Source organism: Corvus hawaiiensis, chromosome 4 (assembly GCF_020740725.1).
Source record: "Corvus hawaiiensis isolate bCorHaw1 chromosome 4, bCorHaw1.pri.cur, whole genome shotgun sequence".
NCBI classification, from domain to species: Eukaryota; Metazoa; Chordata; class Aves; order Passeriformes; family Corvidae; genus Corvus; species Corvus hawaiiensis.
Window position 1 is genome coordinate 49,004,711 of NC_063216.1, and position 72,089 is coordinate 49,076,799.

At 43.4% G+C, this 72,089-nt stretch overlaps 1 protein-coding gene across 2 annotated transcripts; it reads left to right on the forward strand.

The window, feature by feature from the left end:
• The first annotated feature begins 2,878 nt into the window (after positions 1 to 2,878).
• Positions 2,879 to 39,015, forward strand: SLC38A4 (solute carrier family 38 member 4). 2 transcript variants are annotated; one of them, XM_048302220.1, is made up of 17 exons: positions 2,879 to 3,132; positions 17,962 to 18,018; positions 21,759 to 21,989; positions 22,684 to 22,774; positions 24,062 to 24,177; positions 27,178 to 27,251; positions 27,393 to 27,485; positions 29,041 to 29,122; positions 29,214 to 29,296; positions 29,400 to 29,458; positions 29,820 to 30,098; positions 30,217 to 30,296; positions 31,397 to 31,497; positions 32,490 to 32,614; positions 35,176 to 35,320; positions 36,278 to 36,375; positions 37,774 to 39,015. In XM_048302220.1, exons 3-17 carry the CDS (start codon positions 21,871 to 21,873, stop codon positions 37,873 to 37,875), a joined length of 1,647 nt encoding a protein of 548 aa, XP_048158177.1. In that variant the 5' UTR covers positions 2,879 to 3,132; positions 17,962 to 18,018; positions 21,759 to 21,870; the 3' UTR covers positions 37,876 to 39,015. The 2 variants fall into 2 exon arrangements, with proteins under 2 accessions (XP_048158177.1, XP_048158176.1); XM_048302219.1 differs by lacking the exon at positions 2,879 to 3,132 and having other exon boundaries at positions 17,922 to 18,018.
• Positions 39,016 to 72,089: the final 33,074 nt, after the last annotated feature.

Genomic DNA, 72,089 nt, shown 5'->3' on the forward strand with positions numbered 1-72,089 from the left:
TATGTAACCCTACACAGACTGCAAGTGCAGGATCCTGGCTGTATCTGTGTAATCTTTCTGGGTCTGTGACAGTGACAATAAATATTGACATCATTGCAAAGGCAAGCAAACTGTTTGGGAGTTTTTCCTGCAACCATGAACCTTTCGCATGTTTCTAGCAATATCCCTTTGGTTATTGAGTCACAGAAAATCCTGATGACATAAGTTTTTTAGGGCAAGGTAATATAACTTCTTAGATCAAACTGCAGAAATCAGGAGGAAACAATCACATTTCTAGACGTACAAAGGTAGAGCTTGTTAGTCTTTCAGAAGTGGTACAAAATCAAGGGGGTAGCAACAGTGACTGAGTTCTCATGAGATTACTTTCTTTGACTTTTATTTGTGTTCAGAATGTCACTTGACAGACTTCCTTCCATCAAGTTGTGGAGTCAGTGTAGCTCAGGGGTCCAAAAGGCTTTGGCCAAAATGCCTTGAAAGCCTCTTGGTCAAAGTTATGCAGAAACTCACTGCAGCTGCAACATGAAAATAGGGTTCTCATTACTGTTGCTTTATCACTGTTATTTTTAGCTATTACATATATATCTCCTGGGGCTTTTCATCTCAATCAAACACTATTATGCTAACAACCATACAGGCAGGTAGTACATGACTCTTTCTAATTCACATTTTTTTAGGAATGAATCGAGTTAAAACTCAGGAAATCTTAGGACTGGAATTCACGAAGGTACTTCCCCATGAAAGGCCTCTCAGGATTAGGTGTGGTAGTGAGAAGGAGAGGACACTGCTGGGTCAGATACAGGCTACCACCACATGAGGCTGCTAAACTCGGTGGTTCAGTGGCTTGATCAGAGAGGGCAAAGCCTTGCAGAATTCTCTCAATTTGGTCAGTGCAAAAGTATGTTTTGCATAAGGTAGCAGGAGGGATATAAAAACATGACAGTGTAATAAACATGTTTCAGCTAGTATAATAAATAGAATTCAGAGCCTTCAGAGCTGAGCCAGATCTCTCTTTCAAAAGAGGAAAAGTGCATAGCCAGGCATTGTCTCATGACAAATGATAATAATGAGCAATAACAATAACATGAATCATAGTTATAAGTCATCTGGTGATTTTATTTTTTTTTTTACAAACTATAACGCATTATAGAAAGCCACTACCATGGGGTACAGTATACTATCAAGACAAGTATGTGGAACTGATAGAGACAAAGTTTTTCTAGCTATGAAGTTTCAAAAGAAAAAATTGTAGGAACAAGAATGTCACGTAGAGTGTCTTTAACCCTTTTTGCATCATCTTTTGTTTCATGTGGCTTTTTTACATCATTAAATAGCTGATAAATGGCAGACAGCTTTTCCTGAGGACTTTGCATGCTCCTCTGCTGCTTAGCCTTGAATGTACTTATCCCTGTGATGTCCAAGCGAAACAGGGATGTACTGCATTCCCAGTTTTGCAGACTGAGTACTGTGGAGCAGAGAGTGGATTAGATTCACCAAGGACATTGCAACACCTGATTCTGAGCTGTTGTGATTTTACATGAAAGGTATGTTTCAGACAGACATGCATCAGCACTACCCATGCTCAAAGTCAGTCCAGCCCATGGAACCCTTAGGAGTGCAACAGAGGAGAACTGAAGCTTTGTTAGGCTGTCACATCTCATATCAGTAGGTGTATTTTTGGTGTCTTTTGAACAGACTGGGCAGATTGAACAGTGAAGAAACTGACTTTACAGAGCCTGAGTTGCCCAGGTGCTGAGCTGTGTAGCCCTGCCCAAGCAGTGGCCATGCCAGACAAGACACTCTCTCCCCAGGGAAAATGTCAGTGCCTAGCACATTGGTGTGTGAGCACTTACTGCCACTCTGGTGGCTAACCTCTCCATGAAATGTTGCCTTAGAGGTGTGCTCAATAAGGAGGAAAAGTCTGCAGCAGAACCAGGAATGAAGTTTTTTTGCCCTGGACTAACTGCAGGACACCCGGGGAGCGCCCTGGGAATGCAGCATATCCCTTGCACTGCCAGAAGAGTGTAATGGACTCAGAATCTGCTGGGCCAGAAATGTATCAGTTTCACCTCTCTTTCATTGGTTTTAATAAATGGGAAATTGTAAGGTGACAACACCCATATGTCTCCAAAGACGTGCTTTTACCCTTGTGTGAAGATCAACCTTTTTAAGAATGATACCTCATTGTGACTGCTTCTAAAGAGCTGACTCTGCTTTCAGGGTCTGAGAAATGTTAAGTGGTGCAAAGAATTATATACTGTTCAGACAGCACAAATAGCAATATTGGTCTCCCACAAAGTCTGCTAGTGAAAGGGGAATCTGATTGTTTTCTCAGGCTGGTTTTAATCGCATCTAGTTTACACAAACATCTTGTTACTTTTATAAACAGTATTATAGTCATGGACCCTATATATTACTTGTGCCTCTCTGCTTCCAAGAAGAGCCTGTCTCTCTCTTCTCATACTCCCATTAGGTAGCTGTAGACAGCAGTAACATCCCTACTTATCCTTGTTTTCTGCAGGCTAACTCCTTCAACCTTTCTTTGTATGCCTTGCACTCCACCACCATTTTGTTTTACTCCTTCCTAGGCAAGCAAAACTCAAAATTGCCTGATGGAGGAGAATAATTTCTTCCACACTGTCACGTTCCACTGTGGGGAGCTGCATAGAGTTCTGTTAAAAATGCATGGTCGGGAACGAAACGAAGCTGAAACGAGGCAAACGTTGTTATCTGAGAACCATTTATTTGCAACGAAAACGAGAAGGAAAAGGAGTTCCCCGAGGAAAAGACGGCTAGAAGAGACGGGAAATAGGAAAATGGAAAAGGACTGGGGGAGAGGAGACAGAGAGAAGAACAGAGCGTTACCCCCAGCAGGGCAGGGCGGTGCTGTCGGTGTCCGGGCGGGGCTGGGGGCTGTGCCGCTGCCTGCCCGCCGCCGGGCCCGCTCTGACCGAGCCTGCGCGGCGCCCGGCGGGGCGCGGCTCTCACGGGCACGGCCCCGGGCACGCGGTGAGCGGGCGCTCGGCCGGGAGGAGCAGGACCCCGGACAGGGCCGCGGCGACCGCCTGGGCTGGGGCGGCACGGCGGGCACTGACGGCTGGATTGGGACGGCAGGGTTGGGAGCAGGCAGCCCAGGCAAGGACACGGGGCGAAGTGGCAAGGCAGCGGTCAGGGGCACAGGAATGCAGGACGGTGCGAGGGCGAACCGGCGAGGGCAGGAGAGCTAGAAGGCAGGCTGGGGCCAGGGCAAAGGAGGGAGGGAGCAAGCGGGAATAGCGAGCAGTAGCGAGCCCCAGTGAGCAGCAGTGAGCCCTGAGCCTCCCAAAGTCTGCCCGAGGACAGGGAACCACTGGCCCAGTCCAGCCTTCCTGTGCCGTCCATTGGTGGAGGCCTCTTCACGGCCTGATCGGAGCAGCCCCTCCGCAGTGTCTCCCGCTGCCTGCCTCGGGGGGTGTTGGCAGGCGAGGGCTCCGCGGAGACGAGGCTTCCCGCACTCCTGGCTGCGTCCTGCACGTGGCAGGTGTACGCTCCCACCCCCCTCTGACAGCCCTGACAGCCGGAGCTGGCTAAATGGCTGAATTCAGGCTGAATTGGCTCCTCACACACGCCTTTAGTCTTCTGGCTGCGCTCCAGCTAATACAATTCAGATGAGAACTCTTCCAGGCCTTCACTCTGTGACCCTGGGGTCTGGAGTCATGATGGGCAGGCCTTCCATCCCGGCACGTCGTGCTGGCACATATAGAGGCATTACAGAACTGTACACTACTAAACAAATATAGGCTCCTCTGGCTCACTAAACATGAACAAAAGTGAATTTATGTGTTCCATGTGTTCCCTGCTAAATAATAAGCAGTGAGCTCTTCCCAGTCTGTGTGAGTGGAAGTATGTTTATCTCACAGTAGATAAGTGCAGAAATAAGCTATGGTGGACACATGTCTGGTCATGCAGTGGGACAGGCATTGGGCCCCAGGGAAGAGGGATCCATGAGCAGGCTAGCCTGGCATGTAATCCTGCTGGAAACCTTTCTTTACTCACAGCTGAAGGGCCTCCATGAGAGGTGGCAGCAGAAGTGGAAGCTACCCAGATGAAATGTTCTGTCAGGTTGGATCTGAGCTTGGCTGGTTCTGATGAATTGTTCAGGATGTAGCAAGTCATTGCAGCTGCTGCAGAAACTAGCCTCCTAAAATGAGGATGGAGATCAAAATATCAAAAGTTTAAATCCTTTTCTTTCTGGACCTGTATGTTTTCCAGATCTTAAAAGAAACAGAGGTTTCAAAGCCATGCCTAATATGATGCTCCTAGAGCCCCTCAGTCTGAGCAGCTCTCACTGCCCAAGTCACAGGTGTCAAACCAGTGGAACATTTGAGAGCTTGAATCACTCACTCACATTTGGGCAGAACATGGCAGCAGCTGTGAGAAACCCCAGGCACTCAGTAGTCAGCTGAAAATGCAGTTCTCTACCCTTAGCAGAAGGCAGAGTGAAAAGAAACTGGATAAATTGCAACAGGATTTCTCGTATATATCAGAACAGAAAGGGATATAATAGCTCAATATTACTCAGCTATTATATTTAAAAACACATAAAACCATAGTGTTATACTCCATAATATCCAGCAGCGTCAATGTACTCCTTGGTGAATTCATCATTCCTTTGCCATGCTGCTTTGTTTGCTCAGCTTCATTCCATGTAAAGCATGGATAATATGTTCCTCCTAGCACACATGGACACTTTCAGAGCAGTAACATCCCTACTTATCCTTGTTTTCTGCAGGCTAACTCCTTCAACCTTTCTTTGTATGCCTTGCACTCCACCACCATTTTGTTTTACTCCTTCCTAGGCAAGCAAAACTCAAAATTGCCTGATGGAGGAGAATAATTTCTTCCACACTGTCACGTTCCACTGTGCTTGTGGTGAAAATCTTCAGGTAGCCCCTGCCTTTGCTCAGGCAATGCTTGAAGCCAGGAATAGTTGCCCTGACAGTGCAAGATGTTCCCAAAAGCATTCTGAAAATAATGGAGGGGGGAAAGGGCACCACTGAAATAATTTTTTTTAGGTGAAGAAGTGGAACAACAGAAGGCATAGAGTAAAAATCTAGAGGATGTTTTTCTCTGTTCCTGACATCATTCAAATAGAAAAAAAGACAAAAAGAAAATTGTGTGTCAAGTTCTTTGAAATAGTATGAGTAATACCTTACACCCTTCCCAAAGCCTAGACTCAGACAGTAAGCCTTTAAGTAGCAGACTGAAGTGTATTAAAGAAGCTAGCTAGTGACCATAAGCCCCTTCTAGGGGGTTTGAATAATTTTTGGAGATGTTTTTCTCTCCCTCTATTGAGATTATACAGACACTGAGGTAAATTACCTCCATTCTTAGTCATTATAGTGAATTACCTTTTGTTAAGTGTTAAGAACCTCCAGTTTTCCTTTTTACTTAAAAATATTGGGCAGCAATAAATGCACTCTGCAGTGGCAGGAGTCATTGCAACAGGGAGAGATAGTGTCACAAAGGAAATACCCTCTGCTGTCTGTAGTCATACTTAATATTATAAGCACAGTAAGTCAAAAAGTACAGTAGAAAAGCAGTTAATATATAGTAAATTACAGTCATGACTCTGAAACTTGTGTTTGTTATTAGGAATCCTATTTCATAAAATTAATCACATGAGTTCTATTTAATATTCTTTTTTAGCTCTTCCTCTAAGTTCGCTGTAGTCAATTGCAAGTGCAGCTTTTCATACTTGCCCTGTGAAGCTCATTATTGCCAGACAGACTGAAATAAACTTGGGGATGAGAAGAAACTGGGTTTTTTTGGAAAGGAAACACAGGATGTTGCAACCTTTTTCAGAACATGCCAGTTATTCTTCTACACAGAACTTAATACATTTACCAACTATCCTCAGTTTCATTTTGCAAAATTTGTGAATATCAATATTTTAAAAGAGCACTCAGAGCTCTCTTGTGCATAGTTATGTATTGACAGTGTATGTGTGAAGACAAAAAGACTACTTAAGCCAGAACCTGCCCACTTTCGTCAGCAGATCTCAAGAAGTCAATGGACTATTGAATTCCTCAGTAAGTCCTTCTTTTAACTTGTTTCTGGCACATGGAGTGTTGTTTGCCTAATGTCTGGCCATATCTCACCTAATTGCATTCCTGCCATCAGTATCTTTGAGAGCATCTTTAGTATCTTTGTGTCCGTGTGTGTGGCGCTAAGCAATTGCATAGACTCATCAAAACACTTGTTGTAAGGGACTTGTGGAGAGCAGCTGGTCCAGTCTGCTCCACAAGGAGTGGCTGACATGAGCACCAGCTCATTTCAAGCATGACTTTGCCTTGTAAAGCCTCAAAAACCTTCAAGGACAGTGACTCTGCAGCCTCTACTCCCTCACCAACCTGTTCCCGATTTGCACTACCATTCTCCTCATATCCAGTCTGAACCTCCCACACTCTGGTGGCTCCTGCCCCATGTCTGGGCTGCCTGGCCCAACTGAGAAGGGCCTGCCTCTGTAATCTTTGTAACTACACTTTAAGTAGTTGTAGCTTGCTCTCGTGCCTCCTTTTATCTTCCCCCAGCTTAAACAAACATCCCTTTCCCAAACTTTGCAATTTTGAAAAATTCAAAAGTTTCTGTCTAGCTGAAATCATGCAGCACCTTGAATTTGCAGGATCTGAGTGAGAATTCAGGTTGCTTGAGATGGCAGGAGGTATCACTGCCCCTTTTAAACTCCAAAAAATTGTGAAAAAGCCCTAATCTTTAATGTGTACTTCTAAGGGTAAAACATAGCAAGAGTCAAGTAATACTGAAAAGATTCTTGCAAAAAGCTTCCTAACCCTTTTAAGGTGGGGATTTGGGCCTGTGTATACGTAGATCTGTAGGGTTAGGTGCTTTGAATGCAGCTGGTTTACCATCACCAGGATTACTTTGACTTGTAGTGTATTAGTGTATAGCAGACAGCCACAACAAAATTGCAAAATACACTTTGCTTTGCCCTGCACACTGTCTCAGTGACAGTGAAAATGAATACAGAGTGAAAACTAAACTCAGAGCTACAAGAAAATCTCCTTCAACTTCAGAAGATAGTATTTGAGCAAGAAGAAAACACAGATAAAGGCTCTTGTGTCAAGAGGAAAGTAGCATGAGTCAGAGAGCAGCAATTACTACAAAACAGGAAAATGTTAAGGAAGCATTGAACACAACCTCAGGTTCCATAAAAACAAAGCCAAAATACAGAAAAAAATGTGCTTAGTATTTTGGTAAAAAAATCTCCAGCATGTTCAGTACAGTCTTGTTTCATGCTGTAAAGCCTTTTTGTCAACCTAGGCTCCAGGCACGGCAATGTAAGCAGCCACAAGGACAGCAGCACAGCCCTGACCTGCCTTGCCCAAGCCCATATCCTGGAGGCTGACCACCAGCTGCATAGGGGCAGAGGCAGGCAGCAGAACATGCTGGACTTCCCCCAACAGTACCCCAGTGATACCCATGTTTGGGGGATCTCAAGTACCAAGCTCTGGGCCAGCATCTCCAGTTCACACAACCCGATGAGCTCTTGATTGCTCTTTGCCTCAGACAAGGGCTCTGAGCAATGGCTGAGGGTTTTGCTCCCTAAAGAGCATCACAGTGTTCAGAAAATGGAACCTGTTGGTGTGGCAAATGTGGGAGGTTGTGCTTGGGGGGCAAAGGACCACTGAGCCTTTTCTAATGGCACTGCCACCACTTCCAGCTCTAGGCTCTGCCAAAAACCTCTGCTCTGGAAACACCCTTCTAGCTGAAGAAGACTCTGGAAACACACACTTGACAGCCACAGTAGATTGTTCCTGCTTTCTCTGTTCAGGAAATGTGGCCTCAGTCCTCAGATCTGCCATGCCTGGAAATTTCTGCTGTAAGTGATGGCAGGTATTACTGCAACAGGAGTTTTTTCTGTGAGACATAAGGTAGCCAAAAAGCATGAGAAGAGAAAAATATAACATCTACCAAGTATCACAGTTCTAGCTGCAGTTAATTTGGCTTCCTCAGAGAATGGGTAAACAGGGTTCTGGGCAGGGAAAACAGTCCCTGGTGAGCTTCAGAGTCCTCCATAGGCACTGAGGTGTCTAACAGAGCTTATAGTATGATCCCAAAAATTAACAGAGACCTTTATTTAGTAGCATTTGGAGGAAAAGTAGCCAAGAGTACACTTGGCTCTTTGAATGTAAGTGGAGCTACTGTGTCTGCATGACTCTGTGGCAGAGACATGTCACACAGAAAGCTAGTTCCAGCTACAAGAGGCAAGGGTGTGATGGATATCACAAGGTTGTGCTTTCTTTTGTTCACTGTTTCCAGCTTTTTAATCAAGAATTTAATCCTGTTCTTTGTCAGAAAACAAAAAGAAAATGTATTTTTTTTCTTTGAACTCTTGCATGACCTCAAGCAATACTAGCAAATACAAAGTTTTCTTTGCAAATAGTGAAATTGAACACAGTCAAGCCGAAGACAAAACAGAAAGGGCTCTGCAATCCTTGAGTTACTGTGTGCCTCCATTCAGTGTGAAGATTGGACACTGACATTTGTGCTCTGCTGAAAGACGTCTTTCCTGCTGGAGATTAAGCAGTGCTTTTCTAGTTAGGGATAGGCAGAAAGAACTGGCAGAGTAAAAAAAAACTGTGTTAAAAACTCTGTTAGCTGGCTCTTCTCTGCAGAAAAAATTGCCTACAGGCATGTGAATGGTTCCTGCCAGCCCCACCTGCCCATACACCTTGCCTGGCATCTTTGAGGCATCAGGTGCTAGGACAGGGGCACTGCTGAGCACCATCAACCCTGATGACTGCATCCCCCCGTGCACTGAGGAAAGATCCACACAACTACCATGATGTGGCTACAGAGAAAATTGTGCCACACTGCTTAGACTCGGTGGGAATCAGAGATAGACATAGATACTTGTGGTATTTGAAAAGGAAATTAACTCTAACCTTGATTATTATTTATTTAATCAGGTTCAAAAAATGCATCAGAAGTAATTTGCACAGCTGTTGCTGATTTGTTAGTACATCTGTCCCCAAATCTCCCTGCTGTTTTCTTTATGGTTTGCAATCTTATTTTCCTTTGTTTAAAGAAATGTTTTTCTCTCCCCTATTGTTACATGAAACAGCCACATGAACAACAGTGCAACAAGGAGGCTGCCCATACCCGCAGCCCTGTCAAGGGTGCAAAGCAAACAGGATCAAGAAGAGCAGAGCTGCCTCCCTTAGCTCCCTCTGCAGCTCTGCTCCCTCACCCTAGCAATGGCATAGGACAATTTGGTGCCATACTTGTGCTGAGGCCTGCCTTAACACATTAAGGTCAGCTATTCTTTGTCATATGCCTTAGAGGGAAAGCCTGTTTCCCTCATCAGACCAGCTGATGAAATGGAAGACACAGCGTGCTTTCAGACTCAAAGTCCATTCTACCAGACTAGGCCCAAAAATTTGTTCATTTTTCCAGCTATGTGCTAGGTTTAAATCAAGATAGGACCTCTGGCTCCAAACCTTGCACCTCTTAATCTTTGGATTGCACTACTGTTGGGGTTTTAGTTTAGTCTTAGGTTTTCCTGTTAAAGGAATTTTCTCCCATATGCATGTTGCTAGGGGACAAATAGCTGTACTTAAGAAAGACAAAAAGGGGAGTGGGGCGGGCCTGGCTACTCTTTTGTCTACACCTGGGTGTGGGGACAGTTCGCTCTGAGCGTCAGGAGAAAGAAGCTGCAGAGAAAGGAGCTGCTGCTGCTTTCTTTTTGGCCGTTCTTTCTTCCTGCTGGAAGCAACGCCGGGACCCCAAAAGCCGCTTTCCCTGCCCTGCTGGAGACCGAGCTGTGGCTGCCCTGCTCCGCTGCTGCTTCGAGCTTTCGCTACGCTGTAGCCCTGCTCGCCCTGCCTGCCTGGGCCTCCGTGGTTTTTCCCATCTGGATACATCTCGCCTGCCACCCGGGATTTGCGTTCGTCCCTGCCATTCCAGCCTGCTGTTCCTGAGAGCCCGGGATCAGCTGCCCAGGGGTTTGTGAAGCCTTTGTTCCATCCCTTCCCGGGATCCCAGGGCACCAGAGCCGCGGGTTTCCCAAGCTCGCCCCGGAGCGCCCCCTGCAGCCGCGGGGGAACCATCGCACCTGCCCTGCTCACCGGGAGCCGCCAGCGCCCCTGCCGGCTGTGAGCGGAACTGCACCCGAGGGGAAATAGCCTGACAGCCGAGAAGGCTGGCACTGGGTTTGTGATTGCTGTTACTGCCAGAGTTGTTGTTGTTTTGTTTGACTGGTTATATACATATATATATATATAGTAAAGAACTGTTATTCCTATTTCCCACATCTTTGCCTAAAGGCCCTTGATTTCAAAATATAATAACTTGGAGGGAAGAGGGGTTATATCTGCCACTTCAAGGGGGGCCTCTGCCTTCCTTAGCAGACACCTGTCTTTCAAAACCGAGACAGATCTTGGCGCCCAACGTGGGGCCTGAGGGCATTAAGAGATAGAGGTGAAAAAGGAATAACAGTTCCTCGATAACTTTATTTTGTGTGCTGGATATTGGAACCTTGTTAGGCAGCACTATGTGGTCTAGTTTACCCTGGTTTGGGTGGCATGTAGCCGTGGCTATATTCTTCCCCTTTGCAGCTCCTTACTTGAATATGGGTCCTCTGACTAAGGCTACCATTGCTGTTATCCAGCTTGCGTTATGGGTCGAGAAGGTGAGGAATTCATGGGTTTTTAACTTCCTCCGGAATGTGGGCACATGGATAAACAGCTATCACACACTGAGCACATGTTTTTGGGGTTATGTTAACAATGGTACCTTCTGTGAGGAAATGACACCAGGGGAAGTTTTCTCCCAACCCCTCAACCAGTTCTTTGGGCCCACCCCATCAATTTTCGAAGGGTTTAAATTCCCTCTGAATACTAACCATCTGCTGCTGATAGGCCTACTCTATTTAGCATTCAAGGATAAGTTGAGATTGGCTTGGATATCTACCCGGACACCAGCCCCAGAGACTAGAGATCCTGCCCCAGAACCTGACATGGCCCCAGAGAGTAGAGTTCCTACCCCAGAGCCTGATCCTGCCCCAGAGCCTGACACGGCCCCAGACACTAGAGATCCTACCCCAGAGCCAGAGCCTGCCACAGCCCCAGACACTAGAGATCCCGCCCCACAGACTGATACTGCCCAACAGTCCACCTCAGAAATGGACTACCCAAACTGGGTGGGGGTACTGGCAAAAGGGATGCAGGAGATGTGCCAAGAGATGGGTCAGGTGCACCAGGGGATATGCCAGGAGATGGGTCAGGTGCACCAGGGGATATGCCAGGAGATGGGTCAGGTGCGCCAGGAGATATGCCAGGAGATGGGCCAGGTGCGCAAGGAGATGTGCCAGGAGATGGGCCAGGTGCGCCAGGAGATATGCCAATTGCTAAGGGAATACACCTCTTCAGCTAGTGAAAAACCCTCTCCCTGCCCCAAAGAGGGTGAGTCCGATGGTGCAGCAGTGGAACCCACGGATGTTACAACCGTCCAGGCTTCAGCTGAACCACAAAGACAACCACAGCCAGCAGCAGTCGCCCCTGTGCAAAGGAGGAAGTATAAGACCAAATCAGTACGACCAGTTAATGATGATGGGCAACCAGGGCCCTCACAACCAGCAGGAGAGCCAGAGCCAGAAGTCATCACTGAGTCCCTGTCGCACGACAGTCTCCGTGCTATGCGAAACGACATTGTGCGAAGGGGGCGTGAGCCTTATACCACCTGGCTGCTTCGGGTTTGGGACCTTATGGGCACAAGTGTGCAACTGGATAGTGGTGAGGCAAGGTATCTGGGATCGTTGACCCAGGACCCAGGTGTGGACCAGATATTTGTGAGGGAGCCAGGGCCTCTCTCTCTCTGGGAGCGGCTCTTAATGAGTGTGAGAGAAAGGTTCATTCACAAAGAAAGAATGCAGGAGTATCATCATAGAATGCAGTGGAAGACACTCGAGCAAGGGATCCAACAGCTAAGAGAGGTGGCAATATTAGAGGTACTCTTTGGGAAGGATGGACAGCATGATAATGACCCCGATAAGGTCAGGTGCACAGGACAGATGATGTGGAACCTGGCAAGGCTAGGGCCATCGCAATACACCACCTTCATTGCAACGATTGATGCTGACAATACCCGAGAAACAGTGGGCTCCGTTGCCAACAGGCTCAGGCATTATGACAGCATGATCAATGGCCCGCTGAAAGCTCATGTCTCTGCTGTGGTCCAGGACCTCAAAGAGGACATGAAGGAGATGAGGAAGGAAATGAGGGAGGAGATGAGGGAGGAGATGAGGGAGGAGATGAGGAGGGTCAGTGTGGCACCAGTGCGAGTCACAGGCCCCCAAGTCAGAGCCCGTCGTCCCCCTGCTAGAGAGAGAGGGTACACCCCACGAGCTGAGCTGTGGTTTTTCCTGTGTGAGCATGGGGAAGACATGAGAAGGTGGGATGGGAAACCCACCTCTGCCCTGGCAGCGCGGGTGCGTGAACTCAAGGAGGGAGGCACTAACCGAGGGGGTTCCGCTAAGGTGAAGGTAGCCTCAGCCTCCCGTGACCGAGCTGCCAGGTATTACAGAAGGGAGGATGATATATCGGATCCCCTTGAAGGTACCTCAAGCATGTACGCCCAGGGAAAGAACGATAACCAGGGCTAGAGGGGCCCTGCCTCTAGCCAGGAAGAGGCACGGGAGAACCGAGTTTTCTGGACGGTGTGGATCCGATGGCCTGGCACATCAGAGCCACAAAAATATGATGCGTTGGTTGATACTGGGGCACAGTGTACTTTAATGCCATCGGGACATGTGGGGGCAGAACCTGTATCCATCGCTGGGGTGACCGGGGGATCACAGCAGTTGACCCTTTTGGAAGCTGAGGTGAGCCTGACTGGGAAGGAGTGGCAAAAGCATCCAATTGTGACCGGCCCAGAGGCCCCGTGTATTCTGGGCATAGACTTCCTCCGGAATGGCTACTACAAAGACCCAAAAGGACTCAGGTGGGCATTTGGGATTGCTGCTGTGGAGGCAGAGGGCATTAGGCAATTGAACACCCTGCCCGGACTATCTGAGAATCCTTCTGCAGTTGGGCTCCTGAAAGTGGAAGAGCAACGAGTGCCAATTGCCACCTCGACAGTGCACCGCCGGCAGTATCGGACAAATCGAGATGCTGTGATCCCCATCCACAAGATGATCCGCGAGCTGGAGAGTCAAGGGGTGGTCAACAAGACCCACTCACCCTTCAACAGCCCCATCTGGCCTGTGCGCAAGTCTGACGGGGAATGGAGATTGACTGTGGACTATCGTGCCCTGAATGAAGTGACTCCACCGTTGAGCGCTGCCGTGCCAGACATGTTGGAGCTCCAGTACGAGCTGGAGTCCAAAGCAGCGAAGTGGTACGCCACTATTGACATTGCCAATGCATTCTTCTCCATTCCTCTGGCAGCAGAGTGCAGGCCTCAGTTTGCCTTCACCTGGAGGGGCGTGCAGTACACCTGGAACCGACTGCCCCAGGGGTGGAAGCACAGTCCCACCATCTGTCATGGACTGATCCAGACTGCACTAGAAAAGAGTGAGGCTCCAGAACATCTGCAGTACATTGATGACATCATTGTGTGGGGGAACACTGCAACCGAAGTGTTTGAGAAAGGAGAGAGAATAATTCAAATTCTCCTGCAAGCTGGTTTTGCCATCAAGAAGAGCAAGGTCAAGGGACCTGCCCGAGAGATCCAGTTCCTGGGAGTAAAGTGGCAAGATGGACGACGTCAGATTCCCACTGAGGTCATCAATAAGACCACAGCAATGTCTCCACCGACCAACAAGAAGGAAACACAAGCTTTCCTAGGTGCTATAGGTTTCTGGAGGATGCACATTCCCGAGTACAGCCAGATCGTGAGTCCTCTCTACCTGGTTACCCGCAAGAAGAATGACTTCCACTGGGGCCCTGAACAGCAGCAAGCCTTCACTCAGATCAAACAGGAAATTGCTCACGCCGTAGCCCTTGGCCCAGTCAGGACAGGACCAGAGGTGAAGAACGTGCTCTACTCTGCAGCCGGGAACAATGGTCTGTCCTGGAGCCTCTGGCAGAAGGTGCCTGGTGAGACTCGGGGCCGACCACTGGGATTCTGGAGCCGAAGCTACAGAGGATCTGAAGCCAACTACACTCCCACCGAGAAGGAAATCCTGGCAGCTTATGAAGGAGTCCAGGCTGCCTCAGAAGTAATCGGCACAGAGGCACAACTCCTCCTGGCACCCCGACTACCGGTGCTGGGGTGGATGTTCAGAGGAAAGGTTCCCTCCACGCATCACGCCACCGACGCTACTTGGAGCAAATGGATTGCCCTCATCACGCAGCGCGCCCGAATTGGAAACCCAAGTCGTCCTGGGATCTTGGAAATAATTACAAACTGGCCAGAAGGTGAGACTTTTGGGTTATCTTCTGAAGAAGAAGAGGAGCAGGTGACACGTGCCGAAGAAGCCCCACCATATAACGAGCTACCAGAGAGTGAAAGACAATACGCCCTCTTCACTGATGGTTCCTGCCGAATTGTAGGCGCTAGCCGGAAATGGAAAGCCGCTGTATGGAGCCCCACACGACAAGTTGCACAGGCCACTGAAGGAGAAGGTGGATCGAGCCAATTTGCTGAGCTCAAAGCTGTCCAATTAGCTCTGGACATAGCTGAAAGAGAGAAGTGGCCAAAGCTCTACCTCTACACTGATTCATGGATGGTAGCCAATGCTCTGTGGGGTTGGCTGGAAAGGTGGAAGAAGGCAAACTGGCAGCGCAGAGGAAAACCAATCTGGGCTGCTGAAGAGTGGAAAGACATTGCCACTCGGGTAGAGAAGCTATCCGTGAAGGTCCGTCATGTAGATGCTCACATCCCCAAGAGCCGGGCTAATGAAGAACATCGTAACAACAAACAGGTAGATCAGGCTGCGAAAATAGAGGTGTCCCAGATAGACTTGGATTGGCAACATAAAGGAGAACTGTTCCTAGCTCGATGGGCCCATGATGCCTCAGGCCATCAGGGCAGAGATGCCACCTATAAGTGGGCACGAGACCGAGGGGTGGATCTAACCATGGACAGTATCTCCCAGGTTATCCATGACTGTGAGACATGCGCTGCGATCAAGCAGGCCAAGCGGGTGAAGCCCCTGTGGTATGGCGGGCGATGGTCCAAATACAAGTATGGGGAGGCCTGCCAGATTGATTACATCACACTGCCTCAAACCCGCCAAGGCAAGCGCTATGTGCTCACAATGGTAGAAGCCACCACTGGGTGGCTGGAGACCTACCCTGTGCCTCACGCTACTGCCCGGAACACCATCCTGGGCCTGGAAAAGCAAGTCCTTTGGAGGCATGGCACCCCTGAGAGAATCGAGTCTGACAATGGGACTCATTTCAAGAACAGCCTTATAAACACCTGGGCTAGAGAACATGGCATTGAGTGGGTGTACCACATCCCTTACCATGCACCAGCAGCTGGGAAGGTTGAGCGGTGTAATGGACTGCTTAAAACCACCTTGAAGGCACTGGGTGGGGGGACTTTCAAAAACTGGGAGATGCATTTAGCAAGAGCCACCTGGTTAGTTAACACTCGAGGTTCCACCAGCCGAGCAGGCCCTGCCCAATCTGAACCCCTACAAACAACAGATGGAGATAAGGTTCCAGTGGTGCACATGAGAGGTATGCTTGGAAAAACTGTTTGGGTAAAGTCTGCCTTGAGCAAAGACAAACCCATCCGTGGGGTTGTTTTTGCTCAGGGACCAGGTTGCACCTGGTGGGTGATGCAAAAGGATGGAGAGACCCGATGCTTACCTCAAGAGGACCTTGTTTTAGGGTGAACTACCCATGGCTCTGTACTTGTATCAATATCAGCATGTATATTTGTATATAATTTGGGTAATGCATAGATTTATATGGTTAAAAAAAGTTAAGTTTCATGTAACATGTTAGTATGGGAAAAAATTCGGGGTGGATAATGTTGGGGTTTTAGTTTAGTCTTAGGTTTTCCTGTTAAAGGAATTTTCTCCCATATGCATGTTGCTAGGGGACAAATAGCTGTACTTAAGAAAGACAAAAAGGGGAGTGGGGCGGGCCTGGCTACTCTTTTGTCTACACCTGGGTGTGGGGACAGTTCGCTCTGAGCGTCAGGAGAAAGAAGCTGCAGAGAAAGGAGCTGCTGCTGCTTTCTTTTTGGCCGTTCTTTCTTCCTGCTGGAAGCAACGCCGGGACCCCAAAAGCCGCTTTCCCTGCCCTGCTGGAGACCGAGCTGTGGCTGCCCTGCTCCGCTGCTGCTTCGAGCTTTCGCTACGCTGTAGCCCTGCTCGCCCTGCCTGCCTGGGCCTCCGTGGTTTTTCCCATCTGGATACATCTCGCCTGCCACCCGGGATTTGCGTTCGTCCCTGCCATTCCAGCCTGCTGTTCCTGAGAGCCCGGGATCAGCTGCCCAGGGGTTTGTGAAGCCTTTGTTCCATCCCTTCCCGGGATCCCAGGGCACCAGAGCCGCGGGTTTCCCGAGCTCGCTCCGGAGCTCACCCTGCAGCCGCGGGGGAACCATCGCACCTGCCCTGCTCACCGGGAGCCGCCAGCGCCCCTGCCGGCTGTGAGCGGAACTGCACCCGAGGGGAAAGGGCCCGACAGCCGAGAAGGCTGGGACTGGGTTTGTGATTGCTGTTACTGCCAGAGTTATTGCTGTTTGTTTGACTGGTTATATACATATATATATATATAGTAAAGAACTGTTATTCCTATTTCCCACATCTTTGCCTAAAGGCCCTTGATTTCAAAATATAATAACTTGGAGGGAAGAGGGGTTATATCTGCCACTTCAAGGGGGGCCTCTGCCTTCCTTAGCAGACACCTGTCTTTCAAAACCGAGACAACTACTTTTGGCATCGTATGGCATGACTGGCTTTACAATCAGTCGCCTTTTCAAGGGAATGCAGAACTGAGGGAGACAGAGCTTATTTTTGTTAAACTATTTGTCTGAGTCTATATTGGAACTCAGACTTCTTTGGAGGGGGGGAACTCTGAAACCAGCACACCACAGCCAGTGCTGGAAGCAAGCAAGCAGAAGGCCTGGTCACAGTGGAGCAGGGTTGGGTTCCCACAGGTTGTCACCCAGCCTGAGCTAAAACAGTCTGAGTGCTCCACAGGAAATTCTAAGAATTAAAAATTACATCCCCTCACTTGCTCTCCTGCCTTCACAGTCAGGCCAGTCTGAGGGCTTTAATCACAAAGCCTACATGGGTGGGAGGGCTGGAGGGTTTAGTTGTGGGTTTTAATTATGGTCATTATGTAATTGGATAAAATGCTACAGTAAGTTCTGCAGTATTACAGGCACATCACAGGTAATGAAATACTTCTCCACAGGCCTATGTTGCCATTATATGAATAACATTTGTCACTGAACATATGCCTCCTCAGTTCCAATTACATTAAATATTTCAACTGGGAAACTAAGGCACAGATCAAACAGCCCATTTGAAACCACACACTTCGGACCAAGCCTGGACAGGCAGTGCAAGATGGAGCTCTGTAGTCACAGAGTTAAGAACAGTGTGGGAGCAAATAGATATTTCTCCCAGAACTTATTTTCCAGGCTCTTTACTATTGTGCTACTGCAAGTTTAATGCATGTACATTATTCAAAAATCCAGACTGTCAAATGAGAGTGTGATCAAGCCTGGGTGAAGCGTTCTGAGGATAAGCATTTTGTAATAGGGCTAAGCTCAGAGAGCAAATAGCTCCGGTAACTGAGATGTTTGCCCTCAGTGTGCTCCAATAAACTGATTTACCTTTCTTCTTTTTTTTCCCCTTTTTTTTAAAAAGCTGACGCAAGTTTGTCAAAGGGTGTTGTTGGGTGTAGCAGCTGTTGATTGGTTTATCCCATACACTCCCATTTGTCTTTAAATCACTGTTCAACTGCTCTAGGTTGCATATGAGTAAACTTTTTCTTACAGGTGCAATTCCTAAAAGATATCACCTGCAGTGAGGAAAGGAACCTGCTCAACTCAGAGGTAAACTTTCTTTGTTTATAAAATTTGATCAATGTAGTTTAGACACCAGCCACATCTTCAGAAATTGGAAACTATAAATTTAACTAATCTTTAAATATAAGTGCAATATGAAGGATGGGCTCCTTAAGATTTAGTGACATGGTAATTTGCACTGGCAGATATCTTTGGTATTTCTTCAGGAATGAAGTTTAGTCTTCTCTTTTGTACAGAAAATCAAAACCTAAGCAACCATAGAGGCAGCAAAAGTATTCAAAATTGTCTAGTCAATTAAGAAATGAATGATTGCTTTCCTTTGCAGCCCTCAGCTATCTTCTGAGAATTTTTTTCCAGGCTCTTAAGTTACTTGGCTAATATTTCTTTAAACAAACGAATTTGTGAAGGTGGGATTTACATTTTAATTGTTTATTTCACAGCTGCAACACTTACTTCATTTTGAAATAGCCACAGAGACAATAATGTTATAAAGTCACTTTCATGAAGACAAAGAATCTGGCAGAATCTGCTAAATCGGATACCATGGCAGAGATTACAAATACTGATATTGCAAAAATCAGGAAAGTGTTAGTCATATCTATGACCCGGCATTATTTGCCCAGTGGTTGTCCATTCGCCTAATGTTCTAACTGCAGACTGGACAGAAATCAATAACATTGTGAAATCAGATGCCAAAAATTTCATCATTTTCCGAATCATTGCTGAAAACCATTACTTAATAAATGATGTAGAACAGTACCCTGTACTTGAAGAGGAAAATTAGTTTTAAAGAGATAAATAACTGCCCTCTAATAATAGGTGAATTTCTTTTGCAATGAGTATTTCCAGTTTAATACCATACTTTAAGAAAAATCTTTTCTGTTCAGCCAGATGTTACAAGAGACAGCAAAAACATCACTGTATTGAAGCCAAGTCTGAGGAATACTGGAAATCTAAGAGATTTCTCTTGTATGTTTAGGCACCAGAATCATAACTGAAGCAGAAAGCGTTATATCCCAGAGAAGCTAAAGCTGATAAACTTTGGTGTTTCTCCTCCAGTATTAAAAGGCTGCGCTTCTGGCAGGACCCAGGCCTGCCCAACATTGGTTGCTGTGCTTTCATGCCATCCCTGCCCTGGTTCCTTGTTTTCCCCTGGGACCAGCAATCCAGCCAGCACAAACCCCTGAAGGGGTGCAACTGAGCACCGGATGCCAGTGCATTTCCCTTTATCTAAATATCTTGCAGGCTGAGTAACGACTCCAGAGGCACAGGGTCACCCCATGTCCCCCTCAGGTGAAGAAGTGACAGCTCTGCCTCTTCTGTGTTACTCATGGGGAGAACATGCTACCAGTGCCTGTACATCTTCCCAAACCCCTCAGTATCTGCAGTACTAGGAACCTGAAGATATGGATTGCCACCAGCTAAGGACCAGCTGTCAAGTTCTACTGAAGTTCAAAGGCACCATTGGTCATAATCAGTTATCAGTGTTTGCAGGATTCAAATCTAATAGCAGGCCTGTTTTATGGGTCTCATTCTCCCCGCTTCTATGCCAGTGGCTTTCAGCTCATGGTTTGCAAACCTCTTGAGCTCTACCAGCCTCTCCCTAAAAAGTTACAACTGCAAGAAAGCAGATTCTCAACAGACTTAATTTTGCCACCTGAGGCTTTGTACTTTCACAAGAAGACTTTTAGGAATTCACAGATTAAAAACAATAAAATAGAATAGAAAATCACTTCTCTATTCGGTAATTCCACAGCCTCTTGAAATGATGCCCATAAATCAGATGACTTGTGTAAATGTTTGACAGGGCAACATCCAGATTATTCTTAGGCTGTAACATGTACTTTCAGTCAGTTTTTCCAAATTGTTTGCTGTGCTGCACAAGCTTTCATCCTCAGCCCCTAACCTTTGTGCAGCTTAACTCCTGGCAACTTTTTTGCTTACTTTTCCTCCATTTCCCATCTCTTTGAAGATCTGTGTTTTTTGGACTGCCACTTCTGGGAAAGAAATTTCTCCAACAAGAGTTAGGCAGTGCACACAGGGGAGATTTTACTCTTTACCAGAACAGGGATAAGTACAGTTAGATTTGTTTGCCTGACTTTTACACCACAGATTGAAAATAAGCATCAAGAATTGGAAAAACTCTTTTTCTCAGACAGGGCAGAGTCTGCGTTTGAAGACAGTTCTGTGAATGAAACCACAGTTGTTAGGGCTCTGTCAGGGGTGGAGGGGTGAGGAGGGAGTGTTACTGGTTTTTTATCTCATGGAGTTATTCGTATCCTGAGCGGGCAGAATCCCCCAGGCACTGGAATTTGATTGCCAGCAGCTCTGCCCTGATGCCTGAGTCACTCATCCCCTCACACACACAAACGCTCTGTGAGGCAGCAGAAAGAATTAAACCCAGCCACTCTCTCTGGTAGGAAATTTCCTAATGCACTGTGATATTGCTTCTCCTTTTCAGCTGTCTGGTCTGGGTGAATGCTTTTAGTAAGAAGCAATGAATTTGACATTAATTTCTGGCCTGGAGTCAGTTTTAATCTCCAGGGTTGGTATTTAAAGTTTATATTTGCATTTTAGACACCTGCACTCCAACATCTTGCCACTACAGATGCTTGTAAATGTTCTTAAGAACAGCATATGATCAGTATCAGAGAATAGTGAAGGTCTGGTCATCAGCTGGACCTACACACCCATAAATGCAAACCCAGGAGAAAGGCTATTAAATAGTTGCAGATTTAGTGTTACAAAGAGCTAGACTTAGAAATTATTTGTTGCAGTGTTTTCTGATACTGTTATTATGGAGTGTTGAGCTGCATTTGGCATATGATATTCATGAAAATTGTCATGAATCTGGCCGGTGTGCCTGATTGCAGGGCAGCAGGTAAATGACCAGGAAACTCTAACTCTGGCCCCAAGCGTGCCGGCAGTGTGCTCTCTGATCTGTGCTCACTCCCTTCACTGGTGTCCCCTCAGCTGTGGAATGGAAATAGAGAATGCATCAAGGAATATCTTTGGGAAGGGAGAAGTATTGCAGAACTGCAGCATTTCTCACACAGTGTTTTCCTCTTGAATCTGGTAATAAACAAAGGAATTTATGTGTGTATCTTCAGATTAGTCTGTAGCACACAGCTGCTGAAATCCCAGAGGTGAAGTTCTCTTTGTAAATTTGGGTTATACAGTTTCATTTGGCCCATACAAGAAATAAAGAGTTAAGCATTTATTCCTATAATTTTTAAAAGGCAGGAATTTTTCTAATGGGGTAAAGATAATCGGTCTCATATCCATGTAGTTATCCTGTGTGAGACAGAGCTTCTAGTGATGGGTCAAGTAAGAATTAAACATCAGTCCACTGAAAAACAGAAACTGGCCTATCAGAATTGCACCTCCTAATTATCAAAAAATGGTCATACAGATGCTCACCTCTGTCAGATCCCAGTGAAAAGGTCTACAAAATCTACAAAACATTTAAACCCGTGGCAGTGTTAATCTTACAACAAACAGGAAAGCCAGCTATACTCCTTTTTTAACAGCAAGCATTTCTGCATCACCCTCCCTTAGAAATTCAAAAGCAGCAGTTCATGAAATTATTTTCTGCTGGCTTTGTATTTTTTCCAGATGCTGGACATCCGCTGTGCATCTGTTGCCCTCTGCACTCTTTACCATCTGAAGGGAGACAGGAGGACCAAGTGCTGGCATATAAAGAGCATTCACACTGGTTTATCTAATTTGAAGAAAACTCTAATGAGTTCTTTGTGTTTTGTTTGCAGAACAGAGTGTTCTGGCAGTCCCTGCATGATACAGAGGATCTGCAAGCAGACGGCGCGGTGCTGTTTACCCTGAAGAAGCGAGTGTGTGTGCTGGAAAGCGCTGACCGTTCTAATGGATCGCATGGAGCTGCAAAAAGTCAACATCGAACCTGATGGACAGAGCAACAGTGGGGAAAGCCTCGAAGACAGCTACGCAGAGCCGGCTGATTCAGAAAAGGCTGCAATTAGGAGGTAAGCATTTACCTGTTTTGTTAAGGCTGGAGAGCAGTAATCAATAAACAAGCTTCACTAATGGCATCTGGGACATTTTCCCACAGCACTGACCCTCCCTGCTCTGCTCTGGAGGACGGTGTGCCCAGAACAGCAAGGCAGCCCAGGTCCCCCCTTGTCTGCCACCACCTGGACTGACATCTGCGGGCTCGCAACACAGAGAACCCCTTGGCAATTTCCAGCTACTCCAGTCGCATAGTACATGTGTAAATTAATACACTCTCAGAGCAGTTCAACCTGAGCACACTGAGGGAGAACGCTTTCCAGGGCAAGGTATGGAGGGCAGCAGGGAGAGCCCACCATAGCACTAGGACCTGCATGGCTGGAAAAAGTCATCTCAAAACGAGCCATCAGTCTCTAGCTCTCGGCTCACTGCACCCCTCAGCACCTCAATGCGGCAGTGGCAAGGCCCTTTGTTCCCCAGATGTGAAGCATGTGCTCAGCTTTAGCGTGTTGCTGGCAGTACATAATTCTGTTTTTCAACATCTGCAGTCAAATGTAACTTGAAGATTACTGGGTCTAAAACTTAATTCCAAATCAAAGCAAAGATCTACTAAACATGCCAAAAGAGAGTTTCCACTGATGACAAAAGGCACTACTCAGATAAAATGTCTGTCATAAACTCTAATATTTTCTTACTTTTCTTTGTGTTCAGTCCCCTTGCTAGTGATGATGCAGAAAGTCAAAAGTTCCTTACAAATGGATATCTGGATAAAAAGAAATTGGAAGACTATAATGAAGAATATGTAAGTTTTATTCATTTTTAATGAACGAATGAATGATTACAAAGTATATCTTATTGACCTGAATTTTTTCTGAAAGATTCAGTAAGCAAAATTACTTTGGAGCTCAGCCAGCGTAATTTTTGCTTTCAAAGAATTAACACATTTTCTAACAGTTACTGCAGCAAACCGTTTCTGTTGTCGTAATTACAAGTAAAACTGAGTCTTTCCTTCACAAGTAATCAGAAAAATTCCTCAGATTATACTTGAGCTTCAGTAACATCTCCATGTAATTTCAGCTGAGATGTGCAGACAGGGTGGGTTAGCATCCATTTTCCTGACAGGACGTTTGGCTCAGAAGGACTTTGTTGTTCCTATGGCCAGGTAGATCTGTGCTTTAGTGCATGCACGCTTGTATTTCTAGTTTCCAGCATCTGTGTAAATGAACCGACCTCCAGCTGCATAGCTTTAAAGAAAGGACATTACTGTTTCAGCTTTATGATGCTGAACATTACATGGTCAGCACACCTTCAACTCCCTAGACAACTCCTCATGCAAGTGGAAGCACAGCACCAGTTCCTGGGGGGTGCATGTGCACGTGCATCCCCTGCTCAGGATTTAATGTTAATTTTTAGTGAATTCGATGAAATAAAAAGCATTATTTTATCAGTTGAATAACAGATTTTATTAATGAATGATCATATAAAATCAAAAATATTATTTGTGATTGTAAGTTAAGATTAAGAGCCATGTTCCCTTCTTTTGCACTTGGTGTCAGTTGTAACTCACTCAGACACCATCCCCTCTCTCCTGGTTTTGTCCTCTTCCATTCTTCTGCTTCCAATCCTAGGCACACAACGCTCCTTTCTTTCCTCCCCCAGACACACTTTTTGTTTCCCAAAGGAAAAAGCACATCCTACTTGGAGAAATATTCAATAATCTGTTGTATAAATCTTTTAGAAACTCTGAATATTTAAAAATCAATAATTGGAAAGTCTATTTGATAACAGCATGTATTTCCATAGAGGCTAGCCAACACAGCCAGTGTAACTGTGTCACCTTAGTTGCCTGTCAGGAATGTGGGCCTCCTCCTGACTGAGACAATGAAAGACTGGGAAGAGGCAAACACTACCAGCACGGCTATCTTGGGGGTAAAGAGACTCCTTATCATGGCTAGTGCCTCTGGGCTTGGGAGCCTTGAGAAAGCTCCACCTCTAGGGATCAAGGGGAAAACCAGCAGTGAGGATAATTAGCCAGTCATGCTTAGTAAAATGCAAGTGAACTGCCATTTTCTGTTCTTGCACCCAACAGCACAGGGGTAGAACTTCCTTTGGAATGTCCTCGTTCAACCTCAGCAATGCCATTATGGGCAGCGGCATCTTAGGGCTCTCCTATGCCATGGCCAACACAGGAATTATCCTTTTCATGTAAGTACATAGAAGGAGAAGCAAATAGTTTATAAGCAGGGGCCTGGAGCTGAAGTTTTTATGATTAGAGAGGTATGTTAAGCTTGGTTTGTTGGCTGAAGGTTCTCATAAGATCCTCTGTAATGAAAACATTTCAGCTTCACCACAAGGAACCATCCACTGCTGAAAACCCTTCTATTTATTTAATATTTTAGACCTCCTTTGTATTAGGAACACAATTGTGAATTGATACTGTGCAATCAAAAAACAGAAGGAAAGAACAGTATACTACCGGTCCTAAAATATCAAGAGCAATCTTGCCAGTTCAGTATGGGAATCCAACAAGGGAATTAAATTACCCATAAATATATTTACATCATTCCAACTATCTAATCACTGTGTAGAAATGGAGGAAGAATATTCGATATAATCTGAAATGGCAGGATGCTTTGAGTGCAAAGGGGTTCACAGATTTAATGTTGCTGCTTCAAGTCTGTTTGTACTCAATGTGCCCAAATGACAGCACTGGTCTGTGACTGACAAGCAGTATCTACACAGAACGAGTTTTGATAGTAACATACAGCCATGGGAAGTTTTTTAATTGGTGGCTAACATGTGGCTCCTTTTAATGAGACAAGCTATCAAAAATTAATCTTGGTTTTCTTTTTTTAATAACTGGTTTTAATTTTAGCTGAAGCCTTAATTTTAGCCTCCCATGAGACTGAAATAAAGCGTGATATCACGGTGTGGCAATAAGCCATTATTTGTCATAACTGAAATCTAGCATGTTTTTATACAGCTTCTTGCCTGTGGGGACTGTGTAACTGTGACAGCAACAACATTCAAAATGTTACATGCAGCTTCTAGTTGCTAAGAAACATTTCCTGTTTTGCCCATGTAATTTCTAACTGAAAATTAATTGTAGATTGAAATGCTGTTCTGTATAAGTGCTTCATAATACCTGCACTCAACTGGTTTAGATATAGTATTTGCAGAGCAAAAAATGGAAGCCAGTTCTAAAATTGACTGCATCAGGGTCAGAAAAATGTAGGATTTTTTTTCCTCCAGCTTTCTCTGAGCAGTTGTGCTAACTAGTATGTCCATAAATGATCACTGTAAAGAAAACTGTGATACGTTAAGCCTCACTAACAGGAGAAAAATACCTTTATAATATGTTTCTTTTGAAACTCTGTTCATTCTGACTGGTTGCTGAAATTCTGGTACAAGCCTATGATATTAGCTCTTTCGGCAGTGCTAAAGCAGGGGGTAATGCTAAAGCAAAAAACAAAGGCATGCCCACCCACAGCTCACTGTCTTTACTGTGCTATTTCCATATTTCCTGCATGAGAACATTCTCTGTTCTGGTAGAGGAAGGAGTTTTATTTAAAAGTATAAACTTGTGTGTAGATATTGTTACCCCCACAGCATTTATCCACTTGCTTGAAGTTCCTCTGTTTTCACAGATCATGATGTTAGCGTTAGTGGGATAGAAAAATACCATCTACTGAATGGAAACTACTGGACATGAATTCTAATTTAGATCATGCTGGCAGCATTGTCTGAATTTTTGTAATTACTGTTCTCACGTTGCCCGAGTGCTTTCATGCTGGAAGGTGTTCTACAGGGTGAAGGCAAATAGAGGGCTCCTAAAACTCAGAAGCTCCCCCAAAGTTCCCATTACATCCTTCCCACGGGGGAAGTTTACAGTGGCATGGAGCCTGCACCAGAGTAACGCTTCTGCTGCACAGCATGATTTAGCAAGTGCGACCAGGAGGACTTTGGTTTACCCCACCTCATGTGTCAGGGCATGGAGACCATGTCTCTGAATAGCATCTGTATGGGTGCCCCTGAACAAGGAGGATGCCATCTCAGCAGGATGCACTGTCTTGATCCCCCCTTGCCATATGAGCCCACAGCAGGAGACAACCCTGCCCACATGAAGGTGGTAGCACTGTCTGTCTCTCTTGAAGAGGGACACTTTACAGGAAATCATGATGGTCTGGTGGTGGTCACCTGGCCCCAGGGCCTCTGTCTGGTCCTAGACTAACTCATTTAAGAACTTGGCTGTCAGTGTCTCCCATATCTGTACCAAGCCACATGTTCAGTGGAGTGGAAGGTGTGGGCACAGCCTCCTGTTAAGCCATGGAACAAAGTGCATCCATATTTTCTATCTCTGTCAATGTTATCATCGCATTCCCTTCCTCACCAGCACTCATGCAGGCTGATGACAAGGTGCTTATGGTGATAGGATACGCTGTCCACAGTGCTATGCCCTGAAAATGTCATACAAAGCTACATTTTTCACAAGCAGTTTACAAGAGGCAGGTAGCTGAAATCACGTAGGATGCACCTGTTGTGTGGAAGGAACATGGCAGTAGTCAGAATTACTGAATTCAGGCACTGGTACCATCAAGCAGACTAAGGCTAGAAGACTCAGCTACCAGTGCTCCAAGAGCAGGTTTTCCAGTGTTGTGCCATGCTTTAGCGTTATGCAAGATTTCTAATGTACTTACACAGCAGGCAGCTAACCTGCACTGCACAATGATACAGCAGAAGTCAAAAGCAGTGACCAGGTAGGAGGTAGCATTAAAGTTGTCCCAGTCACGATTGGTTTTGTGTTTCATTTTTGTGGATTTTTTTGAAAGCTCTGATTAAGAGAGAGATGAAAATGAGAAATCAGAGGGCAGGTAAGAGTCCAAAGACCAGATTCTTTCATAGAAACCTGTTTACTTTAGTAGGATCTTATTAAGATACAAGATTCTGTCCGTGTAGAATAGCACAGAACTGGCACTTACTGGACTTAAGCCTTCAGGGGCTTTTAGAATGTATAAGGTGCAACTGTACTCACAAGTAAGCTACAGGTGACACTTAGCTCTGCATTTAGCACTAGGAGACCAAAGAACAAACTTGCTGAAGACTACTTACATGTTGAACTTCATGAGAATGAGCATGTGTATGTTCAAATCAACTGAGTGTCTCTGATGTCCTGCTTAGGATTCTGGTTTCTGCTTTGCCTTGCAGAGTTTTGCTGCTCAGCGTAGCAATATTGTCACTCTACTCGGTCCACCTTTTACTGAAGATATCAAAAGAAGGAGGTAGGATAATCAGGCTGTGATTGAAAGAGAGTCCCTACTGCATGCATGTATTTTACCTTGGAATGCAATTTATCAAGTATGTCCAATGTAGTGGCCCATGTTTCTATTTTGGTTTTGGTTTTGTTCGGGTTTTTTTTTCAGGATCATTAATATATGAAAAACTGGGAGCAAAGGCATTTGGCTGGCCTGGGAAGTGGGGTGTTTTCATTTCAGTCACAATGCAGAATATTGGAGGTAAGAGACAAAAGTTTTCTAGCTTCCAGTGCTCTTCCTACAGAACACAAGTGCTTTGTTTCTCTTCTCTGTCTGGCTAAACGGCATCAGAGATGCACCAGATACAGCATACATTGTATTTCAAAAAGGAAGGATATGAGGAATTCATCTCACTTCTTTTCAGCTACCTGACACTTCAGTGTTTGGTGAAAGACAGTTGCCTGGGATCTCTCCATGGCCAGTGAAGAGGCTTCAGTGATGGCTAAAGTGGCCTGACTGACTGTTCTCAAGAAACTGGCCATTTCTCTTTATTGAGTACAGCTAAGACTGTTCTTAGCATCTAGTTGAAGCATCTGCTTCAACTTTGAAATGATTAGTGTGACCTAAAAGGAACAGGGTTCTGACTTCTCCATAAAAGGCCCTTCAGTAGTTCGTTTTTCAGCTGAATTCTCTCCTTGAAATAACAGTTGGGTTGTGTTACTCCCAAGATGTGTGTTTAAAGTAATTATTGAATGTATTCACTCACAAAGATGCTTCCTGTGAAATATCTATCAAGTAACCTCCATCCTTTCAGAACAGGAGACTTACCAATATCAACAGTAGTGGTAGACAGTACATTCATTCAACAAAGCTTTTTTTCCTTTACTATCTCAGAAGAAGCCTTTTAGGAGGCCAAAGAACACCAGGTCTGAAACCACAGGGATGTGTATATTTTTTTATAGACTCCTTAAGGAGAGGTAATGGAAATTTAAATTAAATGTGCCATTAGTCAATTAAATTTGTGCAGGTTTTTTGGTAATTTCTCTATTGGAACTTACTATGTTTTGCAAATCTCCATCAACAGGTCATTACTGTCCTGTTACAGCAACTTTGCTACAAAAATAGAGGTAGTTCACATCTCTCTACTGCAAAAGACTTTTTTATTTTGTTCATAAAATATGTTATTCTATGGTATTCCTTTCCTTCCTCAAGCCTGCATATCAAATTGGTTGAATTCAGAAATGAAGTATGCTTCCCTATTAAGGAGGAATAGCTGTTCCTCTAGTCCTTGTCTAGATTGATCCATAGGTCTCCAGAGACCTCCCTGTGACAAACGTAAAACAAATGAAAAAAGCATTACTTCCCACCGTACATTTTAAATGAGATGTGTAGAAGTCCACTCTTACTTCAGGAATCTTGACAACTAGTTGATTTCTTTATATATATAGAAGATACTGGAAGAAAGAAGTTGAAAGTATGAAGGATAAGGTAGCTGAAGAGATCTAGAGGAGGAAACAACTAAAGTTACTACAGAATGAGGATGGACAGCGTCCATTGGAAAAAAGACATAACAAAAAAGCAAAAAGAAGTTCAGAGGGATTTAAGTATGCTATAAATTCAGTAGTAACTGTATTGTATTCTAATACAGAATGCTAGATGTCATTCAGACCATGTTCATAACAATATAAAGGATTTGTTTATTGTCACACTGCTATTTAAACAAAACTCATTTCTCTACTTTAGCAAAAACTTTTCTCTTTTTTTTGGAACTTAAGTTTTCTCTGAAGGTGTTTGTTTTGTTTGGGTTTTTTTCCAGCAATGTCGAGCTACCTCTTTATTATTAAATACGAACTTCCTGAAGTCATCAAAGCATTTATGAAACTTGAGGAGAATTCTGGGTAGGTGCCTTTTCCCAGCCTGAACCTCAGAGGAAAATTTTTCACTTCAGTGTCAATGATGATTGTTTTTATTTTTATTCTTCCTCTTTAGAGAATGGTACCTTAATGGGAATTACCTCGTCATACTTGTAACAGTTGTGATTATTCTTCCCCTCTCCCTTCTAAAAAGTTTAGGTAAGCTTAATACCTTGCTTAAGCTTATTTCTTATTCCTGTTATGACTGTGAATTTATATGTAACTGAACTGTTCTGTTCTGTTTGTTTTTCTTGCTGCACAGGTTATCTTGGTTATACAAGTGGGTTTTCGCTGACCTGTATGGTTTTCTTTGTCGGTGTGGTAGGTGACTGTTTGGGTATTGTCTCCAGGCAAATACAGACTCTGTAAACCTTAAACACTGTTATTCTTACCATGACAATTTAATGGGGGTATTAGAATAGCACCTCCAAGTGAATCAAATCAACAACCTATTGCTTAATGGAGTCAGAATAAAAAAAATCAGTTTAAAAAACTCTTGAGAATAAAAAAATAGAGCAGAGACAGAGTAACAGCAAATATTTGCAGGAGAAACAGAAGTCGTAGCACTTGGTTTCCTGCTTCCTGTCTTTCTGAGTGTCTGTTTATACTTCTGTTGGAATACCACAGATGTGTAATCTCCTACAGTGCTACTCTTCTGATAACATTGTCTACTCTTTTGTAGGTAATCTTCAAGAAATCCCAAATACCCTGTCCTCTTCCCATCATGGACCAGGGGATTGAAAACTGGACCACCACCAATAGCACAGGGCCAATGTACCAGGTCATGTTATCAAATGAGTCACTCGGTTCTGGTGTGAATTTCATGATGGACAACACAGCCGGGCACTTTCCGAGCCTTGAGGAGCCAAAAGATGCCTCCCCAAAAAGCGGAGTAGAATACGAAGCACACAGCGACAACAGTGACAAGTGCCAGCCAAAATACTTTGTGTTCAACTCACGGGTAAGGGAGATTCTGTAGAATTTGTCTTTCACCACTTGTACCACAGCTACACTGCTGCCTGCCAAAAGTCAGAGGTACAGCCGTGACCATTCTTACTAATGGGAGCTTTATTTTACAGACTGCCTATGCAATACCCATCCTGGCATTTGCATTCGTATGCCACCCTGAGGTGCTACCAATATACAGTGAACTGAAAGAGTAAGGTTCTTAAATTTTGTCCAATACTTCCAGTTATCCAGTGATAGATAGAGAACAATTTCTACATGTTGTCCCTTGATTGCTGGTGTGTAAACACCCACATGATAATGATTTATTGCTTTCCATAGTAAGCAGATACTGGCTTTGCTTTGATCTTGTAGTCAGATATTGGTGACAGAGAACCACTGCATTGATCGATACTTACTTAGGAAAGGAGGAATCTGGACAGTCCTTCAAATGATCTGAAATAAACCAGGGAACTTGGTTGCACTGAAACAGATCATTCTGGTTTCTAATAGTATCTTAATGAGTTCTGTGCCTGAGTCAGTTGCTGCTTACTCTTAAAGTTTCTTGGGATGCCATTGGTTTGGGTGTCTTATGTAGGCTCTTCACTCAGCCTGCTTTACGTAACCAATATCCAAAATCAAATACATTTGCTTAAAACAGTGCAGAGTTGATAGTTGGGAAGGGCTAATAAAAGGCATTTGTTGAACAGCAAAAATTGCATTACACGAGGATGTGTTGGAAAACTCAAGGAGGCTAAGATCCATTACCTCCTGTTTCAGTAGGTTTAACCTCAAAAGCAATAAAAATTCTCATATGACTTGGGAAAATGCTTGCAGGTTCTGTAAGATGAAGATTTTCTTTAACCAAATGATGTATGAAGAAAGGATTTGATCTGCAAGGGATTCTTGAACCTGCAGAACAGCCCTATGTAGATATAAGTGTATGTTCATATAGAGATGGCTGAAAGCTCTTGTCTATTATTATTAACAGACCTGTAATTCTAGTCACTCCATTTGTTTTAATCTAAAATACACCATTTGAGATTGACATTTAATAAATAATGATATACAAAATAACGTGGCACATTTTTATGTTGTCACTGAGAAAGCACTAGAAATGGAGTTTCAACACATTTTATAAATCTGTGCTGCCCTGCACAGAGTTGTAAAACATCAAGAACTCTATGTAACCGATATAGTTGCTATGAACTTACTATCCAGCGAGGGTATGTCAGAGAGCTAAGATACGTCAGAGCACTTCTTGTACAAGTAGAGGCTTTATAGGACTGTTACTCTCTTTCTTTCGTACTTCAGTCGCTCCCGAAAGCGGATGCAGAATGTCTCAAATGTCTCCATCACTGGCATGCTTATCATGTATCTTCTGGCTGCCCTCTTTGGATACCTTACCTTCTATGGTAGGTCAAAACCCTGTCTCTGCAGAATTTTCTCTCACTTTTTAAAGCAGACAAGCTGGTTCTGTCGCAAAGGCTCGAGTATTAATGTATTTTCTGGGGGTTTGAATCCAAGTGTAAGCAACATTCAATTATAATACACAGTGTGTAACCTTCTGAATGAACGGTGGGACTTACCCAGCTGTCAGGCCACAAGTTCCTCACCTGTGAGAGACTCAGAGGCACCTACTAGGGTGCCTACTAGGGGGACTGGTTTTGTTTCCCTTGGCTTTGTGAACTCAGACAAGAAGCTGCTGTAAACTTGACTCTTGGCAAAGGCCAAGAGTACTAAAAATACTCTAGTGCTCAACAGTTTTACATGACACTATTAAGTGCTATCCAGTCTGTCTCTGACGCCACTAGTTCAGCTTCATCTATGCTGAAAAACAGGTGCAAATCATTCTAGTGTAAAAAGAAATCTGGATGAGCTAGACTAACTGATAGGCAAACAGAGTAGTCCCTCTATTAGCGCACTATTGTGCAGACGCCACCTCTTTTTACCTTGTTAGTTCCTCCATAGAGCAGAGAAGTGAATGATACAGCACAATCTGCTCCCTACCACTGGGGCAAGAGGGCTCTGTTTGAGAGCTGGGACATCTGGGTGCAGGTCAGAAGGAGCTGTTACCAGTTCAGTGAGTTGTTTCATGTTCCATATCACAGAAATTATTTTTACTTCAGATTCTGCATCCACTTAATGACTTTCTCAAAGTCATCTCAAAGATACTAGAGCAGAAAGCATCACCTCAGAGCTGTATTACCCTCATAGTCTCTGAATGATGGACTTGTATCAGTCAGGGTGGGAAAATTCCTTTCATGTCTAGCCCATAACATGTATCTAATGACAACAGCTGGGCTAAAGTTAATCTTACCTCGTATCTGGCTGCAGTGTAAAGATTCTTGTAAATGTGCAAGGTACTGCTTAAGTGATTTAACCCCTTTCTGTTTCCTTTTCGTAGGAGAAGTTGAAGATGAGCTCCTTCATACATACACTAAAGTGTACACCTTCGACACCCTCTTGCTGTCAGTTCGCCTGGCAGTGCTGGTGGCTGTAACCCTGACCGTGCCTCTTGTCCTTTTCCCTGTAAGTAACACGGCTGAAATCAGGACTAACCCATATACACTGACTGAAGGTGCTCGGCACAGACAGATTTTAGCACTGAAGAAAAGTAAGCCTGAGCTTTTTATTTAGAGAGCTCTGTTTTCTCACACACAGTTTGATGAGAGCATGAACCTTAGGCAGTTAGGGTTGCAAAATTCGAAAGACTGAAATAAATCAGTCTTTATAAATAAATCAGGAATGACTTCTCTGTCTCTCTCTTGCTCTTTCTGTACTATATTTATCAGAGCAGTGCTAAGTACCGAAGACTCGGAGATATACTGAAACTACTTACAAGGTTTCCTAATACAGACATAGGCACCTACTATAGCATCCAAACTTAGGACAGACACATGAAGCTCAGATCACGCATTGTGCAGGACTCCCAGGCCAGGCTGCCAAAGTACGAGGACAGAGGCCCTTGTTCCCACCTTACATGCTTGAGTCTATGGACAGGTGAGGAAGCTAAATGCCAGAAGAAAGAGGCATATAGGACTCAGTTGCATAGTCAGTTGTCTGAGCAAATTTTGGAGCTTCTGTGTGCTCTTCACAGGGAAAAGCACAATAACCTCAGTAGCATGGACAGAAAGGCACAGCTAAACAATTTGCTTTGCAGAGGGACCAACCCCCTCAGGGATCAATCTCCCCTGGTGAGCAGAGCTACAGGCTCCTGAATGTATAAGACTGTCCCTCATGCCTTCCATGAGCTACCATGCAGCAAAGGAGAAAATAGCCAATCTTCACCATTTGGTTTTGGGAGGCTGGTGTGTCATTTATACAGCATGTACAAACAAGCCCAGCATCATGCTGCTGGAGGGCTCCCAGCAAGCTGCATCACACCACAGTGTTCCCATGAGTAACCCTGGGGTCCTGTTGCTCCGCTGTCCTGGATGCAACACACACTCTGCATATGTACTGTTTCCAGGCTTGCTGACAAATGCCTAAGAGCAGTGATCCCTGTTCAATGTTGTCTATTAAAAAAGGGTTCAGGTATAAAACACCCAGGTGATCAGTCCTTGTAGCTTGGAGAGGTCCAGTGCTCTGCCTTAAACATCATGTTCAGACCAGTGGCTAAATGTTTAAATTAGTCTTAACAAATTGATCAGTCTTCATGGGAAAAACAAGCTAAGGGCATTGCAAAAGCCTCTGTCAGGTGTAGCATTTTGTATTTTTAGATTTCTGTATAATCATTTTTATATCTGAATAGTTAGCAGTTACATACCACAGTGCTGATTGCTCCATTAAAAGAACTCCTGAGAAAATACCATTTGCTTGCAAACCGGAATATCAAAGAGTTTTGTACATTATATCAGGACAGCCAGCTTAACAGATCTTATTACTTCAAATAAGGGGTATAATTGTATCAAGTATTTTTTTTAATGAATCACTCCATTTGTATTTTCTTAAAGTAGTCAGATATTTTTTTTTATTTTTTAAAAAAATTTATTGCATTGCCAGAAAAATAAATGAGGTATAGATCTATTTACCATTAGTCACTGTAAAACTTCAGTTTGATAGCTCCTTTTTAAGGACTGTATCACAGAAGGAATAATGCACAATATGCTGACAGTAAGTTCACAGGAATGCAGGCAGAAGTTTTTTTCTGTAATAAAGCTGTTTTACACCAACTCAAAAACTGGACAAAATATTTTCAATCTGCCTCCATCTTCCTAATACTGGTTCACATCAACCTGAAAAACATGAAATACAAAACTCATGCTGTGTTTTCAAGTGATGTACTACACTGAGAGAATCCCATATATTTATTCAATTGCCAAACACATGCAGAAGCGGTTATATGTTACTTTAAAACAACCAAACAGAAGTGTGTTTGGAGCTTTATTCAGTGTAGAAATATTTTTTTCAGTGGTACTTGAGAATAACACTGTCTCCAGCCACCAAATGGATTTGCTTCTGACCTTTTTTCTACTTTCCATCTTTCATGTTGTAAAAGCAAAAAAAATTCCATGAAGTGTGAGAAAGTCAGTGAAGCAAAAAAAGATCTCTGCAATAGCTTTTGGGATTATAATTTCCAAGTGGCATTGAAAAATATGCTTTTCTTTTCTGATATGTATATGTATATATTTAATTATTAAGTAAAACAACGGCTTTATCCTTCAGAAAAGTAAGTGACAGAATTCTTGTGGGATTTTCAGAGGGATCAGGTTCAGGAATACAGCAGTTCATATTTGACACATGCATTTTTCTTGCCTGATTAGTACTTATAGTGAGGGGTTCTTTGAGGATTTTTTTTTGCTGATATTAGCATCTTTCAGTTGAACAGATTTCATGTCCCTGATTTTACACCCTATTTATTTGACTTTCTTTTACACTGCAAATATTTGAGTTTCTGCATTAAACTGTGAACCCAGTTCTCAAAAACCTACAACAGAGTGAGATTACATTATGGGAATCAAAGACTGAAAACACATTTTTTCAGTCAGAATTTCTCACAGCAGAGGTAACTAACATAGATAATTTTTGTAAGTGAAAGGAAAGATAAACTAATTGTTGTTTTACTTTCCCTGCTGTTTTTCATCTTGCAGATCCGTTCATCTGTCAGTGCATTGCTGTTTCCCAAAAGGCCATTTAGCTGGATTAGACATTTCCTGATTGCAGCAGTAATTTTGGCTTTTAATAATCTGCTTGTAATTTTTGTCCCAACTATTAAAGACATTTTTGGATTTATCGGTAGGTTTCATAAATACTTCTATTGACTCTTTTATCCTTTCTACAACATATTTAAATTCGTGAACTGAAGGGCAGTCTCTGTTTGGGTCTTACAGCAGAGTAACGTAAACACAAATTGAAGTTAAAGGGGATATAAGAATTCCCAAACAGCTGACAGACAAAGCTACAGACTACCCAACTTTGTTGTTACTTTGCATGAGGCACAAGGAATCCAATAATCCCAGTATAAAAACTGGTAAGGAATTCCCATTTTGACCAAAAGGGAATTTAATACGTGCAGGAGAGGGAAATCACCTTTGGTTTTCAAGCCACTAGAGCAGAAAAAAATGTATTGACTTCCAAACTGTTACACTAGAAAAAGGAGAAGAGTGACACATTTCTTTTGACATTAACAGTTCTCTCCCTGCCACTTTCTTTTGGTCAGATTTGGCCTCTGACCAAAGAGGTCCATGAAGAGCCTCCATGCTCTGAAGTGCTTGAGGGCTCAGGGATGCAGATGCCTTCAGGAAAGATACCTCCATGGGGTTTCTGCAGCTGGTTTGCTCCTCCCTGCCTTTTATACCTGGGCCACCATGCTAGGCTCTGCTGAGCAGAGAGGAGTGGGCAGTTCTTAGGCACAGATCATCCACGCTCTTTTCAATACCTGCTTTCCAGGGTCATCCTGCCCTGGGAATGTCTAGTTGCCCTTGCTTCACCAGCTGACATGTAGACATCTGCACCACAGGCAGCCACACCACTTTGAAAAAATGCTTCCAGTAAAAAGTGTCTCTTCAGGCCCCAAGCACCCAAATCAGTGTTTGGACATCTACAGCTCTCTGTGAATGTTGTCTGCAGAGAGAGCCCTTTGTGCAGCTGGGCTCAGAAAGGCTGCTGCCTCCCCACAGGCTCTCTTTTGCTGGTGTACCACTCTGCTTTTCTGTCAAATGGTGCAGCACTCAGCTCTGCTTTCCCTTCCAGGAGCCTCTTCTGCTACACTGTTGATTTTCATCCTCCCTGCTGCCTTCTACCTGCAAATTGTTGAGAAGGAACCCCTGAGGTCTCCCCAGAAGATTGGGGTAAGACAACTGGGGGCAGTTACAAAAGGAAGGGTGGGAGAGTGTGTGCTTTCCACTCATCATTAATACTCAGGCCTTTGAATTGCAACATCTGGCACTTGCTCATAAATGGTAGTGTCTCACTCAAAATACAGGTTGGGCAGTGGGATTCAGCTGAGGCTTCACAAGACAAAGCCTTTAGTGTCCTACTGCTCCTGACACTCACCTACATGCTCAGGATAAAGTGTGTCTTAAACCACTAGGAAAGGGGACTTACTTAATCCGACTTACGCTGTAGTTAACACCTGCATTTGCATAAATAGCATCAAGACAGTCTGTAAGAAGTTGTTGGTTCATCCTAGAAGACCAGCTGTGGATTAAGAGGAAGATTGAGGTCAAGGTTAAGAAGGAAGTTGTACTGCAGAGATAAGTAATAGCGAGCTCTCCTCTGAGACAGATCCATACACCTACAGGATATACATATGAAGGTCTATTATTTATGCACAGCATATGTCTAAATGTCATACTGGACTGCCACTTCAATACCTTTCATCCTGAACATCAGTAACTGTCTGCACATTTAACTGTCACTGAGGAAATGTTCTTTGAAAATGTCATCAGAAAAGTTACTAATGAAATACATATGTGGGCACATAATACAAACAGATGAGCACATCTATATGTATGTTAACAAAAGACATGTAAGTTCAACTCATACAGACTTCCATTATAAGAGAAGTTTATTATAACGAAATGATTTCTACAATGTCTTGTAGCAGTTATTATAGAAACACTGTGATTATTTTTTCATGTGTCTTTGCTCACTTTTCATGTTGCTTTGTGTTAGGCACTTCTAGAATTTCACACCCTGCACTGAGATCACGTAGAATATTCATTTTTATTTTACAAGATGAAATATTGTTAAGTGTGGACAGATTATGGTAAACTAAAGCTCCGCTTAAGCAAAGGGTGACTACAAACATCTGAATCACTTGAATATATACAAAGATGCTGTCAGATAAGAGATACGGGTTTACCTGTTTGTCTAATAAGGATCAAACAGATTAACTCTGAAGTTGTTCTTAATGTCAGAGACTACGATCATTTAAAAAATCGTCAATTTTTAAAGATTAAAAAAAAAAGTTGTTTCTCTGTTATATTTTTTATTATTGTTCATAGTACCAGCGTGGGTAGTTTTCAGATCTAGCTGTGTAAAGTCCATCTCTCTTGGACTGAAATTCACACAGGACTAACTTTGATTCATGTAGCCCTTATAACATTACTTGGGCTTTAGTCACAGCAAATAACCCAAATTTAGGTCCTGGGTATTACATTAGTGCAGATCCAGTGGGACAGTCTGTGAGCTACAGACTGCTCAGTCACTTGCTTTATTAATAGAATTTCATTTTCCAATTGCAGGCTCTAATTTTCCTCATAGTTGGCATAATCTTCATGATTGTGAGTATGACTCTTATTGTAATGGACTGGATTTACAATCCACCAAGCTCAAGACGTCATTGACCTGTGAAGACAACCAAGTGCTTTTTATAACACGAGTATTTGTATTGTGTGCTCTGAAGAATATCTAAATGAATTTGGGCAACAAGTCTAACACTCAGCTTTGTCAACTGGCTTGTAAAAGCTGTCATCTTTCAGATAGGCAGGTCAGTCTATCGGGCAGGGAAGAGTTTCTCTTGGACCTGGGCAGCCATTCCCATGATCATCAGATCAAAAACAAGGCACTGGGGTTTTCTGGCCATTGCCTTTCCAAGGCTCTAGGAACTCTGTTTACTATCATCATGGGAGATTTTGAAAGGAGTGACACCAAGCTATTTTTGAGGACTATGTCCAAAGTTATTTTGGTTTTGAAAATAGAAAGCATTCACCATACTTTTCATTTCACCTGGCGTCACCCCTTTCAAAATCTCCCATCATTTTGACTGACCTGCCTATCTGAAAGATGATGGCTTTGACAAGCCAGTGGACAAAGCTGAGCGTTGGATTTGTTGCCCAAATTCGTTGCCCTTAGCAGGTGACAGCTGTCATACAGAATAAAGCTTTCTCACAGAGATTCTGTGTTGGGGCACGTGCTTGAAGAACAGCAGAGTATTCTCATTTTGTTGTTAAAGATGCCTGTGCTGGAAATACCAGTCATTTCTGCTGTAGGGGTTTTTTTTGTTGTTCAGTTCTTAGTTACTGTGTGAGCTTGCATCACTGAACAAGTTGTATCCTCCATAAAAACTTGTCTTCCACTCTCACAGGAATTTAAGGAGACCACAAGGTGTGGCAAAGCACCCTATCCAGTATTGTTCAGTATTTGTGTATTTGATAAATGTTCAGTGCAGGAAACTGTAATTTGTTATATATAAAAATGTATGTATTTATGTACATAATTTTTTGTTTTCCTCTAGTCATAAATATGTGGTATATGATTTTTGATTTTTTTTTTATGTATCACTCTGTTTTCATAGCCACACACTTAATATTGTTTTGGAGGAAATATGTTGAATTGTTGGGTTTGTAAAAGGTTCATTTTTATTCACCAGTGTTTGAAATATCCCTGTAGCAAGCCCTAACTGCTACCTGTGTAAAAACACATTCTTATGTTTACTACTTACGTTACAATAAATGGCAAGATGTTTTCCTGTTCAGAATTTTTAATGCATGTCTTAAAGTTTTGTATTACCATTGTACACCACAATTTTGAATTACTTGCTCAGTTGCTGTGCCTCATCTTGTCTCTGCATATGTCAGCATTCAGCAACATCCTGTATAGTTAAGTTATGCAAGGGTAACACCATTACTGACAATCTCAAGTGTATCATGCTATACAGCTGTTCAAGACAGGAGGAAAAAAGGGTTGCATTCCATGTTACATTCATGCTTAATTAACAGTCAGATCATGAATTGGTCTGTGTTGTGGAGAGCTCACTACATATGCTCTCTGCACACAGCAGGGAAAATCAGCCCGAGCGGTCTTGCTGCCTCCTTAGCAGAGGGAACGAGTGGGAAGGTGCGACTTGGGTTTATCATGCTTTCACAAATGCAAGCTCATGTAATAGGAGTTTTCATTATCTGACTTAGAAATCTGTTGAGTGCATGCCTGTTAATTCAGAAGGCTGTGAACACTCAAAAGTTGTTTCTGTTCCCGCCTTCACACAAAATTCTGTTTGTGTGCGTGTGCGTGCGTGTGCATGCATGTGTGCCTGTGTGTGTGTGTATAAATTGTGTATACTTGGGGATTAACCGGAAAGGAATATCAAACATTTATTCCATGTCAAAGGCTACCTTTCTGAGCAGTATTATATGCTGACTTGAGTACTGTATCCTTAATATACTGGGAAACACTTCCTCATGAATGCTACGTCTGGCTTTGTATTTTTTAAAGAAAATGGTGCCAATAATATTTTTCTCTATTTTAAGCAGACTAATACAAATAAAGTTGCTTTATTACTGAAGAGACATTTAACATGGACTAGAATTAATAGTAAAACACCACCATACCTCTCTTCCTGTTACCATTACTGAGAGTTGTATGTATGAAATTGTAACTACATCTTTGCTTCAGAATAAAAACACATACTATGACTACAACTGAGTGTAGAGACTTAGGAATTCATGTAGTCCACCTAAAATACATAGATGACCTCAAGAAAAGTAACAGAACTATGGAATGATGGCATAACTAACTTTTTATGGCAAAAAAAGCAGAGATGGGGGGCTGTAAAATGTCACGGTTTTGAGTTAAAATACGTGACAGTGATTGGCAGCTGCTACACGCACTGGGAGTAAGGCCAGTATTGGTCACTAACTATTAGCACTGCTGGGAATGCTGGATGTTGGAGTTTCTTATTCATTTTGTAGTGTTGACAATGGGCTTGGTGAAGATTTTTATTATTAGACCATCCATGAATGTATAATAAATTAACTTTTCAAAGACTGCAGATTATTTTTCATCTGCTTTAGTCTAGCAGGAGAAGAATTTTTGTTTGAAAACCAAGCAGAGTCAAAGTGGTAGCCTTAACACAGGTATTGCTAAAACTTGATTCCCTTTTAAGAGAGAAATTTGTGTGTCCATGTATCTGCAGATGAGCAAGATGGCAGACCCTTTATATAATAACCCTTTGGCATTCCCTGTTTTCTATCTATTCATGGAGCTGCATAGATGTCATTGGGTATGGTGAATGGCTTGTGTTAAAAGTGGGTTATCTGTGGGATACTGAAGGCCTCATTCTTTGGATTAGCTGGGATAGACGGTACAGCAGCCAAGTATGGGAGTATATATGGTGTGATGCTAACTATAGCACCGGAGTGCACACGGCATGGTACCGCTGTGTATAAATACTTCCTAGCATTGCAGCTGCAGGTTTTCCTGCTGTGAAATGCTTGTCTGATGTATACTCATAGACCAAAATACACTGGTCTACACACAGCTCCAGCATCAATGAGCTCATGTGGGAACCATGCCCATGGCCAGCCGGCATTTGCAAGCTGCCTGCTAATGAGGGAGACGCTGCAGCTCCAGACATGCGCTCAACACCTCTTCCACAAACATCCACCCTGATTTCTCCTTCCCTTCTTGTTAGGCAGCCTTCATTCCCTGCAGCATCAGCTCAGCTCTGTCTTGATGATGCTTGAGGTATAATTTTCTTGTGTCAGAAGGCTGTTTTAATTAAACAATTACAATTGTAGAAAATGAATGAGGGGAGTTAAAAAAAAAGGTGTGTCTTCAAGAACAAAAAAAAAAAGTAATGAAAATGTTAGAAGTTTTAGTGGCCATAGAGGTGTGTCATCAAATGGATGTGTCAAGAATGCCAGAAGTGATGTAGAAAAAACCAAAAACAGAAGTAATGAATATTTCAGCTCTGGATTTAGAAAGGGGCAGAAAATGGGACACTCATTAGAGGCCAAAATCCTCTCTAGTCCATAAATAATCACAGACTGTATTCAATAGCACCTGTCCTGAAGAACAGCAGCAGGCCTAGGCGCGTCAGAGTAGCTGGGTCTGGTGTTCATTTTCATTAAACCCTTCTGGTTCTCAATGGCTGACATAGTAATTAAAGCTAGTCAGCAATTACTCACTAAGAGGTCTAGGTGGTGCTATAGATGGAATATTTCCATTCATTTGTCTTTAAATTTCAGTGGAAGTTTTACAGAAATTGTGCAACAAAATTCTGGCAGAGCTCCATCTGTTTTCCATTTACCTGCTTGGCAAAGCTCTGTGGGCTCCAGGGGGGCTTGCAGTTCTTGGCCTCCACCTCTCCTGGCAGTGGGCAAGGGCCAGCCCACTCACACCCAGCACCGACAGCCCCAGAGCTTTGGCTGGGGGTCCAGGGTGAGCTCAGGGTCGCAGAGTTTGCTTCTGTGGAGCTCAGCCTTGGTGTTGTGACAAAACTGTCAACACTTGCATGGCATATTGTGTTGTCTAGTACCATCCTGGAAAAGAAAACAAACATGGTTTTAGTTAATTAATTAAATCATCACTTACTGAAAACACTTAAAAGCCTGTGCTGAACCTGGGTGATAAAAACTGTTAAGAGTATGAGATATATGAAGCTGAAAGTGATCTCAGGTAACCTACTATTCCATACCTGGATTAGATAGCAGTCTTAGCCAACAATAGTGGCTCCAGCTGTTCATTTCCAACATTTAATTAAGTCAAAGAAAAGAAAATGGTTGTGCTAACTGGTCTCACAACCATTACCACGTCTAAGAGATGTTGTTTCCAGCAACGCAGGACACATCATGGATACCTCAGTACCCTCTGGACAAAGAGGTGCTGAGGGCATTCCCAGTGCTGCAGAGCTGCTGCCTTCATCGGCAGAGCATTAGCACTGACAGGAGTTATGTCCTGTGGAGCCTAATCCCCTTGCCCACCAGTTGAGCCAAGTTCTAAACCCAACACATCACATAATGATAAATAACTTTGGAAATCAATACGATGACCTAATTTTGCTACAGAAAATGAGGAGACCTCATGCTGTTACTAACAGTGAAACAGAAGGTGTTTATTACCCAGAAGAAGCAAAACTAAACATAAAAGGACACTTGCTTGGCTGCAGCTCTCTAGGACACTTTGAAGTGGATGTTTCAAAGTTCCACACACTCAAACAGAAAGTGTCCACAGCATTCATTCAGTTTTACATGTAGCACACACCTCTTCAGGCTCATTTATTTTGAGGCTTGAGAAAATTATCCTGTTCTCAGTACCAGATTGTCTACACATAAATTATTACCTAACTGTTTATTCCCAAAAGGAGGGTCTGTACCTCCTCTCAGGGGGAAGCTTGCAGATGGCAGGAAGTGATGGCTGCATGCCATCAGCATCACCCTCCTTTTCACTCTCTGACCTAGGCGGAACTTCTGTCTTTTCCACCACAGACTATCCAACTCTTCCCACCCTTTCTTTCCAAGATGGCTGAGTTCAGGTTTTTCACTAGGAGCTCGAGCAATTGACCCAGGCTCCAGATTGCCACAGTCAGACTAACCCAACAAACTCCACGTGCATGGGTTAACACAGGCGCTCACACTGAGATTGACACTTCTTTGAATCCCCCACCTTTAACTTGGTCTATCCTATGTGAAGTTGGAGAGCTTGGCACAAAACATTCCTGAGCTTCCCCAGGAAGAAGCGGCTGCTGAAGGAGGCACTTTTTCATATACCTCATCTTATTCACTGTTTCCTACAGGTCACTTGATGGTCTCCCCTTGGCTTGTAACACCTCCTCACCATTCAGAGGCACTTCAGCTTAATGTATCACTAGTGGACAGAAATAGATGCCCTACTTACATTCTCAAAGCCCCATTTCAGGGGTTAGGAGCCACCTGTTTCCCTCCTTCAGCTACAGAGTGATATAACTTGCATCTAGCTGGAACCTGCAATGAACTGATATAAATCTTCTGATGGTGCCTGAGCTGCCTTAATTCACCTCTTTCCTCTTAATAATTCTTTTGCACTCTACTGTTCTTCTTATAAACCTTTTGCAAAATGCCAATTTGCCCTCTTTTCAATCCAGCCTCTAAGAAAACAAACATATGAATTACCTCTGCTTTTACACTTGTGAGTAACTGGGCAGATACAAGCTCAATAGAAAATTATTTCCCCATTATTTTCTCCAGGAAATCGGATGTCAAACCCTAGGCCGTTGCAGGAAATGTGGTTGTTCCTGGTATTGCTCATTAGGAGTCTGCAAGACACTGAATACTTCTACTAACCTAACCCATAGCAAGCTGAGCAAGCATCTGCACAATTTGTGGGTGAAACAGTCGGCAATTAAACAGCTGTGCTCCTAGAAGCTATTGGGAAATCAAAGATAAGATTAGTCAGAAGACAAGTTTCCCTGAAATTGTCTCCAATGCCCAAGACCTCATAGTACTACGTGAAATACATTGAGTTGCATACAGACGAGCACATTCACAGTGGGGTGACTCAGGCAACCTAGTCAGGGATAACTCATTTTCCCATATACAGTCATATACACAGCCAAAGCCATGAATGTATATTTTGGTTAAATGGGAATATTCTACCTGGTTTCAGGTACAAAAGAAAGACAAGGACAAGTTCCATGTTTCAGGAAAATTAAAAAAAATATTTCACCATTATCCTCTGGATGTAGACACTGTGCCAACCAGCAGCAAAGGGATCAACCTTAACTTCAGAACTTGGGAGCATGCAGTTAACACCACCTCAATCCGTACTCCAGCCACTCTGAAGCACAGCCACCACCAGGTTATTTATGCAGCAGAGGGAAGTTTTGCTAAAACACTGGAGTCAACTGAGTGCTGCAGTCCTCAGTATCTTCCAGATTCAATGCCAAATCAGAGAAAGACCTCACAGCTGCATGCAAATATGAAAAAGTTTTTTGCAGTACTTAGTACAGCCTGATAGAATATTTTGATTGGTTATCACTGCAAACACCACAATGCAAATTGCTAGAACGAGAATAAGGAAAGTCTCCTACAGTCAAACTGGATTACTTCCATGACAAAGGAGACTTTTTTCAATTCCGTGTTTGGTTTTTCTATTAACCATACGCCTCACAATCATTGAATAATATGAACCAAGCCAGTGTATGGGTACTAGCAATAAATTGTAAATCCCAGGAGCAGAGCCCCCTGCAAGGCTTTCTGAGCATTGCCTTCTGGCACCATGGAGCCAGGCACGGCGTTTTCTGTTCTTCAATCAGCAGTCAGTAAGAAAGGCAACTTTTTGCCTTGTTGGACTCAAAAAAAAAACCCACTTCCAAACGGAGACATGAAAACCTCTCTCCTTCAATTGGAGTGCAGAAGGTGAGGAAGTAGGGAAATACTGACTTTTCTACAACATCTGTGTAAGTACTGATGCCTTTTCTTGGTCTTAAAATCAAGAGTCAAACACGGTTAGAAGGGAAAAAGGGATTTTACCTTGGCATTTATTTTAAGGATCCTTAGGTGCACACGTCCAGGTCAAATGCACCAAAATGCACACTGCAATGCCTACTCCCAAAAGATCTGGTGTAACATTATAGGTTTTACTAATTAGCATATCTATCAAAAATTTTCCAGTGAGAGGCTTGAATGAGCACCCCCCCCACACCCCCAAGGAACCTTTCCCTGGATGGTTCTATCTTGGTTTACAGAATGTGTTCTGGAGAGGACCTTGGGGTCTGGGGCACACTAACCCCTAACTACGACGCTTCTAAAATGTTTAGTCTCTTAGCTGAACAAACAAGTCCAAGAATGTAGGCAAAAAGCACTAAGAATACAGAAGTTGTAAAAAGGCATAACAGGGGTATAAAAGAAAAGGCAAAAATTTTCATGGCATCAGTATCACCCATGCATCTTGCTCTTCTCATTCCTGAACACAGAAATACTTTGTTCATGGCAATTCTCATGCAAGAAGATTACCTGAAAAGCACCAATGTGCAAATGACTTAATCAGAATGATTGCTGCCACTTTGGGGAGACTTGCAAGCTGTGACAGATAATACACAAGCACACATTGCTATAGCAACACTTACACAAATATATATTTGCAGAAAGGTCCAATCCCCAAGGAACTCGTGAAAAGTTTCAGCTTGCCAGCGAGAGAGCAGACACAATCCCATGAGATGGAGGCGGCCAGCGCACCATGTATTGTGCGAATTACTGGTCACTTGGGGCTGAAACAAGTGATGGGAAATAGTTTGTGAGAAATACATCTGACTGAAACCCTCCAGAACTAAGGCAAACCAAATTATTCATAAAGATGCATTGTCTTCCTATGACAGTGCACATCAGGAAGTAAATACGGAGTTAACTGTTTGCCCTGAAGAGTTAGATCATCTCTGCTAAGGTATGCAGACTTGATGCAACATATACCTAGCACTGGTTGGCATGAAGTTGCTCCATTAAAAGCAAGTAGAAAGATTCACATGCACTCAAAGACAAGTGGCAACCAAAATAGGAAGGAACTTATTCTACATATTCCTTAAATAATTTCCCATGTATTAACTCATAATGGAAAACCATTATGCACACACTAAGCATGTGGTTTATTCATAGAGTCTGTCACCTCTGTATAAAATACCAATTACAGCATAATCTGCTGCGCTTTTTTTCTGGGGTATGACTCTTCTCTGATTTTCACTGAAATCATGAACACAAAATGTGATGTGCTAAACACATGACATACTGAACCAAATGTGTAATATTTCTAACACATGGTTTAAAATCACCTTATATTTACATTTATCCTGCACACAGATACATGAGTTGAGTTGAATGTGAAGTGATACATTTGGATTCAGTCTCCATTGATCTACTGATAATATTAACATGTCCTTTGAAAGTATTCTGCTTAGTTATATCAAAAATTCTTATTGATTTTAAGCTCAGAGAGGTCAATCCTAGTCAGAAACCAAATACACAAAGTTGTAGTAGTAGTAGTAGTAGTAGTAGTAGTAGTAGGCAAAATTTTGTCCCATCTTTTAAGAAAAGGTTTAGCAGTTGACCTCTGTCATATCTGTCCATAGTTACATCCTTACATAGGGTAGGCAGAAAAAAGGAAAGCAGGGGTGAAACCCGTTAGCAAAAAATATCAAGAATCCAGTCCTGAGACTTATGCAATATAAGGAATTGTATTTTGCCTTTTCTTTTACAGTGTCTCTCATCACACTAGAAAAATGTCATTTTTAAGACAACCAGCCTATGTGTGTGGCTGTTCTAAACATTGCTGGACAAAGTTGCTTATTATGGAGGTCACACAATTGGAGGAAGTTGTAGCCATGTGCCCAGTGTATTGTTGACACAAGGCAAGATGCCTTTGTTTACTATACACTGATTAGATCTTTTTTTGTGTTAAATGCCCTTTCCTAATTGGCATTGCTCACTGGCATGCTTCCACGTAAGACCCAGCAACAGCATTTAGTCAAAGGAATCAGAAACAGCCAGACACTTGCCCTGACTGGTGCCTGTGGATAATTCTGCTGACACTTCTGCCTGGAGAAAGCATGCAGGCACATATCTCTGACAAGAGTTTTCAGCATTAGCAAAAACTTATAAATTGCTAATAGTCAGACACTAAATCTTTCCAGAAGAGGGAAGAGAAGTGAACCTAGTGTCAGCAGACACAGCTGCTTGCTGGCCGTCGGGATCACCTGCCCCAGCGCTGCGCCCAGCAGTGCCTAGACATCCTTTCCAGAGCTCGCCAGAGCAACTTGAACCCAGCAGGCAGATTGTGCTCTGAAACCCTGGACGAGCATTCACACGTCCCTTCCAGTGGTTCTGCTATGGGACAGCATTTCCAGCAAAGGGCAGTAACATGGCAGAAGGCAAGTGTTACCTCAAAGTGCTGAAGTCCTTTCTCCAATGAACACATGCTCATCTGTTATCATATGTAGGGTCACTGAAGGCAGCTGTCTGATATCCTTTCACTTCCAGGTTATGAGTAAAATTGATGCTAAAACAAATCGACTGATACCTGTTCTCTGAGTTAATCTGTCTATTGTAACCAACAAAACTGCTTCTGCTCACATTTGATGTTCTGTATGAGGAAAGAAAATTTTTCTGACATTTCTGGCAATGTTAAACAGCTCTGCACTCAGTAACCCACAATGTGCCCAAGAAAATATGTGTTTTAGAATAATCTCTGCATTGCTGTTTCCCTATTGCTCATGCCTGTGTAAAGAGTATAACACGTTCCTCAGTTCCTGCAAAGCATGACATACTAATCCTCACAACTATCACTAACAAGCTGAGGAGGAATTTCTGCCATACCCACTCCTGTATTGTAAAACATCACCCTCAAAATGATTGAATAAGAGCCGAGTATGGAGACAGATCATCAACACAGGCACTATTGCTCTCTGCCACCATGCAGAGAGTAGTGGGGTGCTGTCTGTCCAACCCTTTTTGACTCATGTTTTGAGGAAGTCACCATGAGCTGCTGCATGCAGAATAATTTCACATGATTACTGAGGCATCAAGCAGCCAGCAGAAGTGGGGAAGCAGAAACAAATTTGACTTTAAAATTACAGATTTCCCACAATAGATTCTAGATGGGGGAAAAAAGTGTTTTCCCCAATTACATAGGGGGAAGACAGATTTTATCTCATTGGTTTCAAGTAAAACGAAAAAAGGAATAACACATTTAGATGGTATTTATAGGTAGGAAAAAAACATAGTTGTGATGGTCTATAAGTACAAAATTTCAGTCATTAAAGTTTTAATTAGTGCTGCCATGAGTAGTAAGAAAGATAACAGCATGAAGCAATCATATTCAAGTGAACAAAAATCCTGTCTTTGCCTTTACTGGGAAAATGGCAGCATTGTGTTGGCCAGGAAAAAAAAGCTTTGCAAATAGCACTGAGCTGCTAAGAAATCGAGGCTAAGTTCATCACAGTACCTAAAATGCTGGGAGAAATTATTGAAACTCGTAGCAGGATCATCTCATTTGCTCCACAGGAAAGAGGATTCACTCAGTCACCTCTGAGACTTTCCATGGTATGCATCCAGAGTAAGTTTGGAGGAGATCCTAAGAGGCATGCAGATGGGGCAGCAGAAGAAGGGATCCCCGAGCAGTTCAGCCCTTGATGATTACCCAGGGCACCAGGCCAGTGCTGCAGCCCATGGTGCTGGAGCTCACACTGATACCAGCACCCGAAAAGGTGAAGCCACCCAAGATGCAGTCATGATGAGGAGTAGAAAGGTTCTGCAGCATGATCTTTTCTGTCTGCTCTCCCTCACCAGCCAGCACATTACTCCCTCTGCAGATAAACACCTCACAGGACAGGAAGAACAGATCTGTCTCTACTCAGGCAGTGTGGCTCTATGCAATACCACATAGATCATGTCCATATGGGAAAATTTGCTTTCAGCCCTGACTGAGATGACTATGTCCATTTTGCCTCCAGCCCATGCTCTCCAAATTGTCCCTGTCTACCTTGGTCTGCAGGAGAGTTAATTAGCCCAGGGGAAAATCACACTGAGGAGTGTGTGAATAATTAAGGTTGCCTGTCAGAGTTTATACTCTGGTCCTAGTATTTTTAGTATGATTGAGGCACCCAAATCAGTTTTATTTGGTTCAGACACAGCTCTGCTCCCACTGAGCCAGCTGGAAGCATCACATCCACAGCCCCAGAGCACAGCACAAGGAGCTGGTACACTGAGCAGGCTCCGTGCCTGACTCCCTCCTGCTTCCTGCTCCAGGAGCTCAGGAGAAGTGACCCTGATCCCACCTTAGCTAGCTTCCAGTACCCACGGGACAGCACACAATAACTGGGAAGCCCTCCCTGAATGAGTTCACCTGGCAGCATCATGCAGAAATTCAAGCTGGCTTTTTGCAGAGCTGCCCTGGGAAGCTGTGCTATCTGTATGACTTGGATATTTCATCCCCACTTTCCCTTGGATAATTAGTGCTGACAGACATAACAGCAGTAAGGAAACAAGCAAAGGCTTAAGCTACAAACTATCATGCGGGAAAACACTGACAATAACAGGGAAAAAACTCTAATTTTCACTTCTAGCTTTCATTGTAGGACTTTTGTTTGGTACAGTTTCTGCATCCTTCATATGCATATTAAATGTGTAGGGCCTGATCCTGTAGCTTTTATGCACTCATTTATTTTGAGTTCCTGGTTATGCAAGAAGGTGTGTACTTGCAAGACTAAGGTCTAAGTGATCATTTCCATCTCCTTCTTTGTATATTACTGATGTCTCTGTACTTCTGCCTTATTTCCCCTGGCAAAGCCTTTCAAAGCCAAAGGAAATGAAACAATACTTCCCTCTACTGGGGGACCCAGGAATTCTGGAAATTATTGTAAAGTGTTAGACTTTTCTCAGCTACTTTTGCTAGGCTGAGGGACAGGCCACAGCAGCAGAGGGCAAAGCAGACAGAGAAGAGGTAGGATTTTTTTTGTTTTGTTCTTATCTCTGGATTAAAGCTTTGGGGAGTTCTTATATAACTCACTTTCTCCTTCAAGTTTTAGTCAATATGCCGTGTTTATTATTTTAATTATCAATGCAACTCTGAGAATCCTTGTTCTACTCAGGCAGTATACTAAGAGTTTGTAAGTCTTGCTGTGCAATTTTCTGGATCTGTTGCATAGTAGTTAGGTAGATTTTCTCAGGCTGCAATTGCACGGCCTATTCCAGGAATCCAGTGACAGTTTTGGAAAAAAAAAATCAATCACCACCAATGAACATCTTTGAAACTCCCATTGGGGGTATGTTTCAATGACTAGCTGGGGGAAGTCTCCAGGGGACATGGAAAATTTTGCTTGTGGCTTATAGATCTTCTTGAGAAGGCTGTTCCGCAGGGCTGGAAAGGGTGATTCCCACTGGAGTCATGGGAGCCCTGAGATTTCCAGATTTTTTTATAAGTCAGGATCAAGTAAAGCAAGGTCAAGCACCAGCTGTCTCATTCCTGATTTCCAGGCATCATCTACGGGCAGCTGTCCATAAGCTTTTCTATAGATAGATTTCTACTGGTTGTAGAGGCCACAGGGAAATTTGATAATAGGGGAGATTTATACCAAGTAATTCCCAGATACCTCTGTTACTAGTTTTGTCTCTGTCAGGTTGCCTCCCAGTCTCTCTCAGGGTTCTGCACAATGCTTATGTTACCTTCCACACTTTCTGATTGTTCGTAACTTACTTCTGTAATCAAATTAGGCCCACAAAAGTAAGTCTGTTCAACAGGCTTAACATCTACAAATCTGTCTTCATATGAAATCCGAAGTGTCCCGAATTGCTCTTTAACTGACGAAGTATAGTTATCTAACACCTCTTTAACCGATGAGGTAACAGATGAGGTATTTCAGCCGCTAGTAAATGTTACCATTTCTGGGCTGAAACACAGAACTACGCAACAGCAAAACTACAGGCAGGAACACAGCCACAAAACAATTTTTTCAACTGAAAACAGGAAGAATTATGGGTAAGACCTCCGTGGTCAGACCCTGAGACCATCTTTGGTCTGCATCCAGCTCTTATTGAAGCAAAGCTTTTACGCATTCAATAGTAGTTGCTCAAGGATGGCAGCTCTAATCCGGGGTTTGCATTTTGCCAGGTCTCTGGAATAAACACCTGCTGCTTTGGAAAAATCACAGTGGCATCCCTCAGGGGCTACAAGAGGTCAGACTGCCCTCTCCTGCCTCCTAAGACCCACTTGAGTCACCAGATTAGCACGCTGGCTAAAAAAAAACACCAAAAGGTAATAACACAACTTGATTCATGGGCTTGACATGCTCAGCTGAGGACTCTTCCCCCACTTTTTGTTCAGTTAGTCAGTTCCTCTCTTTCACAAGGAACCTTGGATACTGCGTTTCTTTCCTGTGTCCGGGAGCATACTTGCCCTAAATCTGAAATGGAAGGAAAATGTACTGTTGCTAAAAATGACCATATTGTCATTGCAAGCAGGTCATGAGCTCTTTACGCCAGCAGCTAAGCAGTCATGCTCAGCTAGCTCCATTTGATGAAATCAGGTTGCATGTATGAGTAACTACTTATTCAGCCTCATATTGAATTCAAAATCTGGTCATTTAAAGTCAGAATCAGAAATCAGAAGACCATAGGCAATCACAAGGCCTAAGTCACATTGTAGGAAAGGACTTTCTGTTCTTAATCATTCAGAGCAGTGGGACCTCAAGACTTGGCATCTCACATTGAGGAGAAGAAAGGGCCTTTTTTTTGTAGGAAAACAGCACAGCAACCTCCCAGAAACAACATAGCTGGAAAGAATAGAACTGGAGAGATTTCCTTTTAGGGCAAATCTCTCAACCATTCACTGATTTATTATTAACATTTGTACTGCTGCTGTGCTAAAAGGTTCCGGCTGGCTTGGACTCCACTAGGCTAAGTACCATGCCGATGGCTTTATCTGCAACTTGAGGCTGCAGTTCAGCCTGTAGCCCAAAGACCAAGATCAGTGATCACAGCTGAGGGGTGACCTGCTTGTCCTTTAAGCCAGAAAACCATGGCAGAGGACGTGTTCCCAGGTGAGGGCTGTCCTTGCAGGTAGTGTGGTCACTACTGTCTCAACACTTTTCATTCTGAAATTGGGACCAAATTTGAGCAAAATAAGTGAAAGTTCCAGCCTCTTCAGACTTTCACATCTGATTCTTCAGACCTGTATGGCTTGCTACCGAACACAGAGGTCCATCACTTCTCATTAGAAACAGGCATTTGCAAAATGGGGGGAAATTTCAACCAGGTTTATGAGATACACCTAAATGTGGCAGCAACTGCTTTTAAAAGGCCTGATAATAACCCACTGCATTTGTGGCACTGGTCTCACACTGGCTTTGCTCACTGTGGGTAATAGAGTTGTAAATTCAACCATTGCAACATGTTCAGTTCAAGGATCTCAGAGATCTTTTCCAACTTAACGATTCTGTGGTGCTTTTGGATGTTTGGTGACTCTTGCCCCCATGTGGAACTTGTTCAGTCACATTCCTCAGATGACACATCCCTAGTACGACTGGAAAAAAATTGTGCATCCTCTTCATGGTACCACCTATGACTAACCTGCCTGGTTTGACCATTTTTTACCCCTTAAAAGGCACAGTCTGAGGCAATAACACCCTTCAGCCTTGCACAGAGCCATCTGAGCTGTTCCCCACTGCACTCGTATTTGACTGGGCAGATGGAGATTATTCTTTCAGGCTGGAGAGCGCTGGAAACCATGGCTTACAGCAGCTGGGAACTGCTAAAACAAGCCTTTTACTGTTCATGTACTTGAAAGTAAAGATGTAGAGTCCCAGGAGTTGAGGTGAGGCTGCAGCACCTGGGGGGTGGTTTGCAGAGTGTTGGGGTGCCAAGATTCAGCCTTACACGTGCTGCAGGGTAGCATGAAACAGTCCTGGAGACACTAATCCTGGATGGCTTCATTCTGTAGTTCTGCCTCTGGGTAACCATAGCCAGTAAGTTTGCTGTAAGGGCAGGATTTTGCAGATAGATACAAATGATTGTATATAATAATGAACATACTTACTGGTAGTTTTAAAAAGAGTTGAAGAAAGCAAATATTAGGTAAATAGCACAACGTTTGGTCATAAAATCTTTGAAATAATAAATTGAGAGCTTTAAGTCCCATTCCCTTTATTGCCACATTTTTTCTGGCTTCTGGCTCCCAGACCATGAAAGATTGGCCACTTCAGAGCTGGCTGTTGCCGAACAGTCTTCAAACAGCATGTAATTAACATTTTACCTGTTCTTCCTGTGAATTATTAGGCTTCACTGCACAAAGAAGCCTAAGAAGAGCTTTTGAAGATAATGCTCCATGGGTTAGCCTACTTGGCCTCTGTTGGCCAAGACACAGCCTTGGAAGGAACGCCTTGTCAAAGAGTCTCCATACCCTGATGCAAAAATATGGCACAACACTACAAAATCCCTTTTTTTATTTTCTTGTCATAGGTACTAGATACCACATTCTGCAAGGACCACAGCATATGCCCTGATCATCCTCCACCCAAGGTCTGAAACCCAGAACCCCACAGTGGTTCTCTGGAAGCAAATGCAGTGGTCATATCAACAGCAGCAGAGCTGTCATGCTTCCAAGATTTTATTTCAAGGTGGTATGCCGTTCTGGAACACATGGCCAGCCAGGCCACATAGACAGCCACATGACATCAAACATGAAGCAGGCTTTGCAACAAGGAATTCTGAGGCGTGTGCTACCCAAGCTAAATATTCAGCGTAGCTCGCTAAAATAGCCGCTCTCCATGTTTGATCTTTTCTTTTTCAGCTGCCTTAAACAGAACATTCAACCCAAATAATTGCATATTGTCCTCAGCCTTTTTCACATGGCCTGTTTTCTAAATCCACAGGAGTTTTTCTTTTGCCCACCTTTGGTCTCCATCTAATTTGTCTGCATTTACTATTCCAGATATTGATTATATGCTCCAGAATCACCTTAAAATAGCAGAGTAAGTTTTATAGAGCAAGTCCAGAGAATGAGATGAAAAGGTAAGCAGTCTACCTCAATGCTCACTAGTGCTGCTCAGTAAGCAGAGTGGCAGGGCAGTGCCTCCCCATGCTTCCTGCTCTGGCTCTGCATACGGGAGACTGTTTGGTTTGCACTCCATTATAGCCCCCAGATCCCCATGGGTTTGCTTTGTTCTGCATAAATGCCTGCATCTTGTTTGTAACCCTACATCTGATTTTGCTTTACTAGACACAGAAGCTCTCACCTGATGATCTTAGAGATCTTTTACGGCCTTAATGGTTCTATGATTCTATAAACCAATCAGCTGAAGCTTAATAATGACACTTCCCCAATGGATTTAACTTGGAATTCTCCTGCTCTCCACGGTAACCCCCATCCATCTTAGATTGGTTATGCCTTGCATTTCTCTACTAGCTCATGACAAAATTCATCAATCCCTGTTAAGACAACTAATTTATCAAAATGCTTGCTGTTCTAGTCCATGTACTGAGCCCCTCATGGGTAAAACTCTGTTGGAACCAGAAATATGGGGGGAAGAAAACTAACGTGGATTATTTCAGACTCATTCTTTGTAGACTGGTCAAAGGGAAAAAAACAGGTGTTGTTTAGGCACGTAGGTCATATTTCTTTCTAGGACAATGAAAAGTTTTCAGACAGGGACAAAATATTTTATATCTGGTGATTTTAAACCTGGATAATCTGGCTACATAAATGTGGATGAACTAGGAACACAGCTTTTTTGCTGGGCCTATTACTGTTCACCAGTCTTCCTCAGTGAGAAATTAATCGGCATGCTTCTTCCTTTACTTCAAACGTGTTTCTAGAATTTTTATGTAATCTCTGAACTGTCACTCATTTTCTCCTTATGTTCTCCTTCCCCTCTTATTTGATCCTAACGGATACATTTTAAGGCTAAGAATTGCTATGTACCCTCTCCTCATGTCAGCACAGACCTGAATTCTTGTGGAGATAAAAAATCAAGCCCTGAGGTAAAGATTTCTAGTGCTGGAGTATCTACAACTGCCACAACTAAGCAGTTACAACTCCCTGCCTTATGGCAAGTAAGTAAATGGTGTCTTGATTTAAATGTCCCACAATCCTACAACAGTATCAGGAGGAGAGCCCAGCCACCTTGTTGGCCCAGCATCCACCACCCAGCATCCGTCTCTTCAGCACCTCCACCTCTGCAAATCTAGTTCTTTCCAGTGTGCTTCTTTGGCTGTACCTCTACATTTGAAACTGAACACAACCTACCAAACACTATTGATTGAAACATTATGTTATCGTATTACTTTCAATAACACTCCAACCCAAAATAGCATGTGCCTTTGATCCTCTGTACCAGATGTTTTCACTGAGCTATCCACAATGGCATCTGATTTCCTGAGTGGCTAAAAACCATTCCCAACTCAAATTACTCTTTCCACATGCATATGCAGTATTTAATATGATGTTGTATCATTGTGTTGGGTAGCTGAGTTTGGTCCATCTGACTAGTAAGTCACACAGTATTTTTATTAAACTAGAAAAACCATTACGTGCAAGATTAATGTCTGATCTTCTTCATTCCCTCTTCCACTAGCTTATGAAGAAAAATATTTTGAAACCATCAGTCAAGACAGATCTATGTGTTATCAAGCCAGATCCTTCTGGTTTTTACCTTGTTACATGATCAGGCCTGACCTTTATCTCTTTGTTTACTGAATAGCTAATTGTGGGAACTTTTGTCAAATCCCTGTTCAGAAGAAAGCATATGCACTATCACTACATCACTTTGTCTCTCTAAGAAGAAAGGTGACACCACACTAGTAGAGCAGTGTGGAAACTTCCCATTTCTTCCTAGGCATCAAATTCTGGTTCATGTCCTCTAGGATACAAAAAAAAAAAAAAAAAAAGGTGCTTGGAAAGATAAAACAATACAGGACTATTAAGTTGTCATACATAATAACTATTCAGAACATAAATGCAAATTTTTTAGGTAGTCTGAAGCAAAAGGTCAAATGGTCCATCAGAGCTTTTATGCGAGGGTGCCTCAACTCACTGAAAATCTCTCACAGTAGATTCCCTGGAAAGCTCCTTGGCAGCTTCTGAACTCTGGTCCAATGAGAAAAGAATTTGAGCACATAAAAGTGGGATCTAGACACTCCAGTCACAAAACACATTTCTTCACATCCTTGTTGAGCTTCCACCTACCCTGATGAGCACAGAGTGGGAGTAAGAGCTGGCCAGAGAACTGCTGCTCTGCTGTTCTCTGCAAGATCATGTGGACAGCATTGCTGGCACAAGGATGAGGGTCAGGCTGAGTGGTAACAATGAGTAGATGGTGGAGACTCATGAGGGCATAAAGATGGCCTGCAGTTCCACAAATCATATAATCTGTTGTATATTTTCACTACTCAGAGTGGACTGATAGGATAAAAATCTTCCTGTTAGCCTGAGTTCCAATGGAAATGAAGATGATGTAATTTCTCTTTCTCTCTCTGTCAGCTCTTCCTGAAGTTTTCTGGATGAATTTTTGGCTTGTTTTCATGCAATCTGACAGGACCTCACAGTCCTCAAAAAAGTAATGTTTTTAAAAGTTGCATGAAAATCAGCATCTAGAGAGAGAAGAGATCCAAATCTTCACCAGAGGAAAGGTTTCAAATTAAGCCTTCTTCCTCTGGCCTGTTTGGCTATTTGGCCATGTCTCCAGCCAGACACAAAGTGTCTTGCCTCTTGCCCAGTCAGCAATTAGGTGAAAGAGCAGGGAGCTGTAGATAGGTTTAAAGAACATGGTGTGAAAAAGCAAAAATTGACAAGAGTTACAAGGAGCATTATTTCTGCAGACACAGAGGAGCAGCCCAGTTCAGTTAGCACAGAGGCAGCTGCTCCCAGCTCCCCTGGGCTTCCATGTACAGCAGCAGCTAGGAGTATCTGAGGCAAAATACCTCCAGTGGAGCCCTAAAGCAACCTCACTGCCTTCTCCTAGTGTGAGCCCTGCCTTTTCCATCCATTCCTGGAGCACTAGTAATGCAATGAGCACCATGTGAACCAGCACTAAGCTTTTAGCCACATGGGCAAAGTTGGGGTTTGCCATGCTGTGTTTGAAGGATTGGAAGCAGATATTCCTTGCAAGGGAGAAACACGAAGGGATGACATGGTGCAGAAGGGCCAGGCTGTCCACTGCGACAGCCCACGGTGACAGGGAGGTGATGGAGTGATTGCTGCCAATGAACTCAGCATCTATCCCAACATATCCCTACGTGGCAGAAGGCAGCAAGCCTGTATTTACACAGCTGTGGCTTGGTCCAAGCAGATGATAGGACCAGAGGTGTTTTACCATCTTAGGTAAAACCATTTGCCATCCTCAGCAGATCCTCTGCCTCCCTCACCAGGGTAAAGAGTCAGGTTCTGGGATTCTCCCAGTGGACAGCAGCTGCTGATTCCCTTCTAGCTGGATCCCAAGAGCAGCCTTTAATTTTGAAGTCCTTAAGCCTGTTTTCCGAAGTGGATTCACCTTGCAAGGCAATTTCACTGAGACCAGAGAGAGAGAAAGTTCTGAGTGGCTTAGTAGGTTCTCAACACTTAGTAAGGCTGGGAGAAGGTCTGGGCTCCTGTACGACCTCCAAGAACTGGCTCTGCATTTTATCCAAACAATGTGGATTATTAAATAAAAAAAGTATGTTGGACATGTTCAAACCAGTTTGTCAGATGCAAAACATTGTGCAAACAGATGTAGAAATAAGGTCATTTTGCAGTCTTGATTTCTCCCAACACAGTGAATAAAACCAGCCAACCAGTATAATCTGAAAAGCCTCGGACATTTTATAGTCTTTCTTGCCCTTCAGGGATAGAAAAAAAGAAGGGAGGGAGGGGAAGAAAAAAGCTTTTCTGCATCTGTTTAAGGAAAACACTAGACAGTGCTCAATTTCACTTTTGTGGGAGAATTACAGCCAAAGGTTTGATACATGGTTTTACAGCACAGAAAGATATTCTGGGGCATTTTATGGCCACTAAAAATGTTGTGTTCTGGTGTGGATAAACACTCCATTATCTGAGAAGCTGAATCATTATCCCTCAGCGGCAGTGTCATGACAAATTTTTAATTGGGAACTTGTGGTGATAACAACTAAAAGTGCATCATCTTTTCCAGGAAGCTCATCTAATGCAGAGATCCATTTGATCTGATTTCTCTATTGACTTGTGCTGCATGCCAAAATAACAAGTCATGCCTTCATGTCACCACTAGAAATGAGCTTAGCCAGAGTCCATCTCCAGACAGAAAACATACCCAGAGTCTGGAGGGATTTGAAATCACTAAATCATAGATTGGGAAGTAGCATCCAACAGAGATCAGAAGAATTTGGTAGAATGGGAACAGAGGTTGGGGAAAAATAAACAACAAGAAATTGCAATAGAATTCTGGAGATCAGTGAAAGCACTTTAAATGCAGTTTTGTTATGATACTTTCAGTAATTAAAGGCTAGTGAATTTGACAAGAAGAATTTATGCTAACATGCTGAAAAGATGAAGAATGAGTGTGCTATTCCCAGAGATACAGACAAGATATTTTGGGGCCATTCTGTTAGCCCCCTGAGAACTGCTGCTGCTGCTGCCCCACAAAACTGGCTCCCAGCCAGTGGCAGAGAAGCGGGGGGCTCCATCTCACTATTACAGCTTAGCCACTTTATCTTTCACCTAAGTGAAGCTGTAAATTCTACCTTAAGAAAGTATCTCAATCATTTGTAGGGAAAAGCCCTGACGATTTTTGGACAGTTTGTTCACCTGTAAGAATATCTTGTAGTATTTTACTGACAGCACTCTCCAGAAGCCTTTTTTGGCATGTCTAACTCCAAGGACTGGAGCAGATGGCAGTGACACTGCGACTTACTTGGCTATCACATTGCCACACATTGCATCCGTGACTTGGATGATGTGTGCAATAGACCTCTTTTCCCCAAGATATTTACTTCAAGGCCACATTCTCCTGATTCTCCTGAAGCCAGGCAGAGGGTCTCCATGTCCCACTGTGTTGCTGCCTGTTCCGAGCTTCCCTTCCCCCTCCCCACGACAAGCCAAGGAAGGGACCCTGACACCACTGCTCTGGTGTCTCTGTCGCATGTTTGCCACTAGAGGACACCGAATCAACATGAGACCTTGCTGAGGGCTGGAGTGGGGGGTACTACTGGGAGTGGGGTGGGGGGGCTCTGTGGGCACACACCGCTGCCTTCTCCCGCTTATGAAAACTCTGGGAAAGCTTGAAACTAGATGGGGGTGGATCTCAGATACACCAGTGGTGGTTTGCCACTCGAGGGTATGACTTTCTTGGATGATTTCCATCCCTTTGGGATTCTTTCATTTTATATTTGGGGTGCATTTTTTATACCGCTGGGGAGGAAAACTGGGAAATCAATGTTATTTTGCATTGTGCAAAGCTCGATGTGTTTGTTTATGATGGGCTCTTTACTAGGGAGCCCATTCAAAAGGAATTGTGAAAGAAACCAAACAGGAAAGGGTGGAACAATAATCTCGATAAGAAGCATCACAGGCAATGCTCAAACACAATAGTCAGATTTACAGCCTGGAAGATGTGAGGGCTCTGCCCCAACCCCAGTGAAACTGTTGTTTTTCCAGGGCTGTAGATCCGGAGATCAAAGGGTAAAGATCAAGCCTGCAGAAGAAGCAGGAGAGAGGGGGCTGGAAAAGTTCTTTTAGTCTCCTGAGGCTGACAGATGCATGAAGCTCTGACTTGGTTTCCAGGAGAACAGTCTCATCTGCTTACATAAGTAATTCTTCACTATGAAGAAGCTCTTTAATGGTAGGCAAAACCCATAACAGTGCATGCCTTCTCCCAGGAGGGACTTGTTACCTCACCACAGCTGTGGTCTGTGATGGGTATCACTCTTCATGAATGAGGAGGATCCAGGGAAATTCTTAGGGGTGGCTGTCTGGAAGGGGCTGCACCAAATGCCAGCACACCAACAAAGTGTATCCAGCACAGAGCTGGTTCCTGGTATAGGCAGAACAGGCAGCAGACTTCTTGAGGAGAGCAGAATGGCCCTGAGCTCCTTTGTCCTTGGTCTCTCTCAGGATAGTGTAGTTGCTGATGCCAAGTGAAGATAAGTCAGGCAGGTGAGTTAACAGCTCTCTCAAGGAGCCATGGCTCTGTCACAGGAGACATTCTTTCTTCCCCCTACTGCACTTCTCACAGACTCCCATGCAAGGAGGATCTCTGCCTTTCCAAGGTCCTCTTCATGAAATCACCAACCTGCTACACCTTTCCCAATAGTTCTCCCTTCTCAGTGTGGACAACTTAGTTCTGCAAGGGATGGGCACCATCAAGGGTGGCCTGAAGCCTGCTCCATGCAAAGCCTTGGCAAGGCACCTGAGGAGAAGCCTGCTAAAACCCATCACCATGGAAATGACACCAAGACACCACCACCACCACCTCTGGGAGACAAGAATAAATAGTTTCTCCATGAAAAGCATGGCACAGACCCTGTGCCAGTGGAAAGGGACAAGTATGTTTGTGTGTACGAGGGAACAGCCACTGGACCAGGGTGCAGCTACACTGGCAGTGCTGCCAGTGGGAGAGAGGACTGGCACCTGTCACATTCCAGCACGGAAACCCATGCTAAGCTTGTGGGAGTATTCATAGCACTGTGGTGGGTACACAGTGTCTCAGAGCTGATTTTGGAAATACGAGGTCCCTTATGACACTGCTCTTCCTTCTTCTTCTTTGCACTAATACTTTAGGGCAGAGTCAATTCCTGTTCATCACCATTAAACACAGTACAGCAGTCTTTGCACCAAATATTGCTACTGGCAAACATCTTCAACTGCTAAAACCTGCAGTAGGGAATGGAAGGGCAATAGGAGCATGCAAATAGTACTGTCCTTCCCAGGATGTTCTTCTCAGAAGTTACTCGTAGCGTCTCTCATGATGGGTGAGAGTTGAGGCACAATGAGAACAGAAGAATGGAAAGAGAAAATAATTTAATTTTTTTTTAATTGGTGACAAATATTAACCTTTATTGAGTTACTGTATTTTTCATGCCACTAGACAACATGCTGTTACCCCAAAGCTGCAGGAGACATTCCACCAAATTTCCTATTCTCAGCAGGTAGAACAAGCTCATGGAAGGGGAACAGGTCCAATTCAGAGAAGGGTTGCAAACCACTGTCTCAGGAAGAATCCCAGCCAGGTTGCTACAGGATGTTTGATGGGAGAAGGAAGAAAAGAGGTTGACTTCACCAGTTACCCCCTAAGCCTTTGGCTTCTTTTTTCAATTGTTCTATGTAGCAAATTTGGTCTCTTTCTGAAACATCAAAGCAAACCATTCATACAGTTATAAGACATTCTTCCCTGTTCTGTTCATCCATACTGTTGCCAAGCTTATCCCCAATCCATAGGCAGCCCCTAATAAGCTAAATTTGCATTTGTAGGGCACAACCTATTTGATGACAGAAAATAAAAATCCTGCTGTTTTAATATCCAGATGGGTTTTAAGACAAGCAAGAGGGATTTATTTTTTCAAACAGAGACACAGAGGGAAAATTTCAAAATTATAAGTATCTGGAAAACTTGGCCATGTCAAAATCCTCACAGCCACCAAGAGGCAAGAATACAGCTCTAAATCACAGCATGAGACAGGAGGGGCTGCACATCCTTGTCATGTACAGCCAAAATCAAGAGCCTGAAAGGAATCTAGATAAATTCCATATTGACATAACTCATACTTTCTTTCACCTCTCTGGCCCCATCCCCCAGGATTATATCAAGACAGGCTGTCATTCTGTCATCCAAACTCTGAATTACTCAATTCTATGTGGGTGCAACCCCTGCCTCACCTATCCCTCACCTCTGCTCTCTGGCCGTGACCTCTATGGGAGCTCAAGGTGGAGCCTCTCACATACCTCCAGTCTCACTCCAGAGACTCCAATGACAACATCCAATGCTTGTTTAACTTCTGAGATTGCCAGAAAGAGCTATATTTAGGGGAAAATCTGAAAAGTTGCCCCTTTGACTTGTGCTCTATGGAAGTTCCTGGCTCCTGTGAGTCTCCCTCTACTAAAGCTAACTATTAAGGTCTTGTTATTGCAGCCCATTTCAGTAACAGCAGTTGCCCAGCAAGCATTACACTCAAACTGCAAAAACCCTCTGGAATTCACATTAACATATAAAGGACATTTTGTTTTATCAAAACACTTTCACTTCTTAATTCTCTTCTGTTACTCACATACATGAAATGGGGATACTTAGCAGCCAAAAATAAGTTTCACAACTTCTAAAAGGTAACAATTGTATCAAGTGCACCAAATGTCTTCCTAGCAGCATATGTGTACATATTTTTTAGTATTCGTTTCTGGCTTATTTAAAAAAAAAAAATTGAAATTAGGACACCTGTGGTATTCACCCTCAACCTAATTTCAGTTACTGCAAGCACATAATAGAAGAGCAAATACAGGCAATTTCATATCGCTCTACCATTTGCCATCATATTCTATCTCTTGTTTAAAAGAGTACTAGCTGTAATAGGCTATTTTGATGGAAAAAAAAGTTAATTTTATGTTCTGATTTCATTTTTTGTTGTAGAACATAGAGATGTACAAGATTTCAAAGACTCAAAAATTGAACAGTTTTACAACGCTGCAGCACAATTGCAATCTCCATTACATGCATATTCAGAAGCAACAAGCAGAAGATTTTGAGAGATATTCAGAAGTATACAGTTGTGGGATGAGCTTTTGTAATCAAAAACATCAACTTGAAATTTTGAGTATTATTCATTCACTTGTCCCAGTATTCATGTTAATGAAAAGAGCCATGAAAATTCCTGTCCCAGCTGATTTATAATAAAGCTTTCAGACAGGAACATCAGGCATATGGTATATGTTAAAGATAGTACTAAAGTCTCAATTTTTTTTAAATTAATTTCTGCTGAAGTATGTTGTGAAGAATAGACTTCAGCTGTGGTGCTGGTTGCAAATAAGTAATCCAACCTGTTAGTTACAAACTCCTTGCAGTGGACCAGCTTTCTAACTGGGTTGCACCATCTGGAAACACCAGTGGGCTGGAGCATAACAGGCTCTTGCTGGTGTTGCTTGTCATAGCTCCAAAAACAAAGAACCAGAGAGCAACTTGGAAGAGCTCAGGTTTAGGTGTTTAGTACCTCCTCAAACATTTAAATTTACAAAATAAGCATATTGCTGTTGTTGTTGTTGTTGTTATTTTTTATTATTACTACTACTACTACTACTACTACTATGAGGGGAACTCACATGTGGAAAGTAAAGCTGTGTGCCATTCTACCGTGAATTCAGCCGCCAGGTTTTTTCTCACTGTTCTCAAATCATTTTGCAATTTTTTTCTAACAGATCAATAACTCAAAGGTTACAGCCCTTCTGATACCCAAGGTAGTCACTTTCATCTGGAGTCAGGCTTAGTCCTAGTGGTAACTGTTCAGGGGGTCCACAAATATATATTAACTTAAGCTGAGTTTGGGGTAGTTTCAAGAGTGCAAGCTGGGTGTCCAACTTACTGTGGAAGAGCAGAGTATGCCTGGTCTGACATCTATAAACATCTGAGCAGATTGCACACTTTCTTACCTTGTGCTAAGCAATGAAATGCAATGTAATATGGTACAGGCTGTGTACATCCAAAATCCTGCTTTTACAGTCTCTGCCACACGTCTTTTTCTTTTGTGAAGTAGGAGTGGAGGCAGAAAGCAGGGCCTCCTGGTGCTAATCTTATCCACACAATGTCCAGCAGGAGACAAGCCCCAGCTCCAGTGCTGTTGTGAGATCAACAACTGCTGTCTAGGGATGCCCTGGACCAAAGAGAGCTGCTCTGGCTGCAGGAGAGCAGCAGCAGCAAGGATCTGAGCTGGGGAAGGAGAGGACAGTGGTTTGTTAGCTAACAAAATAACAACAAGTGGGCACAGAGGACAGGCTGGCAGCCCATGCTGGGACTGCTCAGTGTATGGTTTGAAACAAAGGTCTCTGCAGAAAAAAACATCTAGAAGTAGATGAGTCTGGCTTGGAAATTATCCCAGGTATATCCAAGCCCAACACTGTGCCTCACTAGCCCCACTGGTTTTTTAAGTCTCTTCATGTTGAATGTAAAATTTGATTGATTTTTCAAACCTGTGCATATATTTTCTCATTTAACAGCTATTTTTTTTTCCTTTTTGTGGCATGGCTGTTTAAGAGGGCATGTTAAATAAGTGCAGTTTTAAGGGACTCTACCTGTAACTTTTCTACTTTCAGGTATCTCCTGTTCTCCAGCTGTTGTGAAATGCTAGTTTTTTACCATAAAAATGTTCTTTATCTTTATGTCAGTTTTTGTGGCGTGAGCAGGACCTCCATTCTGACATTGGCAAATGACAGCACAGCTGCCAGACATGACTACACTGAAGCATCTCTTCAAGATTTATTGCAGCCCCAATGGGGTTGTGGGCTTGAAAGGGCTTAAGCCCTCTGCAACAAACAAAAATAATAATTCAGAGGCAAGTGAAAACACAGCTTTTCCAACTATAGACGGTCTATATTTTCCCCAAAGCAGCAAAACTAAGTTTTATAAGAAGCAGTAGGTGGGGTCAGCTGCAGATGCACATTGGGAGATTACAGGGTGTAGGTATGCTGCACCTCTCCAAACAAAACTGTTTCAAAGTACATCTGCAGTGAGATGGGCAATCTATCAAAAAATACCTGGGCCTTAAGCCTAAAAAGACAAGATGGGCAGTGAAATCTCTAAGGCCTTTTAAACTATTTTGAAAAATTACAGATTAAGCAGAGGAAAGCATTTTAAGCAGGATTTTAAATGATTTAGTAAAGCAGCATAAACCTTCTGGATATAACCATCATCAAAACAGAGAGGTCGGCATGTAACTTTAAAGGTGATGAGGGAGGGAATTACTGTGGAGTTTTTTACCAGAAAAAAAAAAAACCTCCTACTTAATGTCAAAAAAATTAATGGCAAATATGACAAACTTCTACTGCACTGGTAAAGCTCCCATTAAGAAAGAAAAGAAATAGAAATGGAGTTCTCAGCTCCTGCTTCACATGGTCTCTGCTAAACAGCAGCAAGACATGACTGCCCTCTGCATCTGTCTGCCTCTGCAGCACTTTTCTGCTGCTCTTTGCTGGAAGTGGCCACCTCACAGCTCACAAGCTGGTCACAACCTGCTACATAACCATCTAGAGGGAAGGAGACAGGTGTTTAATATTTTCTGTGTTTTATTGTCACAAGCTAAGCATCTGGGAGACCATCCAAAGATGACTTTTGTATCTCATCATCTTAAAGGCATACCTCCTTTTTCTTTTTAACCCGATTCCCATGCCATCTAGCTTGCACTGTTCGGTTTTGTTTCTCCACTCCTGGAAAGGGCTCAGCATCCACACAAGCTCTCAGATGTCTCATCCCTCCCTCTTGGCAAACAACCAAGAACATGCCACATTTAATCTCCCCATTTCAAACCACCACAACAGGAACCCTGATACTACTTCCTTGGGTCAAATGAATAATTTAGGAAAGCAGCATGTCTGGCCATCTAAGAAAAATGCCACACAAATTCCATGCCTTCTTAAAAGGTATATGGAAGTTTTCCATGGGCCACATGCCATCATTTCACCTCTTCTTGTTGCTACGCCAACAGGATGGTTATGATTTTGAATACTTAAAGCACAGAGGAGCTGGCAGAAATCCTTGTTCTCTGAAGGCAACTCTCCCCTTGCACATGTTCACAAGCTAATAGCACTTCCAGAAGCACCATGATGAATCTGAGGAAGCCAGAAACACATTCAGTGGCACTGGTTACGTGCAGTTTTGGAAAGAGGAGACATTCGGTTCCTCTGCCTTCAGATGCTCAGTGGGAGAGTCAGGGGGAGTATTTGACACCCTCACTGAGTCAGCTCTGTTTTGGTGAAAGCCTTGGAGTCTTCATCTGCTTTGTCATATTTATGACACCACATTGGTCTAATTATGGAATCCCCTTCAGCAATGACCAGATACTTTCCAAAGGCCCTGTACAATGTTTCACCTGGCCAAGCTCATGGCAAGGGAGCTCCTCACAGCCAAAAGCTCTGGGTTTATCAAGAGCTTTATAATAATTTACAAAATAGCATCACTCTTGAAACCCCTACCTAGGAGCCTGGAGTACCACTGGCTTCCCTCACACCTGCACTTTTTCAGAGCCAGTTCTCAGAAAGGTGACATATTCTGCTCAAGACTTGGCATCCTCCTCTGAAATTCACTCCTCACCTGTGATTTCTGCATCCTCTTCTTCCTTTCCAACACCTATTAGTGAACAATATTTGCATCATTGCTTTGTGTGCCATGAACTAAAATTTTATGCTGGTCTCATAGTCTAAAACATTTTTTGAGCCCTAAATTGTCCACTAGATTTGCTACATTTCTTCAGCCATCTTTTACATCAAGATTTTTTACAAAGATAATCCATTATACAATAGTCGAGGAAATAATTTCAACCCTGGGTCGCCAGGGCTCCCTTACCTGAAAACAGCACACATCACAACAGCATCACAAACTTGCACAGCCTTGGCTCAAACACGACTGTCACTGGAAATGGCCTCTTTGTCAATGCTCCAGCAGTTATACATGACAGAATGAAAGGCACATAATTCAGGACTCAGCGGATATTCTCAGTCAGTCGAATAAATTATTCTGGGATACCCATCCCAAAACATTTAATTTGCTAGAGCTGCACATTCCTCTTATCAGCATATACTCTCCTGATAGCAAACTTCAAGTCCATGTCACTGAGGCTACCATAACACAGCTGACCTTTCCCTGGTCAAGAAACACTGTCATTTCTTTGAGACATCTTCCATCCTAGGTACGAACTGTTCAGGCACTTTTTCACTGGGTTCTGCAAAATCCAGCTGATTGACCAGCTCTCACCCATACCATTGGATCACTGCATGCAAAAGGCATTTGTCTGTTTTTCATGAAAGAAAATTAACAAGTCATTGTCCACACACAGTATTAATGGCTATCAGGGATCACTATTCTAAGCAGCACTAATTTTGCTCACAACAACTTCAGCTTCCCATATGTAACACAACACAAAGTTCTAATTTTTTAATCACTACATACTTTTGCCGTAATTCTTTTAAATCTGAGGTCTTGCCACATTCTGGTGACAGCCCTGTCTAGCTGTGTCAAAGCCTTTGGAAGGACTTCTCTCCCTAAATTATAAAACAGACCAGTTCTGACTCAATATCAAACATCACCTTCAAGATTTCATGAAGAGCTGAAGTCACACAAAACACGATGAGATTTGCTTGTTGGTTTGGCTTTTTTACCAGAAAGAACCTGGGAGTAATGAAGCCTGGCAAGCCACTGATGAACAGTCAGAATGTACTCTAGTTATTATGTAGTATAATTACAGAAATTATTAATTGCCTGCCATTCTGCCATGCCAGAGAATTTCCTTTTCCTGACAGTCTCTTCCCCTTGGAGCTTATTAATGACTTCTGACAATGAACCTCTCCTGTTTTATCCTTGCTATATGAGATTCCCTTCATATCAAAAATTTTTAATAAATCATATAATTGCTTTGGACAAAGGCTTCAGAACATATAAAAACTTTCAAAAAACATGCTTCAATTTATAAATCCACAGAGACCAAAATTACAGTTATAAAACCCCTGCTGGTCCTGACCCACAGGCATCTTCTTTCTCTCCTCAGCACAATGGGGAAACCTCTGTCTTACTTTGTGTGGGTGTATCTTTGCATTCCATGGGCACCAAGTTCTACACTCTGCAGGAAAACAAGGCAAGCAGAGCAAGGGGGTCTCTCAGTCCCAGTGTTATGCTCCCTGCAGGACTCATGCCTCTCACGCAGGCAGGATCAGGGCCCCCTCCACGTCAGCAGACAGGTCTGTAGAATGCTGCCCCTCTGCACCTCCCACACCAGGTCCTCTACTCTCAGGTAGATAGATCTGGGTAGTTGGAAAGATGGAGAAATGTCTACAGACACTGGCAAAAGTGTCTTCACCCCAAGAAGCTGCACCTAGAGTACACACGCATTTTACTCACACTCATGAGATTGACTTCTGAGATGAAGCCAATAATGAAGGTAAAAAACCCAACATTTTAAAATAAACCAGTGCAGTCAACACAAGTAAACATACAATTTCCAAGCATGACTTAAAAAAAAACTCTGTCATGTGATGAAGACATGCTAGAATGTGGCTTTTTCCTATTTTCACCCACTCGTACTCAAAAGTTTTGGCTTAACTAACAGTAATAATAGCAGTAATGAGCATTACTTCCCTACCACCAAGCTTGCTATGCTTACCTAAACAAAAACAGACATGTTTTAAAATAAAACTCTGTCACTGTATTAAACAAATGAGCACTTAAAATGAAATTTTTGGCAAGTGTCAGTGAGAAGTTTTCCCATCCTGGTGGATGTATCACCCTCCAACAGAAAAAATGAGCGCTTGCTTGAAAAACATACTGAAAGCAAAGAAAGAAACAAGCAAGCAAACAAACAAACAAAAATCCAACCAACCAGAAGAAAGCAAGGTATGTACTTAGAAATGGAGTCATGAAAGAAAAACACATATATTTTGTAGCCAACAGTTCTACCCAGGATGTTGCCTGACATAAATGCAAAGGGCAGCTTTAATGCCAGTAGCTGTTTCAGGAGGAAGCATCCTCCATCCAGCTACTGCTTCAGTCAACCCTCACTGTCTGTCGTGGGCACGTTTTGAACATCTCTGATTTACCTGACACACTACTGATGGGAGGAAATTATGCACTCAGCCCTTTCCACATACAACTTCTCATTTATGAATTAAAGAGCTTATTTTAGAGAGAGTGGGTTTTCATTTTCAGTGGGTTTTCATTTTCAGTATTTTGATGGAAGAGAGAATTCAGAAGATTTCTTACAGAGCCACATGATGGGCCTTCCCATGCCCCCAGCTGGCTCCCTTTACCAGGGTATCAGGCCCTGGACCACACAGACTCACTTCAGTGTCTGAATTCCAGAGATGAAAATATTTCTTCTGTTGTTAAAATATACTGAAGTGGACAAATGCAGTCTGTATCACCATAGCAATCACAACTTTAAAAACACCAAGACACTTTACACAATGGAGTTTTCTTTTTTCCATGGCACATTTTTACTGATTTTTTTAAGATTTGATGGCACTGATACTGTCCAAAACTTGCCAACTTAGAGTCGGGTATTCTTTATGCAAGTTGTTTTTTCCTACTGTAGTGTAAGCAAGAGCTGCATTTCTCACTGTGAGCATATTTACAGCCTTCCTGAAGCAAGGAAGGGCTCTTCAGTGCTGCCCAGTCAAAGCAGATAAATTAGTGCCTGCCAAGTCAGGTTCAAGGAGTCCAGAGGCAGCACATTATTCCCAGCCACGTGGCAGAGAGAAGCTTTTATCTAGTTTTTGTTTAAAGTGTAAGAGGCTGCTTGGCTTTAACCAGCCTACTTAGCTGAGCTGTGTAGTTCCTTTATGTAAAGTCGAAAGGCTTTGAATCGTATCAGACACTTTGGCAGATGCTTCAGCTCCTTTGCTCCATAACAACCGTCTTTTCTTCAGTACACAATAGTAGTTCTCCCTCAAACTTGATTTATTTAACAGATACATAAAAGACACATCTCTCACTTCAACCACCCTCTTTCTTTAGGCTCAAGAAACCTTGAAAAAGTGCCCTTACTTGTCACAAGCGACCATCCCTAGATGAAGTTTTATTTGCCATCAGAGGGACAGACTGTCCCCATGCCTTTCATGGGGACCAGCCTCACTGCAGCACAGCAGAGCTGTTGCTGGTGAACCCAGGGACCACGGTATCTCCAGTCCCTCCAGCTAAATCCTGCAGGAACCATGATGCAGATTCCCATGGCCTTCCTTGGTTGTCATACCAGCACTGTGTTTGCAGAAAAAGTCCAAGTAAGTAAAGGCAAACTTGCCTAATGAACATGTTTATCATGTTTTCAAGTCCCTTTTTAATTCCTGTAATGAAGCAGCAGCCAACTCTGCCGTGGGTGGAAGCAGAGGATTTGGACATCTTTTTCCCAGCTGCACAGCAAATTGCTCTGCAACACCGACAAAAAGCAGTACCTATGGGGGGAAAAAATTAACTAATTCCCTCTCTGATGAGAATGTCATCATTCATGATTAATACTAATTTTAGCCAGTTCCTAAACATTGCAATTTGTTTCAGTTCTGTTTTCCCTGAACACTAATGGTGGGATGGGGGGGGAGAAGGGGAAGTTGGAGACTGCTCTTGATTTTCCTTTTGGGGTCTTGCTCTCCATGTGAGAAAAGTGGATAAAAAAAAATACCAGGGGTCTTGGGCAGAGTTGAAGGGTAGGGTGATGTGCTCAGCAGCTTCCTGTGTGGAGGATGTGCCCCCCAGGGTACCCCACGTTCTGGCAGTCCCTGCGATGGCAGACCTGCCTCAACCAGGGAGGCAGCTCACAGGAACACAGCATCTGTTTTCAGTTAGGTCCCTGAAATGCATAAGCTGCAATTTGGCATCTCACTGCAGGCTTTAAAAGAATCCTGGGATAACAAGAGGAGAGGGGAGGGGTGTGATGAAAAGCAGCATTGTGTTTATTAAAATATATCACTAGCACTCAGACATGCTTCCAGTCATCTGGGTTGTTGTTGCTTTTCTTCATTTCCGTGTTGGATTTTTGTGTCAGTGCACAAGCTGAAGGAATAGGTTAGGTCTTTGGAAGCAAGAGGCTGACTCCTAAAAAGCACACTGGGATCTGGGAGGCTCCTAACTGCCCAACCCTACTGCTGGCTGATGGAGCTCCCTCCCTGGTTTTACCAGAGTATGCCTCATATTTGAGGCAAAGGCCATCCACTGCAACCTACTAAGGAAAAGCTTGATAAGGAAAACTTAAGGGTGAATATTATCTTGGTAAAATGGCACCACATATTAGCACTCTGACAGTGCAGACAGATGTGCCTGGGAAGGCTGGTCCCTGAGCTGAGCAGGTAAGCACTGCACTGGCATCGCACCGTGCCTCGGCACAGCCCCATCGGCAGCATGGCTACATGTGACCAGCCACAGACAATTCACGTGGGGATGAGAAACGCAGGAGGTCCAACCACTGTCAACCACTTTTTTCAGTGCTAGTAACAGCCAGGGTGATCTTTTTGTAAGAGTTATTGCCTTGCAAGGTCGAGTCCACATGTGGCTCTGGGTAGCAGCTGTAGGAGAACCCACATGGTGCTGGGCACTGTCTCAGGGTGCTCAGTCCCATCAGAGGGGTGCCCATGGACTCAGTGCAGGCATTTAGGGTACAGGAGGTACAGAGCCCAAAGGCTGGCTAGGGAAATTATCTAAACCTGAAGCTTTTTAAAGCAGCCTGTATCTATTACAAGGCAAGAAATCATTATTGTGAAACCTCTCCTGCAGTCAAAACTTTCTTCCTCAAAAGAGTGCAAAGCAGGCCCCCATGCCTATGAATCCTTGGCAGATTAAAATACTCAGCTGGTACTGGTCAGATCACTTTTCTATTGCAATGGAGGCAGAGCAGTGCTCCAGACCCCATGGCAGTCCCCAGGCTTGCAGTGCCAAAAGGCCCTAGGCCCTGCAGATGCTGCCAACACTTCTGGGGACATGTTCAGCTGCCCATCATGAGCTGCCAGTCAAGGCACTGGCTTCACGTCCAGGGGATGTGCCAACCACTCCCTGCACCTGCATCCAAAATTCAGTTTTGCATATTTGTCCCTGCCTGTTCCAGCTCTCAGAGGCTTGGCTGTGCCATGTAGTGCTGTGCTATGCTGTGCTCACCACAGATTTTTTCTTCCAGGTGCCTCTCCTGGCACATGAAAGCACCACAGAGCCCAGGTTTGACTCAGCTACCCAGGCATTTGTCTCTCACTTAAAATGCAGGTGGACAACGGAGCTGCACTCCAGCCTCTCACAAAATAGTCCAGTATAGCACTGCTCTTCTCAATTGATGGGAAACTTCTGCCTGAGGCCATGTCTTTCAGCTATAAGCACTTTTTTTCAGACATATGCACTGGCAAAGGAGAAGCATGCTACTCCTCCCTTTGCTGCTCTTCAGTATTGCACAAGTTTAGTAAAGGCAATGCCCTTCTCATCCACCAAGGCTCTTAGGCACAGGGAAGGATGATGTTTGTCCCTCTCAATCCTGCCCCCACAGAATGGTTTATAGCCCAGTGATTTGGGACCAACAGAAAGGAATTGGCTTGAGGATCCTCTCAGACAGAGAAGAGACCCAAATCCCTGCCCTACCCTCCACAAGAAGGTCTCTAGGAATGGAGCTACTGTATACTGATGGAAATCAGCCATTTTATTATAAGACAAACCTCTTTCCACAAA

What these genes read in the sequence shown, in the direction of transcription:
- SLC38A4 (XM_048302220.1), top strand. Translation starts at nt 21,871, where the DNA reads ATGGATCGCATGGAGCTGCAAAAAGTCAACATCGAACCTGATGGACAG. An exon ending in ACAGGAATTATCCTTTTCAT is followed by an intron (nt 24,178 to 27,177) that starts GTAAGTACATAG and finishes TTTGCCTTGCAG; the next exon opens with AGTTTTGCTGCTCAGCGTAG. An exon ending in ACTTTGTGTTCAACTCACGG is followed by an intron (nt 30,099 to 30,216) that starts GTAAGGGAGATT and finishes TTTATTTTACAG; the next exon opens with ACTGCCTATGCAATACCCAT.